The 72089-nt window shown below is 33.3% G+C and overlaps 1 protein-coding gene across 1 annotated transcript; it reads left to right on the top strand.

Moving 5' to 3' along the window:
* The first annotated feature begins 13040 nt into the window (after nucleotides 1-13040).
* Nucleotides 13041-64017, top strand: LOC129949265 (protein suppressor 2 of zeste). Its single transcript, XM_056060615.1, has 7 exons — nucleotides 13041-14693; nucleotides 47720-48278; nucleotides 48345-48438; nucleotides 48505-48666; nucleotides 48821-49061; nucleotides 49249-53269; nucleotides 62535-64017. The coding sequence occupies exons 2-6, from the start codon at nucleotides 47822-47824 to the stop codon at nucleotides 53260-53262; spliced, it is 4968 nt and encodes a 1655-aa protein (XP_055916590.1). The 5' UTR covers nucleotides 13041-14693; nucleotides 47720-47821; the 3' UTR covers nucleotides 53263-53269; nucleotides 62535-64017.
* Nucleotides 64018-72089: the final 8072 nt, after the last annotated feature.

Raw genomic sequence — 72089 nt, 5'->3', positions numbered from 1 at the left:
ACGGATCCGTCGCCGCCGTTCCATCGGAGTCGGTTCGGTTCGGTTGGGTCTTGGAATGCCAGGCCATCATTGCCATCCCTTTTTGGAACAAAGGCAAACGTACAACAAAAATGTTCATGTTTCCTTGAAGTATTTAATTTCTTTTTTTTCCTTCTGCTTTTCCCTTTTTTTGTTGCTTTGGTTGCATCGTTCGTTGGGCTCTTGTCGTTTCTATTTTCAATGAAAATGAAAAATATACTTCAAACGTTTATATACAGAAAAGTTATGTACTACGTATATAAAATAACTAAGTTAGGTAGGGGAAAAAGGTAAAGGCAATTGGAAGCAGTGCACGAAGCACGAAGTACAATGTTTGATGAAAATGATGATGTTGATGAGGAAACAAGCGGGGTGACGGTGAAGTTATATTGTCGAGTCGAATGTGAGTGAGGTTGAATTTTATTGACGTATCAATGTTTTTGTGTGCCTTTACACAACCTATCTATTCGTTGTATTGGATTTCTTTTGGTTGGAGGATTGTTTTGGGATTAACAATGATGAATTTTCACAGGGTGCTTCAAAGGGTTTCAAAACTAAATCGTCGAGATGATTTTTTAACAATCAACCGGAAGATCCTTGGTCTTAAGATGGACGTAGAAAAGTGATTAACTAGAGAATTACTTATTTTGACAAAAAAAAATGATTTTCTAGAATGTAGAATGAGCTTGCCACACTTTATGTGTAAGTATTTATCTTATTCTCAATTGGGTGCTTGGTCCAAACCATCTAACAGAAAAAGACCTTAAGACTCTAAGCCACCTTAGAGTTTTCAGAAAATCACTTTATATGGTCCCCTAGTATCCGTGACGTGATGGTTAGTGCGTAGCGGCGGAGGACTTGAGTTGAGGAATTGACAAATCCTCCAAGAGTAATTCTTGTCATGATAAAAGTTCTCTCTAAGAAGCCGCTTGGATTCGGCATAAAATCTCATGGTTCCCTCCATCCCTGAAATGACGTGACCATTCAGGAATGGTTGAGAGTTGAAAGTTATTAGACCCTTATTTATTTAATTTTTTAATCACAAGCGCCCCAAAAATGATTTCCTGACGATGGTTTGGTTTGATATTTCAGTTACAAGGGCATTCCAGAATTGTTCAGTAATCCTTACTACTCAAATCTTCAAACGCTTTCATCTCAATATTGCATTTTTTTTAAAGTTATCCGAGCAAAGAAATCTGATAATTTTTAAGCGATTGACTTAGAATTTCGAATATACATCATGGAAAATACATTTTTTTTTTTGGAGATTGGGACAGAACTCGTTTGTGTTCCTTTGCGTTTTTAATTTTTAATAACATTTTATTTATTTTTATTTCAATATATTAATAAGCCAAGTTTATCAATTTACGCCAAAGTCATATGTTTTTATGTACCTATACGAGCTTTTATACACAAATAAGAATACTGAAGATTGGTTAGACTAGTCGTGGACCCTGAAAGAACGAGCCATTAGGTAAAAACGCTACTCAGTCACCATTCCGCATTCAGTGGTTTGTATGTATAGTTAAATCTCTTTTCCGTAATATTGATTTAAAAAATAATAAATTGGGTGACGCAACAGTTCGTGGAGATCTAGGGCCTAGTGACTTACAACTCTCAACATTCCTGTGTGCAAGAAATATTTTCAGGGATGAAGGAGACCTACAGTTTCAAGCCGAATCCAAACGGCTAATTTGAGAAAGTACTTTTAACGACAAGAATTAGTCTTGGAGGATTTGTTTATTCCTTGCAAGAGCCATAATCCGTGAGAGCAACTCCAGGGATTCAATTCAACCCAAGACCTCTGGTATGATAGTCCAATAACGCACTTGCCATCATGCCACGCGTACAATATCGATTTACTTTAGGATGGCTATAAGTAAAATAAGCTTTATATTCCAGAGCCTTATAGGATTGGGATGAAGTGATCCCTCTTGTCCCCTCCTCCAAACATCTTTAAGTTCACAGCACCTTTACATGTTATACTTTTTGTATTGGCATATATATCGTCGGCTTGGAGGTAAAAATTATTAAGTAACTAAATCAAAAAATTTCAGGAGTGCAAAAGAACGGGGATACGCTTATTAAAAATAGTGCATTTATAGCAGTTATATTCACCTATTGACTTTTTATACTTATGTGAAATGATTACATCAACACACAATTAATTTTTCTCGAATTTTGAAAAAATTGCACTTACTTACTTTTACCTTCAAGCAGACAATATACTTTAGTGAAATAAAAATATATGTCACCAAATTTGTGTCTATGCATATATTACTAAAATATTTTAAACTTTCTTATTCAAAGTGAAAAGACAAAATATGCATTCTCTCTCGGGAAAATCATCGGTCAAGTACTAAATCGCGAGACTTACTTATAGTTTCTCAACTACTAAGTCATAGATAAAGATAATTCAAAGAACCTACATTATACTTCACACTGCTTAGCACATAAATGTACAGAGTAGAGAACACAACATTTTGAGCGACTTGACTATGTAAGGTGATAACAACTCAAGACATTAATACAAGGTAGGAGGGCAGAAGAGAAAAAACAACAGACAGAAAGAACACATGACAACAGTAAACAACCTAAGATGCTTTCATATACTTTTGTCATGGTCCATGCAAAATACAACAGAAACCTATTTCATGTATCGAGGTAACTTGAGGTTATTTTACTACCACAGAAACTTCAATTGAAAAAAAAATTGTTGAATAATAAAAAACATGGGTCAAATCCTTGGGATTTGGTGTGAATGATATATTTTTTAATGCAAAATCGTCTTTTTAAAAGGGAATTAAAGTTAAATTTTGACAGAAAATACAGAAAAAATTCTTCAGGTTCTTACAAATATCTAATTATTTTATCAAAAGCATGAAATTACCAAAAAAAATTAGAGAAAGTTCATCAATTTAAAACAAAATTTGTATTTTATGGAAGAAATTTATGATGTACAAACATTTTATAAAGAAATACAACCTTAAAAGTTATTATTTTTTGGAGACAAATGTTTAAAGAAATATTAAGGTGGCGAATATTTTCCTCGAGGAAGCCTTTTTCTCTTGAGATGTGGATTTCATGTACAAAATAAGTCACTTTAAATATTTTACCACTAACATATGAAATGTTTCTAGTGATACAAAAATATTTTGTTAAATGGCGCCCAACGTGGTGTATTATGTTTATAGCTGCTATTAAATGATTTCCTTAGAAAACTTTACTGTCTATAAAAGTTAGTTTTTTACAATAATGCAGAATGTATTGTGGATTTGTTATAAAAAAAATGGATTTACATATTGAGTTTTCCTTTGAAAAGTTACACTATTTTTAAATCTTTTTTTAGAAAACCTGAATTTTTCCTTGCATCACCCTGTACTTGTCACTTATAAGTAAACAATTATCATCAATTGAGAATATGCCTAGTAAGGGGTATCTATTGATAGAGGTATATACAATTTTGTATGAATGTGTTGTATATAATTGACATAACTTACGTACACTTCTCAATTCCATTCTCATCACTTTCTGTATATATAATATAAAAATATAAGACTTTCAATGCATTACACAAATACATAGATAAAATGTAGATATATTTTAATTAAAATTGGGTCTGTGTGCACGAGAGTGTTTTTGTATTTTGTGTTACGTTAACATTTCAATTATTTTAATAGGCAGTAATGTTTGTTCGTTTAAAAAAAATTTCTATTTGTTGATAGGAAGAAAGGTACGTTTTTTCGGAAAATGAAATTGTTTAAATTTTTGTGAAGAGTTAAGGTTTTGTTTTCTAATAAACAATTTAAAATAAGAAGTGTTTAAGCTTGATAACCTAACCAGGTAAGCTTTATTGTAATATCATAACCTATCTATTTGAAAATTTAATACCTACATTCCACAATTATTTTTTGTTTATATACATAGCTACCAATGAACCTACTTGGTAGATATCAACGCTCAAAATGTTCCTATTATCCTTCAAAACATTTAAGGAAGATATAAATAAAAAGAACTAGATACCTAACTCCTTGTAGGAAGTTTTTGAAGACATTTTTTTTAAGACAATGTAGGTAGATGTTATTTAAACATAGCTACCTCGAATATGGATTGATATTTTTATTACATGATACGTACCCATTTTTGAAACGAAGAGGGTTCACATATACATATATAAATACATACCTACGTACACACATTAATTCACAGATATATGTAGTTTCTTACAAACATGTATACAAATATATTCTCTTTATTCCATTCGTTTTTCATCCCACCCTTATAACAACAATTCCATTGCCATGTCAGCATGACACTTCATTGCCGACTTTGAGTTTTCTTTAAAAACTATTTAATGCATCTTCAAAATGGTGGAACAATGTCTTATTGGAATTTTTGTTGCAGCTGGTAACATTTAACATGACCTCCCTTGACAGGGACTTGGTAGTGATCCTACATTTTGAGCTATGAAGTTAACCTATTTATAACAGTTTATAACAGAATTGCTTATAAATTAAAAGACCTTATACCTAGTTGATAATAAATGACGTGCACCTGCGCAGCCGCGTGCCACGCCCGTGCGCATTTAAATACCTACTTGGGACAACCAGAGTTCCTTAATAATTTTAAAATTCGAAAAAGAATCTTTGTTTATGGATTTTTAATAACTTAACGTTATAATTTAATGTTAAAACATAGTCTAAAATTAAAAATGAAGAACCTGTCAACTGATGGTTAGGTAGTAGTAGAAGTTTTTAGGTGTCTGAGGTCTAAATTAAGAATTCATTGACGTCGGCCTTTATTTACTTGGGTCATATTTATGGTGATATTGTTTGTTGAAATTTATTAAAATACGAATATTTCTATCATCTATCTTATACCTTACTCTAGAGATTTGTTATTTAATGAGGGGTGGGCTTTTAAAAACGAACTTTGTTCTCTAAGGGGTATTTTTAACTTTAACTTCCCATATATAATGGATCAGAGTCCACAAACTTTCTCAATGTTAATATTTATCTTATTCCATTCTGTTTTAGTCTTTTAAAATTGTTGCCAAAATGTTCTCCACTTGACATCAAAATGTTTTCCACACTTCACGAAATCAGTCAATACTTTTTGGGTCTGAAAAATAAATACTACAAAAATCAATCGTCATTACAAAAACATGATTTTATTTGATACATACTGATTACTGTTTGCTATCATTTTAAGAATTGATTTCTTTGAAAATACAAGCGGCTTTGCAGCGTTTTCCATAAGTTCTCAATATTTTATGCTTCTTTATTTTTGTAAAAATATTGAACCGACTTTCTTTGATTATATAACAAGAATTGCAAAGGAATCACGTACGATTTTTAAGATTTTTTTTTGCCTTAAAAATAATCGAATAATTATAAATACCAAATCATAAGTACTTTCCAAATATATTACGTAAAATAAACGCGTTTGAAGTTTTGAGTGTATAGTTGTAAATCATAAATAATTTTACATTTTAGTACTAAATATACATAATGTTCAACAATTGAAAATCGTGGGGTGAATCATTATGAATAAATATATTTAAGATCATCAATTGTTCACATTTTTTCACATTTCACATATTTCACATTTTTTTTTGTACTAAAAAGGTGGTAATTGAGCAAAGATACTTTCATTACTTCGAAGCCTGTAAGAAGTTAAGTTCTGATCAAGAAGGTTGCCACTTCTTAAGAAAAAAATGTTTGAGACTTTATAAAAGTAAAAAGTAGTTAGTTAAACGAACCTCCCCACCAAACAAGCCCATATTGCAACTTCGATTGAACCAAACTATAATAAACTGTTTCAAGGAGTTTTCGCGAAGCGAATGTTCTAAGATGGTACATAATAAAAGCCATAGACAAAAGATACTTTTTCAATGTTGAAGTATGAACAAACCAATTCAATTTATTAGCAAGCAATAAACCCAATTAATTATACTGAGATACATGTTCGATTGTAAAGCATTTAAAAGAACAGTTAAGACTCACAATGAAACTCAGGTCACTGTTGGATAAAAAGCATACATTTTTGCTAACTCCAAACTTTTTACAATCCGAGCTATGGAATATGAATTTAGGGGAGGAAAGAGAAAAATAGGATTCATTAAAGGACAGTAGCTTAGTTGTATCACTTATGAGAATCTTATGCAAACCGAACCAATGCCTAAGAACCTCTAAATCGTAATTAATATCAGGTATTAAGTCTCAATGAAATTATTCGAATATGAACAACCAATATTATCAGCGAAACCTGTTACAGAACCCTTCAAGTTGAGGTAGAAGATAGAATTCATATACATTAAGAATAAAATGGGACCTAAGGTCCACTGAACGAATCTCTTATTTTAACTCTGTCTTCTAATCTAAAGATATGAACATAACCATTTGATAATGAATTCTCTGAACCCAAATTTTTCAAGTTTAATTAGAAACAGATAATGATATCAAATGCCTTGGTTATACCAACATAGATAGCAGCTTTGACTTTTTTACTGTTAAGACGGGTATAGATCTGGCTGCAAAATTGAAGATGTGAGTCTCCCGTTGATCTGCCCGACTTAACTTACTTAAAAAGTTAACTTTATGCAAATACGATACAATTCTGAATTTCGTCACTTTTTCAAAAAGTTTAAAAAAAAAACAGGAAGGAATATATTGGCCTACAATTATTAAGTTTTTTTAAAATCACCTTTCTTAAAAATTGTTATAACATCAGCCATTTTTAAGCTTATAAACACAATTACTAAATATATGGGCCAATACATCAACGACGTTAAAAGCAATACTTTTCAAAAAATCCGAAAACAATCAGTTTTTTTAAAGGTTTTTCCCGGATACAAACTTTCAGGACATCATTTTTTAGATCGTAGGGCAGAGTTTAAAATTTAAAAAAAGGGGCTTTGATGCGACCCACACTTATAACTTTGCAGTCGTCCCATTTTAAGACAATATCTTTTTCTGTTTTCATAATACTCGAGTCGAAAACTATTTCGCATCAGTTTTTTGTAGTTTTTGTATTTTCTTGCTATGAAATAATTTTCAAGTCAATACCTTTATTTATTTTCGAGACATTCGAGTCGAACATCAGTTTTGACCAACTTTTAGTATTTTTTTAGATTTCAGTAACTTAGATTTTTGTCAAATTTTGACAGATGTCTAACATGTTATTCTTTGATGCATCGTTGGTTGATTTTCTTTTTTATGTAGGTATACAAAATTACGACTAGTACTATAAGATTGAAGTCGCTAGCGTTATTGGTTCGTGAGATATTTGGTGTTTCAATTTTCTTTTTAAATTGCTACAGTAAAAAAAAACCCAAACTCATTTGTTTAAAAGTCCTTTCTGCATCTTATGATGTTATTACCTTTAAGACATTAAGACAAAATTTGAAGTCAATATCTCTGCCAGTTCTTGAGATATGACCGAGGAAAAAAGGTAGCTGAAAAACGGACACGAACATGTGTGCACACCAGAAACAGAAGCTCGTATCTATTTAAAAACCTTTTTTTGTTCTTTAGGAACCTTTAAACATCGGGAAATGTCAACATTTTGGATTCGAAAAATTTAACCGATACGGGTACTGCATTTTGCGAGGAATTGATAAATCCCCCAAGAGTCATAGTTGTCATGAAAAGTGCCTTCTCAAATGAGCCGTTTGGAGTCTGCTTAAAACTCTAGGTCCCCTCCATTCCTGATAACAATACTCGCACACAGGAATGGTTGAGAGTTGTAAGTCAATAGGCCCTAGTTCTCATCGGACTGTTGCGCCACCTAATTTATTGTTAATAACTTTCTACTGGTAGTTAATAAAAATATATGAGCGTGGTTACTGGTTAGTACAAAGATGGGGAACCGTCTCGAAACCTACCGCGTGCTGTTGTCATGTGTTCTTTCTTTCTGTTGTTCTTTATCTTCTGTCCTCCTGTCTTGTACTAATGTCTTGTGTTTGTTATCACCTTACATAGTCTAGTTGCTCAAGGTGCTGTGTTCTCTACTCTGCACATTAATGTGCTGAGTAGTGTGAAATGTAATGTAATAATATATGTATTTATAGGTAAGGCCTCACATAAAACAAACCCACTAAATGGTTTTGAATACTGGCTTTAATGTTTTTGAAGTTATAGACATTTGTTGGCATAAAAAGAATAAATTTGCACATTAGCCCATTTATTACCAAGGACATTTAAAATTGAAATTTCAAAATTTTGATATCTTAACTTTATTAAATAATGTCAAAGGAATACAAAAATATTAGTTTATTTTTTTTTAAGTACGAAGTTTGGTTTTTAAGCTGTACCCAAACAGGTACAATGGAATTATGGTTGCTAATTATGTGTATGCCTTTACTCTTATAACTGATAAAGGAACTTCGTTCTCGCTATAAAACTACTCATTTGTAATAGAAGTTCAATGTTACCAGAAAAATCATTGGTTAAGTGAACTTTATGCATATTTTCTGTGTCTATTTCATTCTAGCCTGTATTGAAATCTGCATCTGGTGGTATAAATGCAATGTCAAACACAGGGTTTTGATCATTTTCTTAGATTGCATTTATTGCATTTTGAAGATTATCGAATCTCCTTCCATAAAATGATGATGTTGAGAATGCTTTGAATTCCATTCTATAAAAAAAATATTTTTCTATTATAAAAAAAAAAACGGACCAACCTCTGAAAAACCGGGAATATCGCAATAGCATCTGGCGCTGAGTAATTAAAAAGACTACCGTTTTAGTTTGTTTATAATAAACTGCACTCCTACTTGTTAAAAACATGTCAACGAAAAAAAAAAAATTCGTCCAAACAAATTTGAAAATTCAATTCAATTTTCTGTACCCAAACGGGTACAGTTTTAGGGTCTAAACAAATTAATACCATAATGGGAATTAAAAACAGCATTGGGTAAATCAATGTGGCTAAGATATTAACATCTTTTTTTGAAATTAAACATTGAATCTAAATAAAAACCCTTAAATCATTTTTTAAAAAATGATGTATTACATTTTTAATTTTTTTTTATTCCAAAACATTAATTCGGCCATATGAAATAAATATTTTACAAATAAATCTACTGTGCAAACAAAAGTTCTACTTTTAAAAATAAATTAAGTTGTGTCATTTCACATGCACAATCAAAAACGAAAGGAAAAAGGCACAATTGAATTTAAGTATGTATGTATTTTAGCTTGCTATAGTTATAGGAAGTAATTTTTACTTTGATGGTATCAGAGAAGAAAAAAAGGACGTATGCAAATGTATTGTGTACTTCCTTATAATGTCTTTAAGTTTATATGACCCTGGCATTACCATCCCCATACTTGAACGTTCATTGGTTATATACATTGCGTTTTTGTCTTCTTTTCCTTTTTTTCACCTTAACATGGGTTAACACAATACATTCGCAATTTTGTACTCACGTTATTAAAATTCAACATGAATATAATTAAGTAAATGTAAATTAAAAAAAAAAAACAATACAAGAAAAATTTACAATTTTTATCGATCTTGTATTATTGTCCATATATTAAGCAATAGTCAATCGACTAATTGAGAGCATAAGTATAACCCATAGTAAAAAAAAGGCAACTGTAAAAATGTTAATTTTTAAAGGAAGGCTGATTCGCTTTACTAAACTAGCTTTTTTTCAGCATCTTTACTTAAAACTCAAGACGAACAATTAAGTATACGCCCTATTTCATTAGAATTTTTGTATTTGTTTTTAAAATGGGTGTTTTGACTTAATAACAAGTTAGGATATAAGTCTCTTTCAAAAATATTTTACACAACTTATATAATCTTCTTAAAAAACATCTTTACAGGCGAAAACAACGGGTGTGTGGAATAACTTCGCAAGAAATAAGACCCAGAAAAATTGAAATAACTTCCCAAAAATTAAAAAGGAATCAAATAAGTCCCCAACTATAATAATTGTCTTACCATTTTATTTTTTTCAATCCCCTCAGGAGTTATTTCATCATTAAGTACTTCCCCAAATTAAAAATGAAATTAGTCCCCGATAAAGCATGCGTATTAAATTCTTTAAAATCAATAGTTCTTTAATATAGAAGAGCTCCATATTTCCATACAATTTTGTGGGGGATATTTCATATTTTTTAGGGGGGTTATTTCTTGGAGCCAGACAATGCATCTAATTTGGCACAATAATATTGAGCGTCAAGGGACCGCTTAAAAATATTGATATTTATGTTCCTATTTTCAATAAACTTGAAAAAAAGGATACTTTTGTAAATTTGGTGATTTGAACTGAAATAAGAATTCAAATAGTATAAAAAAGTACGTTTTACTATTTTTTTTTTTTTTAAGTTTAGTCCATGTCCTCATGTCTTACTATGTCTACGTTCGAAATAAGCAAACCTTATGTTCGTCTTAGGAAGTAAGTGTTCGATTTCTGGGGATTTTGGAATTAAAACCATTTGAGTTTAGCGAGTTACTAATTTTAAATCACAAATTTACGTTTAAGGGTTCCCTCACAGTTGAAGATTCGACTTTAGGGGAAGTGACTTACGTCGCCTTAGATTCTTGTTGCATGCGCGTACGTAATTTTGCACCAGCTATCTTTTGTCACATACACCTAAGGGTGACTTCAGTAGAATAAAGCAAGTGAAAAAGAAACAGGTTTATGAAAAGAATTTTTTATTAAATTCTATTATTTTTTAGGGTGTTTTATGAATCAAAACAAAGTCAAAAAAACCATATCGAATTAAGAAATATATTTATGAGTTGTCAACGCTAAACTGATAGGTAAGTCATCCTTATCAACCTTGACATTTGGTCTTTTTCATATTTTACCTACCAAATATTGTGATAGAATTTTGACAAAATCACTTACAAAAATAATATAGATACATTTATCAAAAACGTTTTTAAAGGGCCATAGCTCCTTAATCAAAATAATTAGATTTTTTTTTCAAAATATTTAATTAGTGTTATGAGCAGTTTTTTTCTTTGTGATTTTGCGTTTTAGGAAATTAAGGTTTTTAGGAGCTTCATTATTCAATCAATTTTCAATCAAAATTGAATTGTGTTGATAAATAATTATTTTCTAAAAAATAGACATTAAAATATGAATTGTAAAATTTAGTGGAGCAAAAATCCGTAGAGAAAGGGTCTAGTGACTAACAACTCTCAACCATTCCTATGTGAGAGTCATTTCAGGAATTAATAGGACCTACAGTTTTATGTCAAACCCAAACGTTTGATTTGAGAAAGAACTGTTCATGAAAAGAATTACTTTTGGCGGATTTGTCAATTCCTCGCAAGGGGCAATACCCGTGAAATAACTTTAGGTGGTAAAGGCTGGTATTGATCCGAAGACCTCTAGAATGCCGGTGCTATAAGCACTAACCATCATCCACGGATACTACTTCAAATATGAATTACGGAACAAATTTCAGCGTAATTAAACGCAATGAAACGTTTGTGCTCAAATTACGTACGCGCCTATGAGCAACTAAACTTTACTCTTAAATCCTTCTCTCTTTATCTCTCAGTCCGAAAACAGCTTAAAATGTCGGCCAATGCATTGAGATTTCTTGATATTGCGCATTTGAGAGATTAGACGATCGATGAAAAAGGAAATGAAACAGCGTGAAATAATTCCTTTAATTTTTAAAAGAGGACGATTCCAAAATGAAATAAGAAACTATGCGGTATTCGCGGTATTGCGAATTCAATTTAGATATGGATTGAAAACTTCCTAATTTCACAAATATAATTAATAGATACGATCTAAAGCCAAAAACATTTTGAACGCATTTGGCTTTGATCTTAAGGAATATTTTCTTTCCGTCAATTACGAAGTTCCTACCTATTTATACTTTAATGCATTTGTAACTTTCATCTAACTATCCAACATGAAAGTGCAAAACATTTGTGGGAACACTTCATAGGTAGTTATTTCTTTGGTTTTCTGTACCGACTTCAAAGTTCAACTCGTGTTTGGCTTTTATCCAGAATTGGAAAATAGAATTTATTCAGAGGTATTTTAGAATAGGTACCCGATAGAGATGAAAAACACTTCAAATTGCGTGCTTTAGACATACAGGAATTTCATATGAAATTTTGATTACTAAAGATCAAAGGAACAACTCATTGAATCACTCAACGTCAAGCTTCAATTCTTCGAAAATTCCAAAATCAATAAACCATTAAAAACTATTATTAGGCTTTTTCATACTAGATTTTAGCCTTCGTGTAATAAAATTCTCAGAAATCCGCTTTATATGCCCATCCGCCACAATAATCTCTCGCTCCTCAGCACTCAGTGGCGCTCAAACAGCCTTCATACTTTAAAAATAAAACACACAAAGCACAAAAAAATCCGAAGCCAAACGAACGAACGATGATGTGAAAAAATAATCAAATAAGTAAAATTTAAAAAACTCAACAACAAAAACACCACCAACAAGAAAATCGACCAAAAAGAAAAAAATCGCCTCCATTGAATCGCATGAACCTGAAATCTCCTCCACACCGACAACCAACAACGAACGAAACGAGCCCAACACACGACACACAAAGTGGTCGGGGTAAGCGTCACTTCGCCTCTCATTCCCTCCACGAGATATCTGTGTATTGCCTTTTCACTCTGCCAACACACCCTGCTCAAATAATTTTTTTCTTTTTACGTTTTTCGCTTCAAAAATCCACCAGCAGATACACTTCGTGTGTATCTATCTGATGACGATACTAGCGCCGCCACGTATCATTAACGTTACGTTGCTGCAACAACAAACTAGTTTTCCCTTCGTTACACAAACAAAATGGACAAAATCGGCTCAACTCGGCTCTGTTCGGCTGAATTCGGCTTGACGTCACCCCACGTCTACCAATCGCTAAGAGGTTTGCTCAAATTGAGGGCGGAGCTAATGGAGTAATTTTGTACCTTTCATTGTATTCTATCTCCCTCACGCAAATGGTCTTCATACAAACGATGACCTATGTCGACTGCGCCATGTCCGATGTACTTTAGTCGAGTGATAGTGTTCGTGGTGTAAGGTACCGTTATCGTCCTCACCAAAAACCTTCTCTTCAGTGAGACAAAGTTGAAAAATAATATAAAAACAAATTCAATTAAAAACTACTTTTCAAGGAAACTCCATCAAAATAAAAGAATTTTTGATGGTAATACCCTACCGTGGTGACAAACATTAAAAAGACATTTCGTGAGTGAAATCGCTCACCGTGTAAGTGAAAAGCAAACGCAAAAAAAAAACAGTAAAATGTTTGCCGGTGAAAAAAAATCAATTTAAAGTGAAAATTTCTTCTTCCCGAAAAAATTCAATTCCGAAAACAGCTGGAGTTTAAGAAAATCTTCTTCGAATCACTTGATTTTGACAGTTCAGTGATTTGATGCGGGTGAAAAGTTGACATATTGACATATGACAAAAATTGGTAAAATTAAATGAAAAAGAATAAAAATCTGAGTGAAAAAATATAATTTTTTATTAAAAAAATCGAGAGAAAAGAAAAACAAAAAAAAGACGACGAAGAAGTAGAAGAAGAAGAAAATCTAATACGAATTTAGCTCACTCTCTCTATCTCTCCAAATTTTCGTGTCATCTGCTATCTCTGTTCATCTGCTGGTCATCGTGTATCGGGTGTGTTTGTTTGACAACAGCAGCAGTAGAGCCGAACCATAAAGTGGTGGAATTCTCGTTCGTAACGTATCGAACTGTCAATGTTGTGTTTGTGAGAAAATCTAACACACAAACACGTGACTTTCTTTGATGATGTTGCAGTTGCTTTAAAAGTGTGTAGTTGGAGAGATTGCGCAATTTAAATCGTCGTGGTTTTTGTTGTTGTTGTCGTTCGTAGTTGTCGTCGTCGTCGTCTTTTCGCTTCCATCGAGTGTATCTATCAGATACGGATTCAGAACTGCGTCTGCATTCGCCGCCAGAGGTCGTCCGCGTCGCATCGTGTATTTTGAAGTTTCTTCACCATCATAATACCGTACCGCGCCAACCAACTAACCAACCAACCAACGCAACGGAGCAGAAAACATTTTTACGAGATACACACAATTTTGTTTGCCTTTGGTTCTCCCGTTCTTCGTTCGTGATGCTAAGATTGCCCTCACATTATATCGTTGTGTGTGAGTTGAATTAAGGTGCGTGTGGGTTTCGTTCGTTCAAGTTTGTGTGTGTGTGCGTTTTTTGTGTTTTTATAATTGACGGTCCGTCTTATACGTCAGAATTTATTACAATATTTTACGACGGGCCTTTTGTGGATCGGAGCAAAGTAAGAGCAAAAGGAAAGCAGCGTGTGTTTATTTTATTACTTTGCCCCTTCCAGTCACTTATTTTTTGTTTTATCGTGGTGTGTTTTACTGCTGTTTCGCCCGTTCACGACTCGTTTTATTGTGGATTACGCGTTCTGTGTGGTGTGTATGTATTGTGCATACATGCTCGCAGATAATTCATCTGTGAACCTAAACAGCAGCACCATCTCACACTAATAAAAAAGTTTAATAATAATAAAATCGGTATCGGGCTGATAGCACCGAAGAAAGGAAGAAGTAGAAATCGAATAAGAAGAACGTATACCGAAAGGTAGAGCAAAAATTTAAAGAAACAGGCTTCAAAGAGGAATACGAAAGAAAATTAATTCATGGATGGATGCTTTAGTGGATTTCAGAAGTAAGTAGATATTTGTTTTCAAGTGGAGTTTTTTTTGTATGGATGTGTTGTGAGTGTGTGTTTGTGTGTATGGAGGTGTGTGTGGGTGTTTGTATGCATATTTTTGTTTGGTGAAAATAAAATTTTATGATATGCGGTTTTTTTTTGGTAGTTTCTCTCGTGACATTTTTCGTATACCGAACAATTTTTGTTATTGTAGTAGATTGAAGATTTTTATTTCAATTTTTCTACTAGATTAAATTTTTGTTGAATGTTTTTTGTGTGGGTGTGTGTTGTAGCAAGTGTGTGGATGTGTGTGTGTGTTTGTGTATGAAGAAGAGGGCATCAACATGAAAAGATGTTGAATACTTATTTTTCTTTGCTGTTTTTTTGTTAGTTTCTTTTCTTGTTCGTTTTCTTTTTGTGGATACTTTCTTAAATATTATTTTCTTTCTATTTCTATTTCTCTTTCTGAAGTCGGTGTGTGACACGTTTTCTATTCGATTTTGTTGTTGTTTATTTCTCTTTTCTTTTTGCTGTGTGTTTTTGATGTTTTTGTTCGTTTTTCTTCTAATTGGTTTTTGATGATGATGAATATGATTAAAACATTTCGCCTTATTTTTTTTTGTCTCAGCTTTTTTTTGTTGTTCATTTTAGCATAACAAAAGTTTAAAGTAAACAAAAACAAAAAATTAATGGAATTGGAAATTTACCAACTTGCTTTATTTAAGTTAAAAGAAATAGATTTTTTGGTAGAAATGTAGAAATGCCATCGACCCTTTTTTCTCTTTTTCTGGTGCCATCGTCATCGTCTTCCGTCGTCGTTTTTACTGTTGTTGTTAAAGTTTCTATAAAATTCTATCTGGCCCCATTTTACCCACCAATTCTCCCCCTCTCGTACCGTACCCACAAAACTACCCTTCTCAGCCCTGTTAGCAAAGCATAATACCGACGGGAGTTTTGTAGCTATATTTCGTTGGATTGGATGAAAAACCTGCGCTTTAAAGTCACAGAATTAAAAAGAACGAACAAAATAAAATATATAGCACTGTTTGTTTTCAGGATACTAGGAAGGAGCATATGCTATGCCGATGGAGTATTACCTATAGAAGAGTCCATGTACTGGCAAGTGTCCTTATGTGAATGAGCTTTTTGTTGTTGTATCTATGGGTTGCTGAATTTTATCATGGAAATGGGGAGCTTTATTTTCAGTCGATAGGTTATGTTACTCGGTATACCAAAATATATGTAAATATGTTTTTTCTTTCTTCTTTTTTTTTTAATTTTAAAATGAAGTGCCTCTTTGCATTTGAAATTATTTTATTTTTATTTTGAAACATGCTAATTTTTATTTTATTTTTTATTTCATACATATATGGTAATGGAGTGAATAGCTGCATATTTGAATTTTGCAATAAAATAAAAAGAAGTGATAAAATGTTAAAATATGTGCGGAAGTTTTAGTTTGAGGGTTGTACATATTTTAGTTTGAAAGTGAATTTACTTTTTATATATGTAGGTAGAGATAGGTATTAGTTTGAAGCTTTTTTTGATAAAGTTTTGTTTGGTTGGTAGGCCACTTCGGAAATAAAAATATTTACATATATATAGATTCTTAATTAAGTGGCACATGACATTGACATCGTAATAACTATTTTTTGTATTTATATACCTATACAAGTTATAGTTATAGGTACCTGTTGAGTCGATTGATTTTTTGTAACCACAACTTGGTAGGTATATCTTATGTTGACTACAGGTATCAACCTATTTACATAAATAATGCTTAGGTAAGTTAACTTTGGATTAAATGCCTCAAATGAAGTCATTTTCTCTTAATTCGGACTCAATTTGGAAATTTCTTTCTCATTTCTTCAAGGTTTATACTTTAATAAATAAATCCACCTTTAATAGTATTGAAAACTGTTAACGAAAACGACAGAAAATGTTTACATAGTATAATTCCTTGAAAAGCTGCAGTCGTGCTTCAAAGCAGTCAATAAGAAGATCTGAAGTTTAGTTATCGTGATAATGAAACAAATTTGTATACTCGTATTTCTTCAAACTTATTTAAACATATTTTAAAAATTCTAGACTTGTTTCTTACCTCTGATTCTGATGGTAAGTATAAATTCTTTACAAAGCTTTTACATTTTTCTACATTGATTTCTGTATCTTTCTCATACAAAAGGTCATTCATCAATAAAAACTGCGACACTTACGGCTAATGGAAATAAAGCTTCTAATTTTATTTTCCAACGGAAAACAGTCAAGCCACGTAAAATTGTAAGACCTTATAGACCAGTTCGCTGGTCCTTAACGTCAGAAGACGCGAGCTGTATGCACCGTGTCGCAGCCGTTTTTATTCAATTGATGAATGAAAAAGTCAGAAATCATGAATCTATAACAATCACCATTGGCTAATTCACTATTAAAGAAATTTGAAATATCAATTTCACCATCCCATAAAGCACAGCCAATAGTCAGTTTTTGTGGCTGTAAGAAAGCCTTAAGATACATTAGAGGAACAAAATCACTTTAAATACAGCAGTTTTGTTTATTGATGTATCCATTCAACTACAATTAAGCTTCATCGCTACGCAAAATTTGAACAATATGGATTTCGAACAATGATTTCCTTAACATCGTTTTTGAAAGAAAAGTTCAGAGCTTCCAAGTCTCTGTCAAAAGTCTGTTCAATCACTCGCTTATAATAATAACATTGACGTGTTCAGAAAAACTCAAGGTAATGTCAATGAGGCCTTTGTGGGTTAATGTGGGGTTTAGCGGTTAATGAGGATAAAACAAGCTATAGAAAGAGCCTACAATACCAACGCGACATCATAATCAAAATGTCACTATTGTCAGGCGTAACTTTGAGGTAGTAAAGGATTTTGTATGGCTGAGCTCCGCTTTAAATGCAGAAAATAACACCAGTGCTGAGATCAAACGAAAAATTACTAAGAAAGCAGTTGAATAGTAAATCCCTCTAAAAACCCTCTCTCGATTAACCAAATTGTCAGCATCTTAGACCTGCTATACGGATGAAAGCGCCTTGAATCGTTTCGAGAGAAAAGTTCTTCGCGTGACCTACGGCCCGTTGAGTAGTAAATCCCTCTATAACTCTCTCGATAAACCAAAGTGTCAGCTTCCCCGACGGTGAAAAAGCTTGGAATCCATCCCCACAGGAAGGCCCCAGACCAAGTGGTGTGCTTAAGTCAAATGTGACCTCATCCAACTTGGAGTGCACAACTAAAGACATCTAGCTAGAAACCGAGCTGTCGCCAGCTATAAAAAATCTGTATAATTTGGAAACCGTGTTCATTTTAAAATGCCAATTCAAACTGAAAATAAATCAATTGATAGCTGATAAATGGCCGGAAGTTATTATCATTGAGCAAATTTGTAATTCCATCCCTGGCAACAGTACTCGCAAACAGGAATGGTTGAGAGTTGTCAGTCACTAGGCCCTAGTTCTCAAACATACTGTTGCGCCACCCAATTCATTTATTTATTATTAAATTTGTCATTGAAATGCATGAAGTTACTTTTCATCTTGGATGGAATACTTTGGAACTTCTTTAATATAGAAATGTGATAAAAAAGAAACATAGAAGACGTTACACAACACTTTGTTGTCGAAATACAAATTCAGCAATACAAGGTTAAACCTCTTCTCTGTAACTTCATGAAAATGAGTTATAACTATATACATATGTTCATTTAAATTAAAAATGAAAACTTCAAAATCCAAATCAAACATTACTAAAACTATTGACTTCTAATGTCAAAAGTGTAAGCCAATATCAGAAAGTAAAACAAAATTATTCATCCTTTGATATGTTTGAACTTACGATGAAATCAAGCAGGAATTTATGTCAAAAAGATTGAAGAAGAGATACACAGAAAACCTATAATAGCTACCACCTTCAACAGATAAAGTGTCATCAAAAGTAACTACTTTACCTATATTTTTGTCAAAAAACTGCACATCACATCGCATTTAACATTGACCAATTATTCTACTGTCAAGCATCAATGCATCATTTAAGTCTTGAAAAATAAAATTTTACAAGTACAAATATGTAAGTTATCCTCTACACTAATGTGCGTGACAAGTTCTCAAACTCTTGACACGCCATTTATGTGACATGTACCTATAAAATTAAAGTCAAATGAGAAAAATCAGATTTAATTAACAAAAATAAAACAAGACTCAAAAACTACATCAGTTCTTCTGTCGATAAAAACGATGTTGGAGCTAAAGAATGCAACAATAATTGCTTATTTAATCTTAAATAAAAAGTCATATTTAAGTGCTAGTACATTACCGACGGCACTAATTGCATGTTATTGATTGTAAATGTGAATACTCCATTTTGTTTTTGTGATGGCGTCTGCATCGGTCGGAAACTACAACTTAATTTGATTTTATAAACCACCGAATTTGAAAGTGACCTCATCCAACTTGGAGCGCGAAACTTGAGATCTAGCTGGGGACCGAGCTAGATGGAGAAGTGTGTTGGATGAGGCCCTAGTTCACACAGGACTGTAGCGCCACCTTAAGTAAGTAAGAATTTGACGCAATGCATTTTCAATTTCAAACCACTCAACTCCCTCCCAAATAATGGAATGGATATAAATCTTTATCAAATTGCACTGTCGGTAATAATGCTTCTGCATAAAGATTTCCATCTACACATCGTTGAATATTTGTCCAAATAATTGATATTTTTGAAAATGTCCAAAGATATTGAATGAAAACATTTTTTCGTAATTCATACCAGCTTAATGCGTCATTGGGTCTATATTAGGTCACTTGAACTTTGTTAATGAATCCAGAATATATTGACCGAACATCCTCCTCAATACTCACCATTGTCTCACTCATTGTTATATTCAAAGTAGCCAGAATATCTCTTAGAATAAACCAAATCACTTCTGTTATATTTCCTGCTTTAAATAAACCTTAATCCACTGCAAATAAAATGCCCTGTTAAATAACTCCCGGGCGCCATTTTTATACCATCCTAATGTATTTCTATTCATAGAATTTTTTTCGCTGACGTATTAAAAATTCGAATGAAATGGTTTTTGGGGATTAAGAATGTTCTTTGTTGTTTATGGGGGTTTGTACATGCCTAAAATGTAAGCCTTTGTTTACTTACTGGATTTGTAAAGCTTTTTAAAGAATTTTGTATAGGTACTTACCTATCATTTCCACTCATGTTGAATAGCTTCTTTTTCCATCAAGGTAATCATTAATTTATATTGTGGAATAAAAAGGGCTTATCCGGTTTTCGGACAGTTGTGATTCGTTAGTTAGATAATATTGTCAAAACTGGCTACTCACTTACGTAGGTATACCTAAACCTATTACAAACAGCTTGAACTTTGTGCGCAAGGGCAAAAGAAAAAAAATTGGTCCATACCTGAGGTCAGCATCATCACAGGATGTTTAATTCTGGTATTTGGATTCCAGTTCTGGCAGGCGTAAACCAACTTTTATCCTTTCATCTTTGAAGCTGCAGGAAAAGCTGTTTTAAATTCAGGTGGTTTTGTATAGTCGAGCAGATTTTTTTTCTCTTCAAGTTCTGGACCATAAGCCAAAGGTCTTGCCATGAACAATATATTTCTATTTATAAACCTACCCCTTTTTTCGATATTCAAATGGGATGGATGTACTTATGTAGTTTTGTTTTCCTATCCAGCAGCTGGTCATCTTTACCTTTTCTATGTACTGTTCTCGGATATAAGCTACTCATGGGATGGGATGATGCTATTTTGTTTTTACATAGAAAGTGGGTTGTTGCATGCCACAAAGTCTAGTTCAAGTTGTTTGTATCATCTCAACTGGTTTTTATATTTTTTTTAACAATTATTTGTTACAAATTTATGCATAAAATCAGGATTTTGTGTCCTATTTCAGTATTTTAAAAAATGACATCTGCTTTATATTATTTTCATTTAGATGAAAAGCTGTACCAAAAAAAAAGAAATCAGCATCACTAATAAAAAGGTAGATAATACCTTACAAAAAAAACCTGCATCCGGTGAAGAGGATAGAAAAATTCAAAGGTGTTCTTTTTTTCAATTTAAGGTTGAACTAGAAATTTAAAATTAAAGGGGTGAATTTGTGACCCGGTTTAAGTAAACTGTACTTAAACTCTCCACTGTCCGGTTAATCGATTTCAACTTTAACCATAACATTTTACCCTTTTTTATAATATATCTTTATATATGTAGATTGAATTATACTTAAAATTTGTCCATTTGTAGAAGTGTTCCACAAGGAAGTCACCTTGGGCCTCATCTTTTTTTTCTTAAATTTTCCATTAAAAGCGTTTCATTTAATAAAATTCTCTCAGTTAATGTTATTAATAAAACATAGTTAAGCTTTAAGGGAAGGCCAAACTTTGTGATTTATGTTCTCCCGTCAAGCTCAATGCATAATTCATATATTTCGATTAATGAAAGATGTTCCGATTCCGTTTTTTGTTTTGTATATATCATTTTTTGTATTTAAATGCTATTTGGGCTTCAAAGAATGATTTATTTTATAGAATTTTGTTTTTTTTTAGATTTTTGAGCAGGTGAAACGAATTTTACAAGTACATAAACCTCGAACCCATTGATGCACAATTAACGAAAGTGGAAATATCATAGTGTTACCGTAGTAAATGCTGAGAAAAAGGAAGGACCATTTCTGCAGATTGCATAAAGGCGACGAAGAACCGAATTCCGTTGTCAGGGAGGATGATTCATTCAATATGTACGACTAAATCCAACAATTATAAAGGAGTCCTACAAAACTGCTAGGTGCTTCGTTTTGCATAATGGGCAGCTATCCGACTCTTTCGAAGTGCGTCAGGGTGTGAGACAAGGGGATGTTTTATCGCCAATTCTTTTTCTGCTGGCGATAGATGATGTTCTAATGACCAGCGTTGGTACAACTGAGAGTCAAGGTATTCAATGGAGAACGTTTGAAAGGCTTAGCCATTTAGACTATGCCGACGATATATATCGCATGGCAAATAACATCAGTGGGCTGAACGAGATGTGTCAAACTTTACAACTTTAAACAGCAAAACTGCAAAAATAACGCTATCAGGCCCCCCAACACAACATCGTATTCTTCTGCATGACACTATTATTGAAGAGGTCGAACAATTTAATTACCTCGGAAGTATTGTATCAGCAAATGGTGGTACGGATCTGGACGTAAAAAGCAGAATAAATAAAGCTTGCGTTGCCTTTGGTGCTTTGTCCCAAATTTGGAAATCCAGTCAAGTCTCCTTACGCACTAAACTGAGATTCTTCGAATCCAATGTGAAATCTGTGCTATTATGTGCTTGTGAAACATGGAAAGTCTCAGCCACCATCTCGAGAAAAACGCAGGCTTTTGTGAGCCGCTGTCTGCGTCACATCCTTAAAATTCGCTGGCCACAAGCAATATCTAACCAGGAATTGTGGCGTAGGACAAGTCAAAGGCGCTTGGACATCGACATCAGAAAGCGCAAATGGCAATGGATTGGTTATACACTGAGGAAACTAAACGATGATATTGCGAAGCAGTCCTTTGAATGGATTCCTCAGGGGTCACGGCGGGTAGGAAGAAGTGGCCACAGTTAAGATATCTAGCTCCAGATCGAGAAGGATGGAGACGTTTTGTCGACGCCCTATGCCCCGTGCGGGGTTAGAGGACCTGATGATGATGATGAAATCCAACAATTCCGTCTTACCGACTCAGACAAAATAAGGATCGCCTTATCCTAGCTGAAGTCTAACAAAATCGCTGAAGCAGATGACTTGAATGCCGAGCTTTTTAAGGCAGTTGGAGATAATTTGGTTAGGAGCATGCATATCTGTAAAATATGGTCGGAAGAAAGCATGTCTGATTATGCAACCTCAAAATTTTGTTGCCGATACTGAAAAAGCAGACCCTCTATACTGCACCAATTATAGAGTAATAAGTCTTCTTAAAATCGCATACAAAATCTTCTCTTCGCCTGATATATGAACGTCTTATTGTCGACAATGGCCTTAGACATGGAAAGGCAACAATCGATCAAATATTCTATTAAGCTTAACAATAACTTATAAGATATTGTATCTTACTTTGTATAAGCAATCAATGAAATAAATATAAATATGAATATTCACATTACGGCCGATCTTCTACAGAAACGAACTGTATAGAGTCATGACTTCCATTTATGTTTATGCAAGATAACCATAGAGAATTCGTGCTATTCTAAAAATGGTTAGAAACAAACTTAACAGAACATTTTGACTTTAAAAAAGGCTTTAAATGCGCTGCCAAGTCATTTCTTTAACATCGTCTTGGAAGAAATAGTGCAGAGCGCCCACGTCAACACTAGTGGCACTATCTTTCAAAAGACTGTCTAATTTTTGGCATATGCTGACGAACTTTTAAATAATCGGAAGAACTCAGCTTGATATTGAAAGGGCCTTTGTAAGTAGTGAGACAGAGGCGTCAGAAATAGGTTAAGCTGTTAATGAGAGCAAAGTATATGCTGTCATCAAGAAAGGTCCTATAACACTTACATACGTCGCGGACAGTACGTCATCATCAATAGTAGTAACTTTGAAGTAGTTAAGGGCTTTGTCTATCGGAGCTTGCAGGAAACAACAACAGTGCTGAGATCAAACGCAAAATTACTCTTGTACCCGCTGTTTCTTTATGCTAAGAAAGCAATTGAACAGTAAAGCCCTTTCTCAGCAACCAAAGTGTCGCTTTGTAAGACTTTCATCAACAACTTCCTGCTAAACGGTGTCGAAGCATGGACTATAACAATGGCGAATAGGGTCGTTTAAAGAGAAAAGTTCTTTGCGTGATCTACCGTATACATAGAATATGAGTGGTGGAGAAGTTGGAACAAAGAGCTGTACTGCGACGGAGACTTAGCTAGAAGGATAAAGGTCCAAAGCCGAGTTTGCAGAGCGTATGGATATCAGTGCTCCGGACCGGAAAAGGCTTCAAATACACACCAAGAAGAGGAAGGCTGCGAATCTGTTATTGCGCACAAGTGGAAAGTGATCTTACCCACCTTGGATTGCGCAAACGGAAACATCTAGCTAGGGATCGAGCTAAATGGAGAAGTTTGATGGCTAAGGCAATAGAACTGTAACGCCATCGTAAGGAAGAAAGTTAGGAAGCGTTGTTTTGGAGTTAAACGATTCATACTAAATTAAAAAAAAAACTATCAAACAGAAATGTCAACACAGTTTGACAATCTTAACAACAACCTAAAGCTCAAAACACTCTTTAGTTATCTAAATTAGTCGAAAGACGTGACTAGTGAATGGTTAAGTCAAATGCCAACAGAAATATTATACATTTTATGTATTTATCGATTTTCAAATACGCATCTTGATTTTCGAGACTGTTTATGTTGCATTTATAGCTTGTTGGTATTAGATACATTTTTAAACAAATCGTACAGCTTTCGGTGATTGGGGTGGGGTGTTTTGAGTAAAGTATACGTAAACATACAAAATTGAGTCGTATTTAATACACTTTATTACCACCTGAATCAAAGATTGCTTTGTAATGGAGCTAGTTAACTTAGCTTGAATCCAAATTTTAAAAAAAGTACCAAAGCTCTTGCATTTTAAGATCAACCACATTTCATTTTAAACTGTGAATCTAAAAAAATGTTTCCCTTTAAAGATATTTCAACCTTACCAAAAACCGTTTATAAATAATGCTTATTGTTAAGTTATAGATATTGGTTCTAACAAGTTTTGAAGTTGACGGATTTAAGGTTAATTTGAACCTATTGATACATTTTTTGTTTTGTATGTAATAACTCCGTAAGTTCATAAAATGAAGATCTTTTCATACTATTATTTACACTATATACTCGTATGTACATCATTTTATGTATATTTGTTATATATATAGATATGAATATATAAGTAACTCTATACACAATGTTAACTGAGATTGCATAGAAGAGGAACATATTGTATACTCTAGTGCGATTATAGCCTCTTCAACCCTTTTCAAAAGGTTATTTCATGTTAATGATATTGCTTTGCGAATTTACCTAAAAACTTATGTACAATTTTGACATCATCTGCTTGACCCTTTTATTTTTTTTTTTAAAGGATTTCCCCTTTATTTTTGCATATATATAGTTTTTGCATACGTGTTAACATATCTGCAGAATTTCAAACCCTTATTTCTCGCTCTCGTCACAACCATTAGTCAAATTATGTACTCTGTATGGTACTTGAATCTTTTCGAAAATGACCTTGGAATAGTTTTTAAAATGAACTTTCCAATATCTTATAAGGAGTAAATTGTTTTTGAATAACTTATGATGCTCGTAAATATAGTGTGTAAAAGACTGAAGAAAGAGTGCAAATTCCATAAAGAAGAATAAGAACAATATTCCTTTGCTAATTTATTTTCTGAAATTTAATTTTGACACTGTTAAAAACACACATTTTAAAGGTAATTTGTTAAAAAAAATGTTTAAACCTTTGACAATGTTGAGACATAAACAAAGAAGTACTATTCCTTAAAAACTTTAAAGAATTTAAAGACATTGAAGGAAACAGTCTCTTTTGCTTTAGCAAAACCTCTAAATGGGTGAGAAAAAACAAGCCATACATGTCATAGGTTAAAAATGTCACTTATAGGGAAGACAAATTACTTGAGCATATCAAAATGTATCTAAATCTATCAAAGGGTGGTGATAATCGCATCAATCACGAGCCAATCTTCCCAAACTTACCCTAACCTATCTTTATAAAAATCAAGTACAAATTTTGATTAATTGTGCTAAATAATTTCATAAACGAAAAACAGTTTTTTTTGTACGAATCTCTGATTCCCTGGTAATTCACAACCTTTTAAAAATGCTAGAAATAAATCGATATTAAAAAACTGTCTTGAATTTGTCGTTAAAAGTGGTAAACCAAAAAATATTGTTGCATGATAATTTCCCAAAAAAATAAGTTTTAACTGAAAAACTACATGAAAGTAGGATTTTAAAGCGAATTTAGTACTTTCACACTTCAAATAACGGGATTTTCAAAATGCAATTTATTTAAACAATTATTGTAGTAAAATATCTACCAAAAAGCCTTCCAGTGATCTTTTGTTCTTTTTTTAAATGTTCACCCTTGAAACACCGACTTTCACATTTACGCCTAATTCAATAAATCAATGATTTCAAAATTTCTGACATTTCGGAGGAGTATTTGGGTTTGTCTGTTTCTTTTTTTCAAGAACTGTTACAACAAGGAAATCTGTGAAATACAGAATTAGCATTTAACTAGTTAGCAAAGGATTCAAACGTTTAAACAGTTTGTGAGGATAAATATTTAGAGCATTGTTAAAACGCAGAATTTTAAATCCTTTATGATGGTTTATTTAATATGTTGCATCATTAAAACTTCAAAATGTTATTCTAACGATTTTGGAACACAGTGGCAGATGTTGAACGCATTTTTTGGTTCAAAAAGTGTGTCTTAATTTTATTTTGGACTAAGTGAGTTTTACTTGAATAATCAGAAATAAAATTGAAAAAATTCGGATTGAAATATTGACTTTTGTATCGAATCAATTATTGAAAAAATAAAATATCTGTCATTTTAGTGAAATCTGCATCTAAACATTCAAAATCAGTTCTAAATAAGCCTCAAATATGGAGTCCCTCAACTCATCCTACTAAGGCCTGATCTTTTTTTGTAAGTTTAAAGTGATATTGACAAATACCGCCAACTAACAATTCATTTATATGATAACCATGGGAAAAAATGACTTTAAGGAACAAAGTATTCCATACTTGATTCGAGTAACTTCTTCAAAAGTAAATTTTCACTTTTTAATTTTCTAATTGAAGTAAAAGTGAAATTAATTTTAATTGACACTCTGAGTTGTCATTTTGACAAAACAAACAAACCATCAAGAAAATCAATCTTATCACGTCGCTCGTCGTTCTCAATTGTAAAACAAAAAAAAATATTCAAGTACTTTTTTTCCCGTCTACAAAAATATTGAAGTACCGAATGTTAAAAACCACAAAACCACGACATGTACAAACAATTCATAGACGTATTTCAATAAATAATAAAATGATATGATGGTCATTATCTTATATGACACTTTTATGGGTCTCTTTTTTTTGAAAACAGAAAATTGGTATTCCATTTGAAGATTTTGTCATTTCCTGTTTTGAAGTGATGAAGAGAGTGCAATTAATTATATTAACCTATACACGGTTCTCTTCATAAAGAAGGGTGTCAGTTTTTCAGTTGTTTTGAAAGATATGCGATTGGAATTTTAAACATACAAAATTACTTAAAAACGAAAGTGACTGTTGTTTTAATTTTTACTGAAGGGAAATATATTATTGTATAGATGCCACTTAATTTTCTTCTCACATTGAACTAAGTGATGGTGTAATGGTTTTGACATGGTTCAAAATGTATTTATATATTTTTACTAAGGGTGAGTTTTGGATTTAAGTTACAAAAACAAATATTTTGAGTTAAATTTACACTTTTGTTGTCCATAAACGGTACGAAAAACGTAGTTCTCATTACAGAAATAGAAATACAAAATTTCAATGATTTTCAATGTTTTCAAATAATAGTGTAATGGATTTTCTACGATTCCAATATTTTTCTTTAATAATGTTTTCTAAAATAATAATCACAAACATACAAAAGTTTTTCCATTCATTAATGCTACTTTGTTGAAGCTTACCATAGCGTGCCAAAAAATTCCGATACATAATTGTGATAATTTTTAAAAAAATAAAGAAACATGAATGAATTTTGTTTTTCACATCATGCAATCTCAATTTTTCAATTTGTGTCAGTGGATCATTGAAAAAACTTAAATAATATAAATCTGCTTAAAACCAAAGTGCGGATAGCCATAGCGTGCGAATTTATCTACGAATTCGCCAGAGCCGAATAAAACCATTAGGAGATATGTGAGAAGCGTTAATGATCCATTTCGAGGTTTCGTTCCGATGCTGACGATGACGACCCACGACGCGACCACGTCGACGTGTGTCCATTTTTGTTTCTTCTCTTTATCATGCATTTCTAGTTTTTGACTATAAAGAAAATAAACATACACAAAAAACACATGTTTATGGACCATCCATCATTTGTCACGGTACTATAGGCACAACAGGGATACCGGTGGTGGTGGTGTTGCTGGCGGTGTTGACTCTGGCTATCTGGTATCTGGAAAACCGCACAAAATAAAACAACAACAAAAACAAAAAATATAGTCAAATAAATAAACAGATGATGTCGTTTAGTTCAGCAGGCGCATCAGTGACGGCTTCGACTACGGCAGGCGTCGTCGTATTCATTGAATAGACGATACGGAGACAATCATAGACATCAGACGTAAAAACCTAAACGGACAAATAAAAGGAAAATTTCTCAGCTATGCATTCAGCTGGTTTGATACACATTTTCTTTGTTTTTTTGTGTATCTCCTTCTAATTTTCCTTTTTTTTCAGACCATTCTTGAAACTTCACACATTTTCTATTCTTTTATTTTTTAATTGTATTCAGCAACCAGGAGCGATCAAAAGGTTTTGTGGTTAAGTAGGGGCCTTAGGTTTTGTATATTTTAAGTATTATCACACAACAAGCAAAAGGAAAGAAATCAGACTAAAGCGATATAAAAACGTTTTTTTTTTATCGTTTTCTCGAAAACTTATACATCGTTATCGTCTTTTTTTTTATAAAATTAAATAAATCCAATAAAAAACGGTTTTCCTAAAAAAGTAAATTTTTATCGTTTTCATGAAATGAGATTTATTCGATAATAACACAATTTTATTAAAATGAATGTAATTTTATCGTTTTTATGAAATAAGATTAATTCGATAAAAAAATCGTTTTTCTTGAAAAGCAATATATTTGAATAGATTTCATGAAATTAGGTAAATTCGATAATAAAACGATTTTCTTAAAAACGAATGTAATTTTATCGTTTTTATGAAATTAGATTAATTCGTTAAAAAAACACGATTTTCTTAAAAACGAATGTTTTTTATCATTTTCATGAACGATAAAGAAGCAATATTTTTGAAAGCGAATATATCTTTATCGTTTTTTTAAATAAGGTAAATGCCATGAAAAGAAGGTTTGCTTGAAAACGATTGTATGTTTATCGTTTTTATGAAATCAGCCTAATTTGAATAAAAAGGTTTTTTTTGAAAACGAAGATATTTGTATTGTTTTCATTGTTTTACTTAGTAAAAAATAATTTTTTGTTTTTACTAATTTCTGGTTTACTTGTTTTAAACTCAAAAAAGCGATAAAAATAACGTTTTTGTATATCTGTTAATTTGTATGCAAGGTTCAGTTAATATTAAGCCCCAAAATGTAATTTTCATTCAAATGAAAAAGCGTCAATAAGAACGTTTGTTTGGACGTTGTAAATTTTGAAAAACGTTTTATTTTTTATGTTTTGCTTTCTTAAAAAGTGTTCTGAGTGCCAAAAGTTGGGTTTATACTTTCAATCTTAAGAAGAGACAAAGAAGAAACAAAATCGTTTAAGGCCTTAGGTCATCCTAAAGGCTAAAAAAATAGTTTTTTTGGGGATTTATTGAGAAGTACATACAACAAAATAGATTGAGATGAAATAAACAGGAATCAGTGACGCCTTAAAATAAATTTTCTTTAAGGCATTTATAACAAAATGACGGCTGTGAAACGTTTTTTCAATGACATTTATGGTCAACATTTAATAATAATGAGAGAATGATATAATAATCATCGTTCTTAAGTTCAAATTGTGCTATATAAAAGAAATCGAGTTTTAACTTTGTTTAAACGTATGTAAACAAAAAAAACGACAATTGGCGATAAAAACTGTTTTTATTTATTCTTCATTTTTGAATGTGATTTCATTCCCAGAAAATGATACTAAGTGTGAAAATTTAGGTTTCACTTTCGATCTATGTTAAAGATATTAAAATAAAAATGCGATAAAAAAGCCGTTTTACTAGTTCAGCAATTGTTTTACTTTGTACCACTCAATAATATAAATAATTAATTTACTTTAAATCTTTTAAATTTCAAGGATGTTTCCAAAATTCCAATTAGAAGTTTAACCTATGTGTAAAAGATCTAGAAAATGCACAAAAAACGGCAAATTTATCGTTTTTCTTATTAACTCCAAATTAATTCATATTTTTCTTCTTTTTGGCCTTCAATCGGGCGCCACTTAGTGTCCACAACCGTCTCTGAATATTATTTCCAACTCCTCACTATAATGACTGACTTGTCTATTTTCATTGATGTCGTTTTCTTTGGTCGGCGCGGCCGGTGGCGGTGTCGGCTGGCGTGAGGAAAATGAGTTTTTTTTGTATTTTACACTTTCAAAGTTATTTTTTTCCGAAGGTAAACTGTAGCGTTTTACATGCCGCCCGCATTCCTTTATAATATTATATTGTCTTTCCTCATTCATCTAGATTCTAGAGACAAGATACGAGTACATTATTCTAAACGTGTGTCTTGAAGATGTGAGAGATGTTTATTATATTACTATATGAGTAGAGTAGTATCTTATAGATACATGAGGTGTGTGTTTGCGCTTGTATCTTTTTACTTAGTTTTGTATCTATTTATGTGTATATACGTATGTAAGTAAGATCGACACACGGCACGAGCTATTTTTATGATACAAATAGGAACATAAGTAAGGTAGGTAGGTAGGTAGGTACTCATAAACAGGCACAACATTAAAAAACAACAACAAAAACATAGAAAAATAAGACCTACCCCGGTATTTGTCTGGTATACCAAATACAATAGAAAAACAAGATGACAATATTGTCTGGGATGTTGTTTTTGTTTTTGTTTCTTTTTTCTTAAAGTTGTCTTGTTTTTTCTCGGATTAGAAAATGAAAACAAAATATGATAATGAAATAATGGGAGAGTCGAGTTGAGTCGTTTTGGAATCAAGAAAAGATAAAAATTGCTTCCGGAGATGGAAAAAAGAAATACATAGGTGTTCACTTGAGCTTACTTAATGTATCTAGATACATCTACCTACCTACCTACAGTGAGTCTTAACATTAAAATGCTTCGTTGTTGGTCGGTTGTTTGATGATTTCTGCCTTTTGTTGTTGTTTTTCTATGTTTTTGTATTTTTATTATAGGTTAAAGTAATCTTAGATGACTTCCTATTTCAATTTATGAGGTTATTTCTGTTGAAATAAAGGGTTCATTGTGGTCGAGAAAAGGTTGCACCAGTCATACTCGTCGTGCCTATTTTGTTTTGTTTATTTTCAATGAGATTATCTAATTTTTATAATCACTACTGTTTTGAGATGATTAAATAATGATACAAAAATTATTCACATTTCTATGAGTTTTCAAAAATTATGAATCTGTTTCGGATTATTGACAGTTTTCAAGTAGCTTATAGTAATTTAACACACCTACCTTTATACAAGGTGCTGAAAAAGTTCAATATATATGTTGAACTTATTTTCCTGGATTTTCTATCTTCAAGCATCAGGTAAACTTTTTTATTCTTTAAAAAATGGTTGGGCAGCACCCTTAAGTTTTATAATAAAAACATTTCATACAACCACATCACGTTTTGCGGTATTTTAAACATGAAGTTCAATTTTGAAATTCTCAAAAGCAGACAGTTCTTATTTTTATTTGAGATTTTTTATTTAGATAAAAATAAATATAATAAGTACCAAACCGGAAAAAAAAGTCTCACAAAATCGAGTTTATCAGGTTTAAGGTGCATTTGCAGGGATGAGGGATGAGAGATGAGACATTCCAAAGGGTGGTTTGACAGACAAAAATAAAAAAAAAACAGGAAGCAAATATAAATAAGGAAAAAACTTGTTAACGAAGTCAAAGCATGTCATCCCCGTTCTCAAAGTAAGATGATAGATGACTTTTAAGAAAAAAAGGGTATCTTTAAAATTTGGATGTCCTTGTCGAAGAGGTCAAATTCTTTAAGGAGCTTTTTCTTATCATAGATTTTGAAACTTGTTTACCGCAGGTTTTTGGAAAGAACCCGAAACAAAGGTACACATTTATTTATTTAAGTATTCTCAAGGCAAATTTTCAGAAGCTCAGCATTTTATGCGTTGAAATAAAAATAGTGAAAACTTGTTTTTTTTTTTCAAAATGTACCTAGTTTAAAAATTTAAGGAAGAATTTAAGAGTAGATATGAATTGGTTTAACAGTTTTAAAAATCAAAATGGAATAGACTTTGTTTAAGCATTCCACATTCTTGATGTGTGGCTTAAAAAAGAAACATTATACTCAAAAGATGAGCTCAAATATAAACTGGCATTGTTTTCCAATATTTTTGACATGTTTTCACTCACCATCCGCTATGATACGGGCTTCGCAGCTGAGGATATAATATTAGAATAAATATTAAATAAACCAGTCTTAATGATGTTGAAGGCTTTAATGATTTCGATCAAAGATTTGACGACTGTTTTTGCATTTCGAAGCTTTTTAGAAATATTTATCTTTTAGTTGTTCAAGAAAAAAACACGCTAAAGTGCGTGAAAACCAAAGACAATTTTAAAACGTTTCAGAAACATACAAAAAAACTTTCAGAAATATAGAAACATTTCTGAAATGTTTTCAAAATATTTATTAAACTTATTTTTGGTCTGAATTTTTCTTAAACATAAAGTTTTTTTAACAATGGTTCTTGAAATGTTTCTTTGCTAGATCTTTTTGTATTCGCTTGATTTTCCACCGTGGCTTTTGTCCAATTTCTCACGAATCTGTGCATAAATAGAAAGAGTTAAATTGATGGCATGGATTATGTTGGCCTTGAGGCGGTAGGAAATTGTCAACAAATTAAGAGCCAAATTGGACTTTCTCGATAGTTACTTTACAAATCTTCAACATGAAAAAAATTGCCATAATCATGCAATTTCAAGCCTTACGTAACCTTCGACTTATAACAAAAAATTAGACAACGTGAGTCGTTATCAAATATATGTATGGTCCGATGACGTCATTATGTCGGTACCACAGCAAACAGTTGCTTTGTCGAGACATATTAGAAGCTTTTGAAGTAGTCCAAAAACTGCAGTTCGTATTTTGAAAGAAAAAAGGGCCTTTGATACCGCCAACATGTAAACCATACTAAATATAGTTGACCTGTTAACGGATTTAATAACTTAAGGATTGTTTTCGCTTAATGTATGATAAATTTGCCTGTTTACAGTGTTTTTTAACCAAAAAAATAAGCTCTACCACTGAACAATTTAAGGTGAACGCATTGATTTATGCATTTCCTACAATTTGGAAGTACAAATTATTCTGGCATTAAGCGATTCATGCGTTACTTGGCCAAAACTTTATCCAATTGTCAAGTCATAGACAACGTCCATCGAAATAACAAAATGACCTCTAAATATTAAAGTTTATGCAACTGAGGTGTCAACATATTTAAGTTTGACATTTACAACTATTTCAATCATAAACAACATCCATCAAATTAATAAAATGTCATATAAGTGTCAAAGACTCTTCATTTTTTAAATTATTTCAAAGTCAAAGATTTCAATAACTCCGGAAACTTTCTTCGATTCTCAATTGAAAACAATTCAAAACTGAAATGTAAACACAAGTTGATATTCTCAACTGTCAAACCATAGACATCAGTCATAATAATAACAAAATGTAAGCTAATTGTCAAAGACCCTTGAATTCTTGAAATCATTTTAAGATCAGTCAAAGATTTTCTCATATTCTTAATTGAAAAATATTAAAGTTTAAACAGAAGAAATGTTAACAAACTTTGAGATTCTAACTGCCATGCCATAAACAACATCCAATGAAATGACAAACAGCCGCTAACTGTCAAAGACTCTTAAAAATTTGAAATTATATAAAAGTCAAATAATTCGATAAATTGACATTTTCGAAGAAGGTCCTCAATTAAAAAATATTAAAGTTTATGGAACTGAAATGACAACATATTTTAATTAAATAAAATAAAATAACAAAATGTCACCTTACTTTTAAGGACCTGCATTTTTGAAATGATTTGAGTCAAAGATTTTGATAGCTCTGGAAATATTCTCAGATTCTTGATTAAAAACAATTAAACATTAAAATGTTAACTCAAGTTGACATCATCAACTGTCAAACCATAGATATCAGTCATCGAAATAGCAAACTTGCAGCTAATTCTGAAATACCCTTGAATTTTTTAAATCATTTTAAGATCAGTCAAAGATTTTGATAACTCTGGCAATTTTCTACGATTCTTAATTAAAAAATATTAAGGTTTAAACAAAAGAAATGTTAGCCATAAACAACATCCAATGATTTTAAAAATTGCCACTAACTGTCAAAAACCCTTGAAATTTTAAAATTATATAAAAGACATAACTCTGGAAACTTTCGAAGAAGATCCTTAGTTGAAAAATATTAAAGTTTAAGCAACACAGTTTGACATTCTCAACAGCCAGCGAAATAACAAAATGGCCGCTAAATGTCAAATATACTTCAATTTTTTGAAGCTACTTAAATCTCAAAGAATTTAATAATTTTGAAAAACTATCTAAGATTCTTAATTGAAAAATATCAAAGTTCAAAATTATTGCAATTTAAAACATTTTTTCAATATTTATCTCAATATAACCGAACAACCTTCATAAAGTTATATACATTATGTCAATATATTTCAATCATCATGTTAAATTTATTAACTTTGTTCGAAACATCAACAAACAAAAAGTCATCCATAAGTTCAAAAATAAACAATCATCGTATGTTTGTTTCTTCACTCGCTCCTCGTTCTTTCTAACGTTCTCTAATCTTCTTTCTATATACGTTTTTCATTTCTTCATTTATTAATCCAAAACAAATAGGCCGCCCGCTGCCCTGACTGCTGCCGCAGTCGTCGTTCTATGCCTTGCATTGCATATTGAATATAGAGGCTTTAAAGATAACATACACGGGGCTGCATATATACGATATACCTTATAGCCTCTACTCGTACATTGCATGAATGAAAAAAATAGAAAAACATAAAGGGGAACACAAGGCCAATCTAATAATAGTTCGTGTAAAGCTAACTCACAATGGGAGGGTTTCTGATGTGATGTTTGAATTTGAGTTTTGAGTATGTGCGATCCAAAAAAAGAATCAACGACGACGCCGCGCCGGCCATGCAGTGCCGGCCTCCAACGTCATGATGTTCTATATGATGTGCTACGACGATGACGTAGAGAAAATACCAACTTGCCACCTTTCTACCGGCGTTTTTTTTTTGTTTTTGAGGGGAGCCTTTGGGGAATTGAAATATCTTTCAGTGTTCTTCTTTTTTATTCTTCTCATTTCTTTCCTTTCTTTTTTTACTTCCCGTTTCGTTTATGGGGAATATCTTGGTTGTTTTTTATGGACTTTTGAGGGCCCTTTTCTTCTCCAAAATATACTTATATATCTACCTACCTTCCCATTCGGGTGGCCCCAACATCATCATCGTCATCGTCGTTGGTCTGATGTTGATGATGATGCTGCTGATGTTGATGGTGCCCGCCGCATTTGATGTTTCATCACTTGGCCATTAGTGGCATTTTAGTTGAGAGAGAAATTGGTGCACAAAATGTTGAGGGGTCTTTTGTTTGACGTTGCGGCGTGGAGCGTTGTTTTGACGACGTCGTCGACGGCGACTACGATGGAGTGACATGGTTAAGTTATGGTAGATTCGAAGCGCGTTGATTATGATCAAAAGGCGGGCGGTTCCCCATTATAATCAAAAGAGAAGGCAAATGGTGTATATGGATTTATTTTTTTTATTCAAAAGAAGTACCTATTAACCTTATAATAAAATAGAGCTTATTTGTATAGTGGTACACACATAAATTGGGTGCTAAGGGAAATGAACTGTTTCGTACAAAGGATGCTGCCTAATGAATTCTAATTGAATGATTTTTCGTGTGAGAAAAAAAAAGATTTAAGTTTGAGAAGATACTGGAAATAGTATGGATTCTGCGCAGAGAAAAAGTTAATTTTTTTAGAGTTGACGCCAAGGTTATAAATATTTTCTGCCAATACCATCTGAAGTTTTTTTTTTCACAGGGACATTTTCGAGGAGGGTCCTTAATTGAAAAATATTAATGTTTATGCAACTGAAATGTCAATATATTTTAGTTGGACATGTTCAACTATTTCAACCATAAACAACATCTATCAAAAAAAAAACTAAATGTCAACTAACTATCAAGGACCTCTGAATTTTTGAAATTATTTAACTCAAAGATTTCAATTACTCCGGAAACACTCTTAGATTCTTAATTAAAAACAATTAAAAATTGAAATGTTAACACAAGTTGACTGCCATTTGCGAGAAATTGAAAAAAGCCAACAAAATTAATTCTTGTCATGAAAAGTGCTTTCTCAACTTAGCCGTTCGGATTCGGCTTAAAACTGTAGGTCCCCTCCATCCCTGACAACAGTACTCGCACACAAGAATAGTTGATAGTTGTAAGTCACTAGGACCTAGTTCTCAACGGACTGTGGCTCCTTTTAATTTATTTATTTATTTATAACTATTTTCTAAGATGGATACAAAAATAGTATATGAATAGTCTTATAAGATGAACTCACTGCCTTTTTTACTTGTGCCCTCAAATGTCAAAATATCCTACACAACATCTTGTTCTGTTTTCGGCGATGTGTTTGACTTTACTCCAGCTTTTCCCTTCTTGAGTGTGCATGTCATTACATTCTAGAAGTGTGTGTCTAGTTCACTTCCACTCGCGCCTTCGTATAATAGTCTCCATGGATTCCTAATCTGTTTTACTCTATAGTTCTTCGTGGGAGGTACGAACGGATCAGGCCAGAAGATTGAACTTTAAAAAAAGTTTGCAGTTTCCTAGTTATAACTGCTGTTATCTGTATTTGTTTAACAATATCTTCTAATTAGACATTTGAGCGAAACAATCGTAGTTTTGTTTTCAAGCTGAGAGAGTTGTTCCTCTGAACTTCTACTTCTACTTGTAGCGATATCTTCTGCGGTTCCGCCTTCAGTAGAGACAATTCTTCAAATATAAAATAGTTAGAAACTCTCTACTTTTTTTACTAGGCTTTGAGCAATGTTTATCAGAGGGAATGATGTTTTGTCTTCAAGCTGAGAGAGTTGTTCCTCTGAACAGTGGACAACAATTGATTTCCCGATACTTCTGGCGATATCTTCTGCGGTAACGCCTTCAGTGGAGACAATACTTCAAATAGACTAGAAACTCTTTACTTTTTCTACTAGTTGTTGAGTAATGTTTATTACAGAAGAATCAGCCGGAACAGTTTTTCTGGGATTGGTTTTCGGAAGCACGATTTCTGATTTCTTCTCCTTTGTTGTCATTTAATAAAGATCCATGATTTAAAGAAGTTAAAAGTTAAATTTGTCAGAATCCATCTTATTTCTCAGTTTCCTATCAAGCGAAAGTACATCATTGCTAACCAATCAAAGGAAAATAAGTAACAGTATGCAGCACTTCTAATTATCTTCCTCCATGTAGCAGAAACTTTTAAGCAAAAGAAGTGGAAGTCTTGGATTCTGTGTGTCTTAAGGTTAATATTTCAAAATCCTGCATATCAAAATTCGCACATTTTTCCCTTTAGAAAACTTTACATCCTTAAATATTATAGAATTTTTCAAGGTTCTGTTCCTTAACTTTCTGCAGAAAAATACAGAGGTCAATTTATGAAATCATTGATCAAAAATCAGGATAGTCAATACTGGTTACGTATTTTAAAGAACTGATTTTGATCAGAATTTTAATCTACATTTTTTTAATCAACTCCTACTAACTTTTGCCTAGTGACTCTGATTCCGCCCCGACTGTCCGCTGCCATGTGCTTGTCGGTCGTCCAGCTCTTCTTAATTCTTGTGTGAGCGAATGGATTCCACTGCATTGCTTGACCTGCAATGCATTCGTTACCTTTTCGAAGCGTATGTCCAATTCATTGCCACTTACGTCTTCGAATTATTGATTCTTTAGGTTCTTGACCTGTCCTTCTATGATCGACCTCATTTGATATACGTTTTGGCCAGAAAATCCTTAATTTCACTAAGGTTTGCAGCTGCACCCATAAAGAAGTAAAGATTCAACATTTGTGCGAAACAGTCGTAGCTTTGTTCTTAAGCTGATAGAGTTATTCCTCCAAATTTTTGACAACATACTGAACGCCGCTTTTGCTTTGCCGATGCGGCAGATGACGTCCTGTTCGGTTCCGCCTTCGATGGAAACGATCGACTTTTTCCACCGGTTGCGAATAAATATTTATTTGAGAGGATGGTCGGGTTCCGAGGCTTATCATTTTCGTTTCGCAGGATTTATTATCCGCCACACAACTTCTGCTTCTTTCTCCACACTTGTTGTCATTTGTGTATTGTTGTTATACAGTATTGTTGGCCACACAATATTTCAAGTTCGTCAACACTGCTAATTAAAAACTTGAGGAAACTAACAATTGGATTATTCAGCCCTATCATGAATTCCATCGTAATCGGACATTTTTACGAATCCCGAAAAACTGTATCATGAATTCCGTTCGTAATGCAAAATTGTATGAGATTTTCCACTACGAACGGATTTCATGATACAGTTTTTCGGGATTCGTAAAAATTTCCGATTACGATGGAATTCATGATAGGGCTGATTTTTTATTAACTTGACAGTCCTTACATGACTACCATCCCTTAAAGTGTTAATGCTAACTTGACGAATGAATTTTAGACTAATTTAGTTGCCTGTGTAGGTGTTCCTTCAAAAACTTCACACTTCTTTGTTAGAAGACTCTTCGATTTCCACTGACGTTTTTTAATTCCGTCAAAGTTACATGGGGTTACATAGCAGCATTTGAATCGCATCACATTATTATTCTTCTAACAGATGACACCAAATTTTACATCAATTTATGAGCTTATTATAAAAATTATACAACACAATAACAATACGAAAATGAAAATATATACTCACAAATAAATATAGCACCCTTTTTCCTAACACCCCTTCCTTGTCAGTTTATTTCAAATCAAACCAAAATTAATAAGCATCGAGTAGGTACTAAAAGGGTCCAATCAAACCTTCATCTTTTTTGTGCCTTTATATATATATCTATATATTTTTTCTGCAATCGCATTTAGTATGTAAACAAGAATTTCAAATCCTGCAATTAAGTAAATTCCACTAATTCAAAATAGAAATGAAGAATAGAAAGACAGAAAACAAAAATAACACACTGAGCGGAACTGAAGCACCCCTCTTGAATAAATACTTCAACCCTCTTTAAAATATCGTCATCGTTGGTTTGCCGTCATCTGTGACTGTCATATAGATATTTTCCCGTGAAGGGCTTCAAAAGCATAAGTAATATTATGAATCAAAAGCAAAAATAAAACAACAACAATTTCTACTAGAACATTGCCATCGATCGCACTGAAAACCGAAATATTTACGTTGCATGAAAATTATCCTGCATATTCACTGTACTACACCCCCGGGAGGATATTAAAAATTCCACTTGTAACAACACAGAAGAGGACACATATTATTTATATATGTATGTGTGTATCTGATGCCAAAACGTGATATCTCCATATACGTATACATATACTTATATAAATAGGAACTTTTAATTTCGAAATGGAATCAACTCCATTTATAGAGCCACGAGGATTAAGGATGTGATAGGAAAAAAAACTCGAAATCGGAAGGGATGTGGATGAAGAGAAGAGATGTCTCTTCTTTTCGGTTGTCATACCCACCTTCCTATCAACCAAACCAACCAACCAACCTACCCTTTTTAAACCTAATCCAAGCCCATTTGAGTCTATGGGGCATATTTGTCCTTATAATCGTAGCTGCTGCCTGCCTACACTACACATGTTGCTGGTATAGAAAGTGTGGTCCTGCATTCGAATCTCCGTAATTTGATTATCAATATAATATCTGAAGGTTCTGAAGTCACCCTTGATGTGTGTACGTTTGTGCGTGGCATTCGTATCACCATCATCATGAGGGTTTATTCTTCTTCTTTTTTTTCGAGGAAATTATGAAATTGAAAAAAAAAAAAGAAATATAATAATAATTTATGTGTGAGATGAAATGAAGATAAGGGTATATTAAGGGTGTTGTGTGTTGTGTGACACATAATGACATGCGTGGCGTTCGTCGTCGTCGTTTGGCACAAGGACACTGCTGAGCTGATAAGAGTGTAAAACAGTATATCAAAATCTATACAAATGAATGTGTCACAGATTATTGTGGTTATATTTTACGTTTATGTGAAACCATGATGATGATGATGACTTTTTGGAAATTTGAGTACATATTTGACTTTTATAAAAATAATAAAATGGGAACTTTTGACTCGGTTAGACATACGTGTATCTCAATTGAATGTGGCTAATCAGATATAATCAAAACTGACGTTTTATTCATATAGAAATAGAATTGGGGAGGGTAGCTTAGTGGTATGTTAAGTTTGCTAAAAAAAGGGGATGCATACGTTATTTTATTGTTTAAAAATACCATCAAAAATTCTTTCTGACGAAACGAATATTTTATTTATATGAAATTCTAGTAAACTAATTCAATTTTCAAAAATTGAATAACTTGTAAAAAAAAAATCGTCAAAGAACAATCGAGGAAATAACTTACTCAGACTTGTTAAGTCCGTTGGGAATCCCTTAAGGGGCGTAGGGTCTTTACTACGTCTACGCGCCATCGTGTAAGGTTTCCGGAGATGTGTTTCAGCTGCCTCCAAGTCTTGCCTAGTGACGCTGATTCCACCTCGACTGTCCTGCGCAATGTGCTTCTTCTTCTTAATTTTTGTGTGAGCGGATTCCACTGCAGTGCTTGACCTGCAATGCATTCGTTACCTTTTCGAAGTGTATGTCCAATCTATTTCCACTTACGTCTTCGTATTATAGATTCTATAGGTTCCTGACCTGTCCTTCTATAAACGACCTCATTTGATACAGGGTTTGGCCAGAAAATCCTTACAATGTTACGAAGACATCTATTCACGAAGGTTTGCAGCTTCCTTGTAATGGCTGAAGTAACCTTCCAAGTGTTGCAACCATAAAAAAGCACAGATGTAACATTTGTGTGAAATAGTCGCAGCTGGTAGAGCCATTCTTATTATCAGATGACGTCTTGTTCGGTTTCGCCTTCGATGGAAACGATACTTTCAAGGTATTGAAAGCCCTCCACTTTTTCCACCATTTGCGAGGAAATATTTATTTGAGAGGATGGTCGGGTTCCGAGGCTGATCATTTTTGTTTTGCCGGAATTAATGTTCAGCCCCACAACTTCTGCTTCTCTCTCCACACTTATTGTCATTTGATGGAGATCCATGATCCTATAAGAGAGTGAGCAAACACCGTCTGCGTAATCCAAGTGCTTTAAATAGGATGTCAAAGTTTATTGGATCCCTCCGCTGCGCGCAGTACATCGCTTATCACTTATCACCTACAAAAACAATATTGGTGACAGAACACAGCCCTGTCTGACTCCGCTTCGGATTTCGAAGTCATCTGGCAACCTACCATTGCATCGTGCAGAACGTGACACTTGGATCCATCATATGCTGCTTTAATAATAGCAAATAGTTTTTCTGGGATGCCTCTCCTCCGTAAAGCTAACCAGATGTAGTCCCTGTTGACGCCATCAAAGGCCTTCTCGAAGTCGATGAACAGCAGGTGTAGTGGTGATCGATATTCAACGCACTGTTCCATAACGATCCGCAGGGTGTTGATATGATCAATACAGGAGGATCCACCACGGAATCCTGCTTGGAATCGAGTGTGGCCCCAAGTTGTTCTCTGATGCGTTCCATAATGACTTTTGCTACTCTTTTGGCAACGGTAGGTAGAAAGCAAATTCCTCTCCAGTTTTCGCACTTTGTTAGATCTCCTTTTTTTGGGAGCTTCACGATAATTCCCTTCTTCCACTCATTGGGAAGCCTTCGGTGGTCCAGGCTTCTTCTTATGAGCGGATGAAGCAGTTCGCTTCTTGTAAAAGCTCTACGGGAATTCATTCAAGTCCTACAGCTTTGTTGTTTTTAAGTGCTTTATTTGCGACAACGATCTCATCTTTATTGGGAGGTTCGAGGATTAGTTTCTTCTGGCAATACAGAAGGCATCCGCTAAACGTTGTTTGTAAACACTCGGTTTAAAACTGAGGAAAAGTGTTCTTTCCACCTTCTGACTTGCTCATCCACCGAACCGAGTAAATAACTTAACTAAGTTATATTTGCTGTCAAAAGTCTTCTCGATTCTCAAGAAATATTCTTTATTGTTCAATTTCAAAAAGAATTAAAAAGCTAATTTGATTTTTAGGGTAGTGAATTATGTTATATTTCAATATCCTGCTCCCTCATTACGACTTGAAAAAAGTTCTCAGAAATAGACAACTTTTTAAAGAAAATGCAAATAAAAAATCTGATCTAGTCATGGTTTCAAACAAAAGCAATACATTAAACTAAATGTCAACAAATTGTAATAAAACGAAGGCAATAAATTAACACACAAAATACACGAGACAAAATTGTATTTAACGTAAAAAAGAATGAAATAATGTTTTATTTAAAATACTCATACGCCCGAGTGTACTGTGAACATTACGTAATTCTTGGAAGAGGATAATTTTATTTTTCACAATTTTTTGCTTCCATATGATATTTTAAATGCAGATGTTCAATATGTGTATAAAATTGGTCATTCACGACCAACTAAGGAATTTTTTCATAATTAACACATTTTCAAGGAAATTCAAGTAAAAAATCTGTGTTTGGTCATGATGATCTCAAAAAGCCATTAAAAACGTATACTTACAAATATAGGCAACTTAATATTAAGCAATTGTAAAAAACTTTTTCTATAAATATCGTTACAAATCTTTTACGATCAAATTGTATCCAAAGTAAGCAATCATAATTGTTTATTAAAAATTCAACATAAAAATGTACGTATACGCCCAAGTTAACCACTTTTGTTAAACTGCAATTAATGGCATTTTTAGGCTATACATCGTTAAGATATGTTTCCAAGGTTTTTTTTTCTAAGATTTTTTTTTCCATTTATTAAAGAGTGGTCGATTTTAAAATTTGTATAAAGAAGTTGTTTATAAAATACCAATAAGGTTTTATTTGTATTTGAGAGCATTCGAAAGGTCCAGTTTTTGGTGACTTTAATTTGACTTTTCTCACCTATTGTTTTGTCGGTGGTTTGCCGCTTATTGCATAAACCTGCTGCTTAAGAAATCAATACAAGAAAAAAGTCTAAAAAAGTCAAATCGCCTCGGCGCGTGTTAACTATGACAATAGCGCCTCCAGCTCATATTACACACTGAATATTAACTTTTTTTTGGATATATTGGTACCTCATGAAGCTAGCGTCATCGCTAAAGATGATGATTTTTCGACCAAAATTCGAACACCTCCAAAATCAATTAATCGAACAATCGCATGCCCAAATCGAGACGCGAAATTCGCTGTGTTTAGGTCTGCGACAGGCCGGAACAGTGGCGATAAATTCGTTTGAAGCGATTTATTTCAAAATTTAGTTCTTACATCGTCTTACAACGACCGCTCACACTTCCAAAAATCAATCGGTTGAAAAAAAAGAAAAAAATCCAATATTGATATGAAATTTCGGCGTTTCCGTTCCATTACAATTTTGAAAGAATTTTATTGTGATACAATTTTGCTTTTATTTTATGCTAAATTAGTTTAGCTTACAAATCTATTAGTCAAGGTTTTATGGCTGAAACACAAACACGCTCCAGCTTCGTCTGCGTTACGTTTCGTGGTTACTTTGAATTACACTTCCAATATGACATATCTAAAATGGCGCTTCTGTCATTAGCAGCTGTTAAATTTTCTCAAAATAAAAAAATATGAGTTTTGAAATCGAAAAAATTAAATTTATAGTTGAAGTAGCTTACACAGTCTATAATAGCCAATAGGAATCGCTCAAAAATCAAATATATTTTTTTTGTTGACATTTTTACAGCTGTTGAGCTGTCAGACAAAGCAAATGTTCAGCAAATTTGAACTAGAGCTTCCGTTTGTAGTCACATTACGCAACATTTCGTTATTTCCTTACGATTGTCAAACGAGGCGTGAGGTCGAAGCTTCATTGTGATAGCATGCATTGAATTTCTATGGCTGAACTCGTAAACGTCAGGCCAAGCCAAAGTTGAAGCGTGTTTGTGTTTCAGCCATTAATCATCACTTAATCAGTTTAAAAAGCTTTCATTTACATATAACGAAGCGTCCTACGCAAAACTGTTATCATCATTAAACGTTAAATATATCTCTTAAGGAAGATCTTCAAGGTCTGTTTTGACGAATTCATTTTTGTTTTGTATTTTTTTGCAAATTCACAAAAATTAACATATTCCATTTAAGTTTACTCTGAATGAACATTAAAAATCCCCATAACATATAAAACATCTTCATCGCGAAACCAACAAAATACAAACAAAATATGCAAATTTTGTATTTTGGTCATAAAATTATATAAAATATCTAAATTTGCTTAAGAACGTATAAATATGTTCTCCAAAACTCGGTCAATGTAAATTCGTTTCCGATGAAATCTATTTATTTTGTTTAAATTGCATTTCCAGTTAAAAGATTCTACATACGGACATACACAACACAAAGTATCTAAATGTATGGCAAACACTTTCAGTTCAAAACCATTGGTCTTTTGCTGATCCCCCCAATAAAAAAAAACGGTTTTCCATTCATCGTTATGTAGCTGTCGATAAAACAGCTTTGAGCAGCAGCAGCATCAACGCCAGAGACAGAAAAATTATTACGAAGATGTTCCGTAAGCCTCTTGGCTCCACAGTCCGTATTCGTATCGCAACACTCTTTCAAATATTTAAATGCAAATTACGTTGCTTCTCCGGTCGGTTTTTTTTTCTTCTTATTTTCTTGTTTCCTATTCCTTTCATCTTCACACCATCATCGTCTCGTCGCGTCGGTCATGTCGTCGTCGAAGTCGTTGCCGTTGTCGTCACTATAGCCGACGGCAGAGTGTCGTCGTAGTCGCCGTAACCGCGCCGCCGTCGATACACTTCAAATCTTTGACGTCAACTTGTCTTCTCTTATGCAGCACCTCTCGCTTAAAGCAAGTTACCGACGACGCGTCGCGTCGTAAAGAAAAGTGTTGGGTTAACATCAACTCTATCAACTGTGTGCGGTGCGTTGCATCATCTCAATGGCTTTGGTCACTTGCATGCGATAATCATCAGCATCGTAGCAGCATCAACCAAACACCTAAACCGAAACCAACTCTCCAATCTTAAACCATTCAACATTCAACACCGATCCGGCAGCCGCAATATCTCATCTTAACTCTTACTGTCATATAACGGATTTTATTGGATCGTTAATTATGAAGTCATTAATAGCAGAGAGGGAACTACTGTGTGGCTGGGTCAGTTGTAGTTTGCTAGAAGCTATCCACACGCTGGCCGCCGCGCCGCCGTTCGTAGCTGCTTCTGACATTTTTCCCCCAAGCCATACAGCTTCTGTCACATTTAAGCCACTTCTATTTGTTTTTCTGTCATTGATTGTGGGGCTATTTTATGTGTAGTCAAGTTAGTGCAGTTTGCAGCTTATAGCTATGTACCTAAGTGTCTTTAATTTTTGCGGTAGCAATAAGGCGTTTACTTGTTTTTCTGTATTTTTATTTTTCTCAAAGATGCTTCGATGTGGTTGTGGATTTGCGTCGTCGCTCGTTTCGTTTGTCGTGTCAGTAGTCCGAAGCAGACTTGATGCTGTTATGCAAATGGTATTCAGCAATGTATTTAAAAAGTATAAACTTTAGATCTTATGTGCCATGCTATAGACATCATCAGGGCAAGACTAAGCTATGGGGAGGCCTTTTGAGCATAAGAAAAAGAAAAAGGCTTTCGAATTTTCAAAATTTGAAAATGCAGTGCATGAGCTGTCAAAACTTGACAGGTAGTGTAGTATTGACGCAAAAGATCTCAACAAGATCTTGTATCATAGTCCTTCGTTAAGTTGAGTTTCTCTATTTCATGCTTGACAGATAGATGAGATTAAGAATTAGAGAATTTTTGTATAGTTCCAAAAACTTCAATGACGGTTTTTACACTTCTCCTATCTTATGAGCTTTCAAAATTTGACAGATAGCTCGCCTGTAGTTTTAGCGCAAAGATCTCAACAAGATCTTGTATCATAGTTCTTCGTTAAGTTGAGTTTCTCTATTTCATATTTGACAGATCGATGAGATTAAAGATAATAGAATTTCCTTATTGGTTCACAAACTTCAACGACGGTGATTACACTTCTCCTAAAGGCTACTCATTTTGACGTTTCGTCATTTTATTCCTTCTCCACTTGGTGGATGAAAAGAGATAGGAAATTGATGCAGACATTTTTAATCTCCTATACATTTTCAGAGAGTGAGATAAAATTACTTATCTGTCATCGTTGAATTTATTTGACTGTCTTACGTCAAATTGAAGTTATACACTTTTAGTTATTAGTTTAGTTTAGAAGAAATGAAATCGATAAAACGATTAATTTCGATATAATAAGCGGGAAATGATAGCTTCTAGATAATATCTCCAGAGTCACTTATTGAATTTAATTTGTTAAAAGGGGCGCCTTTTTTTAACGAAATAATCCAGTAAGAAAATGGAAAAACTCATTAATTTTAAGAAAATTTGTCATTTCTTTTATGATTTATGTTTTATGTAATTATGTTTTGCCAGAATATTTTCTCTGTTACGAAACTTGAAAACGGTCCTTAAAAATCACTCTTTGCCAGTATCTTCCTAAAATCTGGCACTGACTTCATTATTACTGTGCAGTGCTGTGCACATTTTGTCCTAAATCAACCATCTGAAATAAACGGTCTGAGGATGGGGAAGGTAAAGTAAAAAATAAATAAGAAACAACTCACAATAAGTATATCAGATCAGCTTAATAAGACGAAATATGAGATTTATTCCAGAGGTATTGAATGAATGAACGAAAGACTGACTGAAAAAGAGAACCTCATTCGAAATTAATGACAAGGAACAAATGACCAAAAAAATACTACTAAAGCTGTAATTAAAATTTGTTTGATAGAATGAAATGGTTTCATTTGAATGGTGTCAATGAATTAAATAGAATTTTTAAATCGCACTGGACCCAAATTAATTAAAAAATAAATCTCGTTATGTGAAGAAAAATCTTACAAAGCGACGACGACGTCTTGTGAGGTTATAGAACATAATTTAAGGACACTTGGGACACTTTTTAATGTTATTATTTAAAATTAATTTCAAGAATCCTATTGGAGTGTCTATTAAGGAGTTTTCTTTAAAAAAATCCTTAGGAGTAATATCTCCGTGGTTCATTTGGTGTGTTGACGTAGACGTATTAAGTATTTTTTTGCTTATGTAAATTCGTTTTTTAGTTAATAAATGCCCAAGTCAATTATATCAAGGAATTGCTTGGAATCCTACAAAACCAACATCTTATCAGCTATTAAATTGTAATATCTCATCAATTTCTAATATCTCGATTCAAACGAAAATGGATTAATACGAGGCTTAAATAGTCAATAAGCTCACAAAAAATATTGTGAGGTGGTGCAGAAATTGACATTTCTGATTTCGGAGATATTAGAAATCGTTTTCTCAGACTTCTTTTTTTACCATTTTTGAAAAAATGGTAGCACAAGTTACTGTTCAATATTTTACATATGTGTCACTCACGAATTAATTCGAACTTAGAGATATTACTTCAGAATCTTTTTGTAGGAAATTAGACAAATCCACCTAAAACTGAATTAATGATAAGAATGAAATCTCAAAGTCAGAAAAGATCTTTAGAGTAGAGAACTATAAGTTCTAGTATTTGTTGCTCAACTTTTTAATTTGATATTTTTGTATGAATGTTTGGATCTTCTCCTATAGACAAAAGTCCACTATTCTCTCAACTTTATATTCATATTTTGTTTCTTTTCTTCTTATTGTTCCAGATAGCCCAGCATAACTAAGGCTACTAGACCGCATCTTCGTTTACCAAGACGAAGTTACAGCAAACACAAACAAAACAAAATTCCTCTTCACGGTGCCTTATCATGCTAGATATGATAGCCGACTACCATAAAAGTAATATTTGCAAACGTGAAGATATCAGAGATCATCATACATCTTCAGCTTCACAAGCATTAAATTTAAATGGAGCTAATACAACAACAAATTTCCAACAACAATTGCATCTTCAGTCCACTTCTTCAAGTGCTGCAAATGCAAGAACTGTAACTACTTTAAATCCATTCACTCAATCGACAATGGACAAATCTACAATTGTCACGGCTGTTGGTTCTGCTTCAGGTAGTGATGCTGTTGAAACAACAATGATGAAGCCTCCATCAACAACATCTTCATCATCATCAGTAGAGCATCAAAAACAACAACAACAACAGCAACGCCGTCAAAAGCTTAAAGTCAAAGAATTCAATGACGTTATTGTGTGCAATTTATGTCGTGGATATTTGGTCAATGCAACTTCGGTAGATATTTGCGAGCATTCATGTAAGTATTGAGAGACACGAAAAGACTAAAAGAAAAGCAAGCTAACGTCAACCTCTTAAAATATAGATTGTCGATCCTGCATTGTGAAGTACTTGGAAACCGATAGCAATTGTCCAAATTGCAAGCCACAAATTCGATTCATCACTCTTAGCAATTTAAGGTGAGTTTCAATTATTTTTGCCTTTGCGTACTAAAATCCAATTCTCATATCCTGAAATTTATATAGATCTGATGATATCCTGCGTACCTTGGTATACAAACTCGTACCGGGTCTCATACAACAAGAACGGGAACGCCAGTTGCATTTCTGGAAATCCCTAGATTCGACATCTGACTGTGATATGTTAATGATGGAAGAGGAATTTATTTATCCTGCAGAACCAATAAGGTAAAAACATAGAATTCAATAGCTTCCTGAATGTTTCACCCGTCCCTTGTCAAGTCTCAACCCTTCACTTCATGTGTCCCTTTGTTCAAGTGCAAATAAAAAACCAATTATTCATCCTTTTGTCTTCGTTTTTTTTTCTTTTTGTTTCCAATAGTCTTTCACTGGAATACCATCCGGCATTGCTGGTGTCTTGCAACAAATCTCAAATCCCACCAGTGAGATATCTGCAGTGTCCTGCTGGAGTGACAGTTCATCATTTGAAGCGATTCCTTTGCTCCAAGTACGATATCGATCCGGATAACCAGAGGGTGGACATTGACATCATCTACGAGGACGAAATTTTGCCAGAAGATTTCAGTCTTATTGATGTTGGCTATTGCTATAACTGGAAAAGAGTGAGTTGTCCTTTTTTGCTTAAAACAAAAAAATATTTTGTCTCCTTTTTTAAAATCAACAAAAGGAATCCTTGTGACGTTAGAAAGAAAAAAAGTTTAAAACCGATAAAGAAAATTTATTGTTCTTTTGTTTTTCCATTTCTTCCTTTTTTCGTCTCGAAATCGCGCCTGATGGTAATGTGTTTAGGTTGCTCCAATGAGATTTTGCTATCGAATTCTTTTGCATAGCAACACGCCAGCGCCGGCAGTTTCTAAGACTACAACAACTCCGTCAACCACCCCCGCCACAACGAAGGTACTGGGGGAGAATAATCAAAACGATTCGGGCAGTCCAGAGGCTAAACGTGCCAAAAAGGCACTGACTGACAGTGAAATGATGATGGCACCTGCTGTGCCAATGAAAACGGTGAGGTTCGTTGAACCTGTGAGGAAAGCTGACAAAAATGGGGAGAACAGTAGGCAGGTTACCTATTCGGTATACAAATCCAAGTCGCTAGATATGAAAGATTCCACGCTTGGATACAACAACAATAATAACAACAATGAGATGGAACGGGAAAAGAACGAGAGTAGTGGGGCCATGAAGATGATCATAGCCCGAAAGCAGAGCCCTAAACGTTCCAACTCCGAAGAGTCTGTTTACAACATCACGAATGACTTCAAGAGCCTTCGAAGCAATGACATGCGTTACAGTGACTATGCAGTGACTTCAAATTCGACCAGTGGCAGTGGTAACCTAATACCGAAGACACCCAAGGACGAGTCGAAGCCTCCATCGGTTTCCAAGTGTGACATTGTGGTGAGTATTCCACAATCGCAGATCCACCGTTCGCCAAACTCTTCCGATGAAAGTATGGAGAATCTCTCATTGGCCGAGCTGAAGACGGCAGGAAAGAAACCATCTCCTTCGTCACCTGCGAACAGTCCACCAAAACCGAAGAACGTTCCTAAGCTCAAGATTGAGTTGAATAGCCCAAAGACTTCTAAAATAGCCATTCCGAAGCCGAAGTCAGCTGAGGTGCGGCAAGAACCGAAGAAGATATCCAAGCGTAAGTACTCCGTGGATGAGCAACCTCTGCCGGAAAAGATAGACTTGAAGACATATGCCAAGAATATTGGTTTGAAGCCAATCGACCCCGATAGACAAAAGGATCCCTTGGAATTGCCAAAACCAAAGACCAGCCCGGATGCTTCACCAATGTCGACTTCGTCATCGGCCAGCTCGTCGACCTCGAATGGAACATTCACGTTTATGGGCAAGGACGAATACCCTTCATTCCCTTCGTCGTCGTCACATAAGAAACGCAAGAAGAAGCACTCGAAGGAACCCAAAGATTCGAATGGAAAACGCAGGAAATTGCACGCTGAGATATCATCACAGCCAGAGAATGAGAGTCTCAAGATGAAAGTCAAAATTACCGGAAATCATCGGGCACACAAGGTCGAGAGTAGAAAATCGAGCAGCAGCAGTGATGATGTAATCGTCACAACGCCACCAACAAGCTTGAAGCTCCCTCCGCCAATGCCGGCAGAGCCTACCATGAACGGAAAACATCATACGAAGAAGCCCAAGCTAGCATACTCTCCACCATCATCGACAACTCCAAGTGCACCCTCAATTCCATCAGGTGCAAGTATGAACTTATCGAGTGCAATTCGACACGTTGAATCTTCGAAAAAGCTTAGTCAAACAAGCAACAAGGACTCTGAAGGTTCTAAGAAAGATTCAAAATCAAAAGACACAAAATTGAAAGACGGAAAGTCCAAAGATTCCAAGACTAAGGAGTCTTCTAAGTCTTCAAAAGACTCAAAATCAAGAGAGGGTCATAGTCAAAACAAAGAGATCAGTTCTAAGGAGATCAATTCAAAGGAGACCAGCTTAAAGGAGGCTATTTCTAAAGAATCCATCAACAAGGAAGACAGTTTAAAAGAAACCAATTCCTCCAAGGAAGGAAGTTCGAGGGACTTATCGTCGAAGGAAGCTAAATCAAAGCCCAGTAACGCTCCACAAATTATGACCACAATTCACACGAGAATTCCTTCGAAGCCCTCGCCACAGGTCTCATCCACAGGCACTGTAAAGTCGCCGGTGCCTATTTCTAAACCTCTCAGCAATATTCAGGAAATGAAAATACCGGCCTCGCCACCGCTTCCTCCTAGTCTCTTCAAAACAACCCCGCTTACCATCACAACCCTAACACCCACATCCACAACACCTGCCACTCCACCGCTTAAACCTGTGCCACGGGCTCCAGTGACCACACCCACACCTAACCCAACCCCGTCACTCCCGGTCCAACAGCCCAATCGTAATCCTCCGCCCTTGAAGCCACAATTTGCTGTGCCCCAAGCTCCACCAAAACAAATGCCCCATCCCTCCCATAAACTGAGTCCCATCTCCTCGATAGCCAGTTCGGCGCACAAGCAAGCAGCTCAGCTTAAGAGGTCTGCAAGTCTTGACGGACCCCATCCGTCAATGTTGACGAAGCAACAGAAGAGTGAGCAGGATCGTCTGGTGCGCAAATCAGCTTATGGCCCCATGTTCCAGACTCAGCAACGCCCCATCAAGCCTTCAAACTCAGCGACTTCATCGGCTTCAGCGAAATCACACGACAAGCCTTTCTATACCTCTTCCATCGCCTCGAGCTACACTCATGAAATGAGCAAGCGCAAGCCGTTGCCAATGTTGATGCCACCTTCTTCGATCAGTGTTACGAAAATGTCCGAGAGTTTAAACGGAAAATTCACACATTCCTCAAGTTCTTCGGCTGTCACCATTACAAGCCAGAAGAAGTCCTACACAAGTCAAAACAACAATTCCAGTCAAATAAGCCAAAAGCCGGCGCTGGAAATTCTGAGGGTTCCTGCAGTTGGATCAGCATCAGAGCACCAGAAACCTGCATCTGTGAAGTCCAGTCCACCAAAAGCGACTCGACCACCTCCGGCACCAATTCCCTTGGTGAAGATCAAAAAATCCCAAAGCAGCCCCTCTGTGAGATCACCCGCCCTAACAGTAAGCACAAAGAGCACAACTGGCCATTCACAGGCTTCGCCACCAGGGCTTATCAGCATGCGAAGCATCATTCCCGCAATCGTGGCCAGTAAATCAGCAGCAACAATTGCCGAAAACGCCCCCAAGCAACCCGAAAGGCCTTCATCAGAAACCAATGGAAAGTCGTCTAAGGAAAAGTCGACACATTCCTCTTCATCTTCGTCGTCGTCGTCGACCTTAAAAGATCGCAGACCTTCATCACGAGATAACAGCGTGGAAATTCTGGACCTGTCTGGAAAACATTCGAATCATCATCCCAAACCCCCAACACCTCCAACACCAACAGCTGGCAATAGCCTCGAAGCAGCCCTCAATAAAATCAAACAAAACATGACTTCGAGCACGGTTCCCGACAGCATTGCCGCCTCGGCGAATAAGTCTTCAAAACTGGAGTCTTCAACCGACGACCTGCAGAACCTCCATTTGCTCTCTGAATCGGCAACAAATCGCGAAAAAATCGCCATCAAAACTCTCCCAAAGTTGAACGAGATCTCCAAAGTTCGAGCCGCACAAACTCCGGTTCGCCAGCAAAACGCCTCAGTTCGAAACATTCCGAATCCATCGGCGCTGGCTTTCCGAAATCAACCCCAGATTCCTATGCTCAACAGTATTAACAGCTTACCATCTTCTCCCACTCCAACCTCCCCCACCACTACTGGAGTAGTATCAGTGAAGCCCGAATTCAAAGCCCCAACACCACCAAATAACAGCCCCTCGAGCAGTACAAACCCTGGATCTCCGCCGAGGCTAAAGAAGAATCTAAATATTGAGCAAGTTGCCGCTAATCTTAATATGAGAGCAGCTGCGGCCGCTGATAAATCAGAGGCTCAAGCAACAGCAACAGCAACACCAACACCTGGACCATCATCAGCTCCATCGAGTGTTTCTACAACAAGTGTGACGAATTCTTCATCGAGTCGTCCATCGAGCTCGGGCCCAGCTGATAATTTTTCAAATAAACCAGCTGCTAAAACGACACTGGCGACATCGTCAAATGTGGTTTCCTCATCCTCGTCGGCTTCACCATCAATGGCGATAAGCCGAGAGCCTGCACCAGTACCAACTCAACCGAAGACTTCATTCAAGAGTATTTCTTCACTGGTTGCTTCATCTTCATCAAGTTCGACTGTTAGCGCTGGGACAGCTTAGATTTAAGGTAAGTTTTTTGATCTGTATCTATTCTTATGATTTAAGCCTTAAAGTTGGAAGAAGTATAGCTATACAAAGTTTTGAACAAGTTTTAAACCCCAATTTTATCCATGTTTAAAAAAGTCTTCAGCTCTTACAAGACCTGTCACCCTTTTAGAAAAGTCTTCCAATTTCTTCTAATTATATGTAACGCATCCCATCTTCTGGCAATCAAGTCTTTCCACTTAAACCAGCGTAGCGCTTAGCTGAAGTGGATTACTCTATATCACCAAAGAAACCGCCATATCATTGCCTTCTGCAGTCAACTCCAAGTCTGACTTTTCCTCCATTTCAAGTGTGCAAAACCTCGCAAGACATTTCCGCACTCTTGTGTCTGTTTTTTCTTCCGCACAAAAATTATTACAAAAGAGTAGAGAAGTTTTAGGAGAAACACAAGACGCAAAAAACCGGGCGTTAATGCAATGAGGCTGCTTGAAGCCTTAACTTATGGCTTAACAATTATTAAACTCGCACCACTATCCCCTTATTGCTTGTTGAAGAAACCAAGAAAAAAGAAAAGGCCTCAAGTCACCAGCATAAGCTTTAGCTTCAGCATTCAAATGGAATAGAAGAGACAGAGCGGGAAAAAAGAACTCTTAATCTCCACCTCGTTGTGCCTTTCGGCTGTCAACTTTATTTGTAGGCATAGGATACCGAAGTTAAAAGGAAATATACAAGCGAAACGAAGGCGCGCACGCGCTCATAAGCATGTCCCACTTGGTGCAATGAAACTGGCCTGTCTTGGCTTGGCTTTGCTTGGCCCGGTAAGACCAGACACACAACCAGCCGTCTACTTTATACTCGTACTTTGTGGGCTCCAGCTATACAAATCCAATGATTTATGGAGCAATTCTTGGAGGCTGGTTGTAGCTTGTGTGTAGTGTGCTCCATCCAAAGTCCAGCGTCCATCAAAGTGGGGTATCTACCTTACCTTACCATGCTTCTTATACTCCATACTCTGTATGTCCCACATAGCAGTGCTTGCTCTTGATGAGGTTGGTGGTGGGAGAGCATGAGTTGTATCCCTGTCTATCAATGGCAAGTGGATATATGCATGAAAGACAACCAGCGATGAATATATTGTTTACCTTCTACGTATATGGTCGCCAAAGAACGGATTTACGATTCCGACTCCAATCTGGGGCCATGAATAGAGAAAGAGGTTTTTTTTTGCAGAGAGACAAGACTTGATTTGGCACCTTTATACATAAAATGTATGAAGCTATGAAGGTAGGTGCTCCTAGTGTTGTTTTGCGATTCTTTTGATGCCAAAGAGGGTACTTTGATCGCTTTTTTCTGCGGCTTTTATACGCGCCATTTGAACTACATACCAATTTAATACTCTTTTTGAGGGTTGCCACTTAACATTTTCTCACTAAAATGTACTCGTATTGTTGATATTGACTGAACATTAAATCAGAGAGAGTTGAAAGTAAGCCTGTTTTTTGAGAACATTAAAGTATTTCAAAATATTTTGAAAAGCGGTTTTAGTCTCATACATAATATTTTTAAATTGGCAACACTGTTTCTAATGACAGAAGTTTTGACAGCTGGAAAATAGTTTTTGACCATTGTTTCATACAGTTTGTCAATATTCGACTTGTGTATATCAATTATCTTGTGCTGCTCACATTAGGTAGTGTCCACACTGGACGCTTACGAAATGTCAAAATCGAATGATATTTCATCAGTTATGACACTAGCCGCCATTTTGTTTTGTATTAGTTAAAAGTTTTTAAGAATTTTTTCATAAAATGGCAACACTTTCGAATTCTTTTGCACTTTGATTTGTTTTTATTCAGTTTAGTCGCCACCGTCATCGCATCGTTTCGCCGATTTCTCTTCTTCTTTTTTAGTCGTTGTTATTGTTGTTTTCATTTTATACGTTTCTCCAAACTTTTTGTATATCTGGATAGCTTCAATGGATTAACGAAACTGGCACAAGGTGCAAATTAAAATGTCAACGTCATGAAGTCGAGCAAATAATCGCTTTGGGTGCCGAACCGCCATCGTATACTCGACTCGTATCGTATAATGTATTGTACCGTGTGCCGACGCCATCCACCGCCACCGCCACGTAGTTTTGCTATTTTGTTTCTCAACTCATCATAGTCTTCTCGAAAATGATGATATGACGGCAGCAGCGGCTGTGGCGGCTATCGGTGGCGACGACGATGACGACAATGAATGTTTTGTTGGAAGTTTTTAAGTTATTATCATTATTTTGTTTTTATTTTCGGAGACAGCTTATGAAATATGAGCCCATACAATTTATGAACAAAATATGATGAAACCAAATAATCTACCTATACAATAGCTGACGAGACAGCTTTAAAAAAAGTTCAAATTTCATTCCGTCTAAAATGTTTACAAAAACAAACAAAATTTATAAATAAAATAAAAATAAAATAAAATATCACAACTTGGGTTGCATGAATTTGGTTTTAAAAATGGCGGATGATGACACTTGACGTTTCCATACTTTATTCGTACTTTTCGTTTACCTTTGCTTTCTATTTAAGGCTTAGTCGAAGTCAAGTAATAGCTTAAAAATGAATTTAAATATAGAATTTTAAACCTTATTTGACATTTCCTTAAGTATCAAAAATAATTATGTTTACTTAACGATGACTTTTCGTTCAGTTTTGACGTTTGAATTGATTTTGGGTAGATCAAATTTAAAAATCATTTTGACTCTTCCTTAAATGGACAACAAAAACTAACATTTGATAATTTTTTCGTTAGGTTTTGACATTAGATTTTTCCAAACTATGTTCATAATTAAATCGAAAATTTTGTTCAACAGTTTTTTCCAATCAAATATTTAATATTGAACTTTAGCTTCGAACTTTTTGTATTCATTTGTTAGAAATGAACAATTTTTGTAGCTCTTTCGAGAAAGTTAAACTACTGAACGAAACAAATTCAAATCAATCAAAAGAATATTCACTTAACGGTTATCAACGACCCACAAATGAACGAATATTCGTCATTAAGGGCCTTGCACATTAAATTATAAGAAACCAATTGACACCTTCTTTAGGATAATAAAATTTGCATTTTGTTCTCTAAAACAAGACAATTTTGTAAAAACAATTTGGTACTAACGAATTGCAGTGCGGTTTTTACGAACTGTCAAACTCTTTTCGCGTTCCACATACTATCCACACTGCAACGAATAAATTGTTCGCGCGCGCAACATAACCTCAACATTAAGCATCTTGCACATGAGCTACGAACTGCGAACCTTGGATGTTCGCATATTTTGACTTTTCTTTCACAGAAGAAGCTCAAAACTTCTTTAGAAACCAATTTTTAAACCATAAATTTTGTTTTAAAAACCATGAATCTGAAACGTAAAATTTGTTAAAAGTATCCAAATGTCTACATTAAATTCTATGTATGTTTCTTAATAAATCAAATACACATTACAGAAGAAAAAACAAAACCAAACAAATATTGAACACACCCCTAAAATACTCAAAATTTGACAGTTCTGTGAAGGAACTTAAGCTGTCACTCAAATTTTACATCCAAAAATCAGACTATTGAAAAAAGAAATTGGAATATTTTCATTGCAAGTTCTTCTGTGTTTTCCAACAGAGTTGCTTGAACTTGGACGCAATGGAAATGTAGCTTTACAAAATTCTAGCGGCTATTAAACAAACCCAATTACTCGTGATGAACAAACCCGCAAAAATGCCAAAATGTGCCATTAAAAATTTCAAGTTGATTAAACTTTGGTGACGGATATATTAGCTATTCTAGTTTCAGTCGCAGTTTTTAGTGATTTGTTCTATTTTAATTTGGATTATTTTTTTTTCACCTTTGAAAAAACTTTAAAAGTTCAAAATTGACAGGTAATGTTTTCTGTATTAATATGAATAGTTGTTTTTTAAACAAATAAATTAAATTAGATTTAAATTGATTGACTTGGGTGTTTCGAAGAACTGTCAGATTGACTTTGAAGAACTGTCAGATTTTCTTTAGGGTGTGTTCAAGAGCTTATACACAACACTTGAACAGAGATATAAATACAAAAATACCTCCATTCCATTAAGACCCGTAAATGATACTCACTCGTATAGAATCCTTAAAAAATATCGCAGGATGATACACTCTTTTACCTAAAACTGAAATTGAAACTGAAAATGGGAAATTAAATATAAATACAAAGCAAAGTAAAGTAAAAATCGACAACAAAAAATAAAATCACTGCAATCTATTTTCATCCGATAAAATCTAATGCTGCATTCTTCAAGCCCCCAGGGTTTCATCTTCTCTATATCGTTTCGTATCGTATCATAAATATTTTATAATGAATCCCACAGTGAACGCCGCGCCAGCGAGAGAAGATTTTTTGAACTTGTACAATTCCAGTATCATTTATATCACTGCCTATATAACATGTAATCCAGTGAAAATACTTTACCTTACTTTTTACCCCTCTCACTTGCTTCTGTACTTTTTTCACAAAAAAGGGTGTTGATGGGTTACTTTGGGGTATGAATTGAGGTGGAATTTTTCGAGTGTAAGATTTTTTGTTGTTGTTTTTTTTTTTTCGTTTCGTTTGCTATCTTTCTACTCCATTTTAATATTTAGTTAAAATCCCTCCGGCAACGTGGGATACGATCCTTGCTTTTTACATTTACAGTTTTTCTGCACTTTTACCTTCAAATGCCGTTGCTAACGTCCTCTTCGCCGTCGTCGTCATCTATCGTCCTTTTGGTGGTGTTCGTATATATAGAAGAGAGATAGAAGCTTGTTTGGGGGAGGATAATATTTGTTGGCTAGAGCTAGAGTAGTGTTGTACAGAAAAGTTTTTATGGTAGAGATGGCTAAAAGCCAGGAAGGGGGTTCGTCCTAGTTAAAAAGCTTGAAGGATGTAAGTAGGCGTCGTGATTCAAAGGATATAGACTTAACAAAAATACCTACAAAAAATATAAAAGAAAAAGAGAATAGAACATCATCGGACGACTACGAAGAGGACGACGACGACGATGACGATGGATTTCAAGGAGTAAATAAAAGTTGAATAGTGAAAGAGTTTACTCAGAGTTAAGGTATCTATAAACATAAATATATTATGCATCTAGCTAGCTACTTTTATAAGCTTATAAAGGGTGCAAGATGTGATATAGTTATAGTCACAAACATGTGATTATATATATGTACCTACTTTGTCTAACATTTCTCTTTTTCATTATATAAAGTCTTCGACCGTGAACAGAAAAATGAGTTCGACTGTAACTTAAGGACTTTTTTGTCTTTGAATTGAGAAGGTAATATATCTCTGATGGTCGTATATGTATACTTTATACTTACCTTTTGGTAGTAATTTAGACAGCCTTTGTTTTGAATCAAAAACAAACAAAAAATACAAAAAGACAAAGGTTGTTCCCATTAGTAAGAAATTATAATGAATACCAAGGCATGTAATAGTTTTTAAAGATAAGTACCAATGTTTGGAATACTCTTTTTGGGCTCACAATTAAGAAATCACAGAAATAAATACTGGAAATAGGGTTTGTCTAGTTTAAAAATAACCTGTGTTGAACTTAAACAGCTTAACTTAAACAGCAGGCAATTATATTTCACTTAGAAATTGAATTAAAGCTTATGATTTCAATTTACGTTTTAGATTGACACCATTGAACCTTCAATTTTAAAACACATAACAAAATTGAGTATGTATGTACGTATGTATGTGTATGTTCTTCAAAAAACACATTCACTTCTAATAGATATGATTTTCAAATGGTAAAATTGAATATATGTACATAGTTAATGTTTTAAAACGAAATTTAATGAAAATAAAATAAAATTTAGTTATGTTTCAAAAAATATCTGAACACATTTTCTTAACCATAAACAATTATTTAATTTTTTTTTTATTTTCTTCTCATATTCTAGGAAAATTATGTAACTTAAAAATGTCTTTTATTTTGAAGAGGATCAAGTATAATTTTGTATAAATTACTCGAAAAATATAGAATTATTTGAAGAACAAGAAAGGTTACAAAAATTTGTTTCGAACAGCTGATAAATTTGTAGAAAAGCGATGGAAAATATTGGGTACAAAATAATTTGGGTCAAAAAATGTGATAAATTCATATTTTTCTGTAGGAATTTTGTTTTAATTAGAAATCGAAATTTTAGAAAAACAGAGATATAAGAAAAAATCGTTTTTTAAATGTTTATCTAATTTTTTTTGATGAAACTATTTTTGAATCTGTTCTTTAAAAACAAGACATAAAGTATAATGATTATACTAAGTTAAATCTGAAATAACCTAAACATATCGGATTCCTTTAATAATAATATGAAATTTGTTTTTGAAGGCGATACTCGCCATACATTTTTCTAGCACATCAGGCCCCTTTAGAAATTCTAAAAACAATCAGGAACGGTATTTTTAGGTCTAAGTTAAAAATATCTCCTAACAATAAATTGTAAAAAAAGATTTTGGGAAATACATATTTGATCTTGTAGATACAAAATTTAAAATTTTATACATTTAACAGGATTTTAAACCGTTAAATGGGATATTTTGGATTCACCAAGCGTTTTTAAAGTAAACAAGCTTTTAAACACCTTTTAAAACTAAATGCCCATTTTTGGTCATTAAATTTTAAAAGTGTCATTAAAAAATGAATATGACAGATTGACCGCTCATGATTTGTTTGGTAAAATTTGTATTCTCAATATTTGGAGATACCGAATGAATAGGTAAACAAATTCAACATGGCAATACTAATTTCAATATCATTTTTATGATTTTAATTCTTTATTAAAATATTAGATTGGTCATCTTCATGTGACGAAGAAGAACAACATATAGTTATTGACTTCAAAATGAGGTTTCGACTTTCCAAAGCATCTATGGATCAGTTGTTGAGTTTGTTTGGTAGTCATTTAGAGCATAAAACTAACCGAAATAAACCCGTCAGTGCATTAAACCAAGTGCTTATAACTTACGATTTTATGCCACTGGATCTTTCCAAATCTGTGTCGGAGATATATTTAAAAAAAATCAACTGTTTGCCGCATCGTAGAAAAAGTAACCCATTATATAGCATTAATGGTACCGCAATTTATTTCACTTCCTACTGATCGTCATATTATAATGAACGTTCAAAACAAATTCTACGGTTTGGCTAGACTTCTATATTGTTGTGTTTTGCGATACTTGTCAGTTATTTCAACACATAATGGTTTCTCATTTTTTCTTACACGATTCGCTTAAAAGAAAGGAAAAAGGTGTTTTATTTTTACTCTATTTTAACAAAAATATCCCTGAAAGTTCCCATTTAAAGCGTGGTGAAACTGACAAAATTTAAAGGCCTTTTAGTGTGTGTTTATGAAATCGTAGGTTAGTTTCCGGAAATACTTATTATTATTATGCTATATTTAACAAACCTTGAATTTAATACTTTAACAGTAATAGTTTTTGGAATTAATTTTTAGTGCTGGTTTTGAATCCAAACTTTGATTTCAAATATTTGCTAAAGTTTTCAAAATTCCAAATTCTCAACATTATTTCTATAGTTTTAATATATTTTAAAATCTTAATATAATAGAATTGTTTAGACAAGAGATATGCTACAAAAATAAAACTTAATTACAAACCGTTTTGCCTTTTTCTGTTGAAAACTTTTTTAGTGTGATTGGTTTAAGCTTTTCTTTTAGATTTTTGTAAGACAGGTGCAATCTAAGAATATGGGAATTTTCGAAAACTATGTAAAATACTATAAATATTTGAACTGAATATTGACAAAAGGTATTATAGATTTTTAAAACCGTCACGGATTTTTATTGAAAAAGACTCTTTCAAAAATTTAGACAGCCTCAAAATGTTTTATGCACTAACTGGTTTTTATCGAATTTAAAAAAATAATGTCTCAAAAATATGACGTGATATCTTAATTTTACTATCAAAACTCATTGAAAAAGTACAATTTTATTGCCAGCAAGAAAACCTTCTTGCTACTTCACTACACTACTTCTTACACCACTTTTTAACTTTCAAAGACCGCTTTTTTCATCAAATTAGTTTAGAAATTTTATTTAGTGTTTGTTGTTCAAAAGTGTTGGCAATATTTTAAAAAATAATTTGATTTTTATTTAAAAGTTTCAACAAATAGAAGTTTTCGTTTTGAAGCCAGATTTAGCTTTTAATAAAAACAAAACTTAAAACTGTGAACTGTTTTAAAGTCAAACACACATTTTAAAAAATGTAGAATTTCAGCTTAACTCCAATAGATATAGATGTTTAGATTTAAGTCTGAGTTTTATATGTAAAGAAAAGACTTGAATATTAAATTTAACCTATAGTCAAAAAATACTTTAAATTACAAACAAAACTTAATTTGTATTATTCAAACAATTTCGTTAAATATTTTATGGTGTTAGTTTTAGAAAAAAATTAACAATTACTAAATTATCAATTCGGAATCATGCTTAGAATATTTTAATTTTTTGTTTCAATTTTGTTAAGTTCTTTAAAAATTACAGCGAATTTAAGATTTGTATAGGAAAAAAAACACATTTTTTTAATATTTTCTTCTGATTTTCAAAAAATTGATATCTAGTATTTATTTTCATTTACTTAAGAAGTTGAATGTTTCAAAAAAAAACATTCTGTTTTTAAAAACCGAATACAATTTTGGGCTTCAAAATCATATCTAAAAGACGCTTTAACTTGAAGTGCCTTTGGCTTTTAGAGTATGTTTCTCGATTAAATTGTTCATTTGAAATTTTTGTAACAATTTAAATTTATGATAGTTAAATAACTGCCACCGCATTGTTATCTACTCACCTAAATCCAATAAAAATATATCTCTTGTTTTGTATTTTGTTCATCTACTCTGATTTAACAATTTAATTAAATAAAAATATCCAAAAATCCCAAACTCATTCAAACAAAAATATATCTAATATCCTCAACGCATTCAACCCGAAACAAAATACCTTACCAACTATATATTCGCCTCAAACAAAAAAAAAACGACAAAACTTGTTCAAACTTTGCCGCCATGAATAATTCATAAAATTCTTCTATATATGCTGTTGTAGATTGTATAGCTAGGTATATAATATATATTTGCTACACTTCTTCCTTTTATTTTTTGTAAGGGTCTTCCTTCTTTTATAACCTATATCACCACCACACAAATTTCTTCTAATAAATCTAATGCTTATAAATTTTATTTTTTGTTTCTTCCTAATTACAGGATACACTGCATTGTTAAAAGAGATCCTTTTCCGCAATACATATATATAAAGAGAGATACCTACAAAAGAGGCATACATATTATCATAATTTTTTTTTCGTCCTTCTTCCTTCTTCGGAACTCAAACGATAAATGGAAGAAGGAATTGTAGTATAGAACAAAAACAAAAAAATAAGAAGAAGAAGAGAAAGAGAAAGACTCAAAATCACTTGACATGGTTAAAAGGACACCCTCATATATGCATGATAGACACAAATACATAGAGATACACGTCATCCACTGCACACCCACAACTTTCGGCTACCAGTTACATACATCCTCGTCCTAGAACCAAACCCGTGTAGAAAGTATGTTTTTTGTTATCTTCATCGCATCGATAAAAAGGAGCATTTGTGGGGGAGGACGAGCCATTTAGTTGGATTTACAATAATTTCTTCAAGGACTAACAAAAGTGTATCGGCAACTACGGCTCTACTAGAAGGAAACAGCAGGAGGTACAAAAACTAAAGTATAAAGAAATCATATTGTGGTTTGCCGTATGCCCAAAAGGATACAAAATAAAAAAGAAAAAGAAAACGTGTGTAGTGGCACAAGGATATTTTATTGTTATTTTCCTTTTTTCTTGAATTTTATACCTTTTTTGTTACGATATTTCCTTCCCAAAAATAACTTTATCTATCGATTTTACCTACTTTTTATTTTTAAACAACCTCAATTCTACGCCCCATATTATTTGATCTGTTATCTAGTTATCTATACAAGTCTAAGCATAAAATTATAAATATATTAACACAAAATAATCATTTAAATTATAAGTTTTTTGTTTTGTTTTAATTTACTAAAAAAAAAATAATGTGATGTGTAGCACATCAAATGTACTGGCACAACCCTCTTTAAACAAATAAGAACAAAAAAGTAATAAAATTAAATAAATAAAAACAATAAAACAAACAAGAAATGTGTAAATTAGATTAGATTTATAGTGTTTAGCATTTTAGCAGATTCAAAAACAGGATAGAGATACAAATTATATAGTGAAAGTGTGAGATACAATAAAAATGAAAAATAAATAATAATAATAAAATCCAAGAGATACATTTTAACACCCAGTGTTGGTTGTTCTATTTTGTTTTTCTTGGTATCTATCTAAATGTTAATAATAAATAATAAAATAAAATTCTCTCTCTACAACTACTGACACACTTATAAATATTTAAATTAAAACCACTCAACTTTGGCGGGAAAAATATCAACAACAACAAAATAAAAATTAAAATATAATAATTCTGGTGTCGGCGGCGACGTCGAGCGGCATATGAAATAAATTAATTTATTTATGTTATTTCGTATTTTAATTTGTTATCGCTTTCTCGGCCATGTGATTTGTTTCAAGTGTCAGTTAGTTGTTGATTAACAAAAAATAATAATAAAATAGTTTAGATGAAGAGAGAGGGCAACGAATGAATGATAAATTAATTTGATTGGAATAAATGAAAGAAAATAAAAAAAAAAAAACAAAACAAGAAACATGAGTTAAGATAATGAATCTTTTTAGAAATAATAAGTATATAATATACATATAGTTAGTAATTAAAAACAAAAAATAAACACACCCATAAATGTTATAACAATATCTAATTATAATTCTTAAGAAATAACAAAAACACAAACCTTGTACCTATATCATGTATATGTATATTTATTGCTTAACTAATTTAATTATGCATAATTTTAATCTTTTAATATTTCTTTTTTGTTTGTTAATTTATATAAAAATATATATTATATAGAATTGCTCTTAGGTTGTTTAGTTTTTTTTTCTTGAATAATTTGAATATTTTAAATAATTTTTCAAAAAATAAGAAAAATAAATATTATTTTGAATGTATGTATGACGGGCTTGCAATTTCCTAAAAGTAATTAAATAGTATGTGTATATTATTATATTTCCGAATATTATATTCTCATTTAATTAATTATTATATTATATTATTATGGATACCTAAATTAAAACAAAGTTTTTTTTTCTGAAAATTAAAATTTAAAAAATAATAATAATATTATTTAGATTAAAGAAATTGTGTAAAATAAACAAAAATATTTAAATAATATTTCTCGATTGTATTATATAATATTATATTAATTCTGTTTTATTCCTTAAAAAGATTTTATTTATAAACAAAATTTAAAAAAACAAAAAAAAGAACTACTTACAATTAAAAGAAACAAATAATGTAATCAAAGCAAAATAATATGATATTATACCTTAATTATAATGGAATATTAAAATAAAAATAAATGTCATTTAGCAAAACAAAAAAATAAAATAAACATATAATATTAAAAAAAAAATTAAAAGTTTCGTATGTTTTTATTTGGAGAAGTTTGTTCAAAAATATGGGAAGTTTGGTTTTCTGTGGAGTTTTATTTAGCTCTTTGGAGTTTCAAAAAAATAAAAGAACGAAAACCGTCACCAAAATAAGAACAATTTCTGGTAAGTATGCGAAACTAAGAGAGGTTCTAAATAAAATAATTAGTAGCAAATGTTTAATTAGCTCAGAGTTTCGAAATAGGCGAAAACGATAAACGATCCTTTTCAATGAATTGTTCATTATCATTTGATTTAAACAAGCTAGAAAGACTTTAAACGGACATATTGGACTCATTAAATGTTTGCATGACCACAAATTACGGCACAAAATACTACAATGTCCCAAAAATTTTCATTTGTAAGCTCTACGACTTCCTCGGTTCCTACGCTTGTTTTTAATGATACTCCTTTTGTAAGTTGCATTAATAAAACAGTTTGCTGTTAATTCGATGCTGCCAACGAGTGACATGACTCCTTCTGTTCTTGAAAGCGTAAACTATTTTTATGGGACAAATCTTCTTTTTGCTTTCGTACAGTTGCTAGACTACTAAGAGATCTTGACATTCATAAATCCGCCGGCCCGGATAGTATCCCCGGTAATGTTCCGAAGAGGTGTTCTTCAACGCTAGCAAAACCAATGTGTCTTTTTTTTTCTATTTGTCCTATTCTACTGGTCTCTTTCGGAGTGGATGGGAAACTCCATTTGTCCATTATGTCCCTATAAAAGGTGAATCTTCATCCCCCTCTAACTATCGTCCAGTTGCACTTACGTACTTTCCTTTCAAGGTCATGATGAAACTCTTCTTTGTTGGGTTAGAAATCACATTTCGGACCGTTCAATTCAAATAGTATTTGACGGGTTCAAATCTGATATCCACAAAATAAACGCTGGTGTGCCGCAGGGCACTGTTTTCTCTCCGATGCTCTTCCTTGTTTTTATAAATGACCTTTTGTCTGAAACTTCTTACCCACTAAATTGTTTCGCTGATGACAGTACCCTCAGCTTTTCAATTTCGCTTTTAGATTCTCATCCTTGTTCTTGGGATGTGGACTACCAACGGCAGCGTATGATAAGCTCATTTAATTCTGATCTTGACAGCATTGTGTAATGGGGAATCAAAAACCGTTAATAATTTAATGGTTTGTAAAATCAATGTTGTCTACTGTCGGAAAAGAGTAACCCTCTCCCAATGACTCTATCCATGAGTGGTACTTGCATCGAGGAGACTGGACAACTATCAGTTCTAGGTATGTGCATTACAAACCACTTGCTGTGGTGTGATCACATATTTGACATCAAGAAAAATGCTGCTAAGTTTTTATGATTTCTCCGAACGATACAAGAAGTTTTTTACCCCTTCTGATCTGGCTTTAATTTATAAAACATGAGTATTATTCCCATGTAATATACTTCAGTCTTCTGGACAGAATTGAAAAAAGAGGAATGCTTTAACAGGCTCAATATTTCTCACTCATTACAATCTGCAGACATTCAAAACCTTTCTAATTCCATCCTCGGGACGGAATAGCCCCTTTAGTGAGCCCACAATATACATACAAACAAAAATTATCTTTGAGTTTGAGTATATTCGAGGCGGCTATGAGAAGCAACGGCGGAACTGGTTTTTGAATTTTGAACATAGTTTAAAAAAAATTGAGGCATCAATTCGCATTTTATTTTTGGCGTCAGCGATGACTGTTTTCTTTATATCCGAATTATTTTTGGAAGAATACTCCTCAAAGGCATAGTTTTCATACGCAATTCTAGAAAAAGAACCTACCTTACCGATACTTTACTTATAGAAAGAGGGAGTGGTTTTATAACCATAGATTAAAATTAAGAACAAACTTAATGTTTTCCAAGCTTCACAACTCAGTGATGGGGGTTTACTTTTTCCATTGTATTGAACGTTAAAAAAATGTGTTGAAAAAGAAAAATAGTACTTGCATCTTTAAAATGGATACAAAATATTAAACACATAAAATAAAATTTATTTCATTAGGGAGTTCCTCTAGGTCCATTTTTTTAAAGGAATGTTTTCTTTTGTTTTTGATAAATTCTCAAAGTATGACATTTAAAAATATTTTCTAAAAAAATTTCCGTCGATCCGCCCAACATTGAGCAAACTACGGTCTATTTTGTTGTAAACGGTCTATGGGGCATGCCAGATTCAATCTTAAAACTTAACCGCTATTTTCTCAAAACTACATTTTTCATTCGAAAATAGTGGGGTTCTCTAAAAAGCGCTACAAAAGTTTGTTTCAGTAAAACAAAAACGGTTTTGGATATCAATGAAATTCTCTATTCCTGTGAAAGTAAGTTCGATGCCATTATAAATGGAACTCGATTTCTTTTGTATGGACACCACGGGCACGCTTGAAGCAGTCCAGACGCTGAACCCAATTTTCGACGGTTTTCAAGCATAAAACGGCCGATACTGCTACAATTTCAGTTTTTATAATTGAACGAAGTTCATCAATCGTCGCTGGCTTGTTGGCATAGACCATAGACTTGATTTAGCCCCACAGATAATAGTCTAACGGTGCGTCGTCAAATCGCAGGTCAGAGGCGGCTAAGTGACTGGACCATTTCGTGAGATAACACGTTCTCCAATATTGGTTTCCAATAAATTGATTATGACATTGGCTGTGTGGCTTGTGGCTCGCGCCGTCCTGTTGGAACCATATGTTCTCCAAGTCCATATCATCCAATTGGGGCCATGAATATTCGGTTATAATTGAACGATTAAAGATCCCCATACACAGTACCGTGTCGGTCTTGATCACCAAACCGTAATTTTTCGGGATGCAATGGTGACTCATGGAGTACGTGTGTCTGTGCATTGCTGCCTGACCGATACCGCAGATTTAGTTTATTGACGTATCCATTCAGCCAGCATTGAGCCTCATAGCTGAAGATGATTTTTTGATCCAACTTGAAGCTACGGGCACTTCTTTGTCTCACTGGCACGGGAACATTGTTTCGACTCGTTGTTCTCTCGTATATCTTTCCATCATGAAATGGCAAACCTTACTGCAGACAAATTTCAAAAGAGTGGCAAGAAATATGACGTCGTTTGCTGTCCCTGGTGCTCTACTTTTGTAGAGTAGAATTAACTCTTAACTTTTTGGATGTGTATACAATTTCACATTCGGTTTTGCAATAAATATCCAATATTGGTAGGTGGTGTTTTTATAAGCTGAATTGAGTTTATTGGTTTATCATCAAAAGAAAAAATTATTTCAACTTAGTAGTAAAATCTGTACAGCTTCTCATATTATTTTTAAGATAACACCTTTAATATTTTTAAAACGCATGATAAAAAATTAAATATAACTTAACACTTAATTTGATATTGTTTAATTTGGTTCGCACCTCAAACAATTTTTGTAATGAATATAAAATAAAAAATAATCAAAGGAATAAATACGTTTTGTACAAAGAATCTTAAAACGCACTGAAAATGGCAAAGACGTAGTATCCCGTTTTTACGTACCTTTACCAGTTTAAACCGATACAGCGGTCAGAGCTAAAAAAGCGGAATTGTTAAAAAATTAATATATGTACATCGTCATGACAGCTACAAACTTCCATTGAATAAAATACCAAGACGCAAAAAGCTAATATACTCACAAAATTTTAAAAAGCTGATTTTATCTTTGACTTTTTATACTCGAAAAAATGCTATCAATTAATAATGGATATTTTTTAATGAATTTTTTTAATTGGTCACGGTCAATTGGCAAATATTAGATAGATAGATAGATAGATAGATAATTTTTATTCATTCAAGCAAACTTAAAGCTAGATACAATATTAATGTTTTTAGATTGAATGATATAAGTGAACATTCGGTAACTATAAAAGTTAGTGTTGAATGACACGCCAAATAAATTAATTCAAGTAATATCTGATGTGGGGTGACAATCAGAGTTTAATTATTTCAAAAAAATGAAGTTAATAATAAAAGTAAACTTGAGCAAAAATTAAGTAAATAAATTATTTCAAAAAATAAACTTAACAATTCAAAAATAATATACTGTAAACAAAAAATAAAAACAACAAGCAAATATTTAAACTATGTATGTTTGTGCTACTTAATAGGATAAGGTTCTCAAAAAGGATTCGATGCATTCATAGTCATGTGTGAATAGCCAATCTCTAACTTTTTTCAAAAAAGATCTAAAAGAAGTAGTCTGTCTTATAAATAACGGTAATTTATTAAAAAGTTTTGGAGCTGTAACTGTGAAAAAAAGGGAGAAATGTGTTCTACGTGCGAGTGGTACATTAACAAGATGTGAGTTATTTATACGTAGACTGTAAAGCTGTGAGTTTCTAGTTGGAATATTTCCACTTTGTTTAAAAAACTCTCTTAAAACTTTAAAAACATAGAGATGTCTCATTGGTAAAATTTGCAATTCTTGGTATAAAGGCCAACTTTCAGCAAAACGATTTTTATTACAAATTATTCTTATTGCATGTTTTTGAGCTAACATAAGGGGTTTAAAAGTATTTGCGTATGATCCACCCCAGCTGGAAATTCCGTATTGAAGTTTTGAATGCGCAATACCGTTATAAATTACTTTTAACACTTTTTTCGAGCAAAATGGTTTTATAAGGTACATTTTACGAATAACCAACATCATGTGTGATTTCAAGGAGCGAATATGTTCTTTCCAATTTAATTTGAAATCGATTAGAACACCCAAGTATTTGAATTTCATCACTGACTCAATTTTAAAGCAACTATCGGAACATAAACTATGAGAATAAAAATTAAGTTCACCACATTTATGAATAGGTAAGCAAAATTGTTTACAGTTATGGGCATGAAAGCAAAGGTTATAATCAAAAAGATTGTTATCAGAAAGTTTAAAAGTTACTAACTTAGTTTTCTCGCTTATAATTAGCTTATGAGCAGCAAACCATGTCCTAAGGATTTCTAAATCTTCTTCAATTTTGGCCACACATTCAAAAGTAGTATTAAATTGATAGGTGAATGCTATATCATCTGCAAAAGCAGTTGGGGAACCATTTAATTTAAGATTGAAAAGAGAATTTATATAAATTAAGAACAATAATGGACCGAGAACGGATCCTTGTGGGACTCCATTTTTTAAAGGAAGTGAATTGCTAAAAGTTCCGTTCACATTTACTTTTTGTTCTCTTTCCTTTAAGTAGGATTGAAGCCATTTAAATATAACACCTCGAAAACCAGCATTATACAGTTTGTTTAACAGAACGTCGTGGTCAACCATGTCAAAGGCCTTAGTCATATCAACGAAAAGAGCCATGGTAGTTTTGTTGCAATTTAAACTGCTATATAATTGAGTACACAGCCTTAAAATAGCGTCTTCGGTAGACATTCCTGCTCGAAATCCAAATTGATTATCGCTTAAAAATTTATTTTTGTCCAAGAAGGAAATTATTCTTGCCTTTATAAGTTTTTCAAAAAGCTTTGAGAAAGTTGAAAGCAGAGAAATAGGTCTGTAGTCGGAAACATTCTTTCTATTACCTTTTTTGAAAAGAGGCACAACTTCAGCACACTTAAGGCGTTTGGGAAAACAACCATTTTCAACACTTGCGTTAAAAAGATAACTCAATATATCGACCACATATAAGGCAATTTTTTTAAGTAAGATACTAGAAATACCATCAGTAGTACATGAGTTTTTATTTTTCAAAGATAAAATAGCCATGTAGACGTCCCGTGAAGATATAGAATTGAAAACAAAACTATTTGATTGTAAACTATCAGAAGTTATATTTGAAAATATTGAACAATCACAACTTGAGCAAGGATCAACTGAAGGTTTGAGTTTATCTGAAATTCCGGTGAAATATTCATTAAATATATTGGAAATCGAGTTTAAGTCACTAATAGAAACATCATTAATTTGCAAGTTATCTATTTCGACTTACTGCGAATCCTTACCTAAAATAATATCTACTACCTTCCATTCTTCTCTTATATTTCCATTTGCTTTTTCGAATAAACTCGTATAATAATTGTTACGCGTTTCTTCTATCTTATGTTTGATTGTTTTACATAAAGAGACATAATAATTTTTAAGATTTCTGTTTTGGGGATGTTTTTTGCACTTAGCACTTAAAGTATTTTTCTTAGAAATCTGCTTAAGTAAACTGTTAGTCATCCAAGGCTTTAAATGCTTATGGCTTTGTGAGCTTAGACTAGAAGTATAAGTACAAGAATTTATGTGATTTTGTAAAATTGAACTAAATAAATCAAAGGCCTTAGATGGGTTACTTTCCAAATAAACTGGCTCCCAAAATTCGTATTTTAAAAGTTCCAATAATAAAGAGTAATCAATGCATTCTTTATTTCTTTTGGGTGCTTTTTTACTACTCCCTGAAGTGGAATCCAAAGCGTTATTAAGACCAACCATGTGATGGTCCGTTAACCTAAGATCATAAACCTTACCATCAAAAATTTTACTATGTTTTTTATTAAATCTGGCGAATATGTGATCGATACAAGTACTCGAAGATTCTGTCACACGGGTTGGCTCGTTTATATAACTCTTAAGACCATTTGCTGCCAAGAGAAATAAGTAATTTTCTGTGTCTTTATCTATTTCATTTAATATATCAATGTTAATATCACCTATTAAAATCAAATTTTTAGCCTTAACCATACCAAGAATATTGCTTAATTCTTCAATAAAAATACTTTTACTAAAATCATGCAGTCTATATATACACAACATAGTGTAGTTATCATTTTCATAATAAAACGACAACTTTAACACATCTGCACTAGAAAATACAATTTTAGAGCACTCGCATACAAAACCATCTCTCACATAAACAGCTACACCTCCCGCTGGATATAATTCATTACAATTACCAAACAGCGAATAACCAGGTATATTGTATAAACAAAGTTCATTCTCATAGATCCAAATTTCACTCAAAACTATTACTACAGGTAAACGTATGAGCGACTCAACATGAGCTACAAGAACCGAAAAATTTTTTCTCAAACTACGGATATTTTGTTGTAAACAAAAACAAGTATCAACACAAGGTACTGGATAATCACACATGTTTGGATTGGGACGGACGGTAGAAGGAATAATATTCATATTATTTTATCAAAATCATTAACACTAACAATTCTTACTGAATTGTCACCCTCACTCCTCCGCATAAAAACTGTCCC

This window comes from Eupeodes corollae, chromosome 3, assembly GCF_945859685.1.
Source record: "Eupeodes corollae chromosome 3, idEupCoro1.1, whole genome shotgun sequence".
NCBI lineage: Eukaryota > Metazoa > Arthropoda > Insecta > Diptera > Syrphidae > Eupeodes > Eupeodes corollae.
The sequence above is the reverse complement of the archived record's forward strand: the minus strand, read 5'-3'. Positions and strand labels throughout refer to the sequence as shown.

Bases quoted from the DNA above. Each gene is read 5' to 3' on its own strand.
- LOC129949265 (XM_056060615.1), top strand. From the start codon at position 47,822: ATGCTAGATATGATAGCCGACTACCATAAAAGTAATATTTGCAAACGT. The intron at 48,439-48,504 runs GTGAGTTTCAAT...AAATTTATATAG, and splicing joins ATCACTCTTAGCAATTTAAG to ATCTGATGATATCCTGCGTA. The intron at 48,667-48,820 runs GTAAAAACATAG...TGTTTCCAATAG, and splicing joins TATCCTGCAGAACCAATAAG to TCTTTCACTGGAATACCATC.